The following is a 60,948-nucleotide window of genomic DNA, read 5'->3' as shown; positions in this document are numbered from 1 at the left end:
CTTTATCCTGGAAGTTGTGGAGCTTTATGATGACCGCGCGGGGCCGCTGGGCACTGGAAGGGAGGCGTGCAAGCACCCGGTGGCAGCGATCAATTTTAACAGCGCCGCCCTTGAAACTCACAGCCACCAACTCCGGTAACCACGTTTTGAAAAAAGACACAGGGTTGGTACCTTCACTGCCTTCGGGTAGCCCAATAACACGTATGTTACACCGCCGGCTCCTGTTCTCCAAGTCATCAATCTTATCCAAAGCGGCCTCCAGCTTAAGCTCCACTTCAGAAATCTTGGCGCCATATCCCGCTGTAACATCTTCCTGCGTTGATATACACGCCTCTGCCTCCTTCATTTTAACATCCAATGCAGAGATGTTAGCTGCGCATGTTTCCAGTCTTTTCAGAACTGGGTCAATCTTCTTCTCAAAGGAGGCCTCCACAGCCTTCAGCACCTCCGCCGATATCCTCTCCACCAATTTGTCGACGTCCATTTGGCCGGGAAGTGGGGACGACTGGGCCTCCGCCATTACCGCTGCAGCATGGTCGCTGAGCGGAGGGTGATTTTCTCCGGATTTGCCCGGTTTTGACCCGAGGTTGAGCTTCTTCTGGGTGCTTGGCATCGTACGAAGTTTAAAAGTCGAAATAAACAGAAACTTTAACCGAATAAGACATATATAAAGGCCTAAACAAATGCCAAGCTGCGGGAGCGGGCGAGAAACACAGCTACTCCACCATTGACGTCACGTGACCCCCCGCTACAGAAGAATATTTATTTTATTATTTTACATTCACAATTTTTTTTCCTGGGGACCCTGTGACACCCCATTGAAGAGCCGTAGGTTAGATCTGTTAAGATCTCACTGTTGGGTTTGTAAGGCCATGTTACTCCTAAATTTCTATCTTGTTCAAAGAGAAGATATAAAACAAAGTTCTGAGCTAATCGACCTTAGTGTTCTCCTTTTTAAAAGAATCGAATCGTTAAACAGAATCGAAAATGGAATCGGAATCGTGAAAATCTTATCAATACCCATCCCTATTCAGCACACAGTAAACAGGCATCTGCTGGCTGCAGACAGCGTCATTACATACAGAGAAGTTCCCTTCACACCGATGCAAATAAAAGAAATTAGTGGTCCTATGACAGATTTTACAGATGTATTTAGCAGTCAGTCAGCACTTTGAGGTTTTTGATGTTGTGAAATTAGAGGAAGAACAGTGGGCTAGACCTGTCTGGGACATTTGTCTCAAACTGAGAAAGAGCTCCATCGTCATACATTAGTCTGAAGGTAACAATGTTGAGAAATGCGAGAGCTTGTAGAATATTTAGAATGAGTTTGATTTGTTCCTTCATCCTGTTGATTTATAAAATTCATAACATATGTGCTTAAACAACATTAAACTGTAGGTCTCCTGTCATAATCAGTTCGGTTTCAATCATACTGAAATACGGTTGAAACTTTTTTTTACCATGAAACATGAACCTGGGACAGTTGCCTACAAACACCAAGCAGGTAGTCCTCTGATTACATCAAACAGAAAACAGGCCGTCTGGTTTTAGGGAAAGAAAATCCGAGCGCACAAACAACAGGAGGCGTCATTTCTAGAGGCAGTCGTAGCTTAAACACTTTTCAGTGTATCTGTATTTTTAGCAGGATTCAGATAACCTGGTCACAATTTGCTGGCTCCTAATCATGGCCAGTTCAATAAGTTGAGACAAATTCTTCAAGATTAGACAGTCCATCAAAGTAACCATCACAGTGAGGTCTCCTTTCAGGGGGAAAGAATAAAGTCTTTAACAGAATGAAGCCAGGCAGCAATAGGAAGATGATTCCCTTTATTGCCTCATTCAGAGTGTATAACAGTGGGTGTGGTTCTGGAACAAACATCAGGTACATCAACCGTGGAACATAATGCGAACACAGACGAGGATAAACAGATAAACAGATAAACCCTCAGCCTTACACTGGAATTCAGCAACACTTCAAAATACAGCAAATGTTTCCAAAAACATAAGTTGCTCTCTCTCAGTCTCTGGTAGGTCACAAATATCAGATTACTGCTGATTTAAAATGTAATCTAGTCAAAGTTGTAGCTGACAAACAGATGAGCATGGACGTTATTGCGTCAAAACATTTTTTTTTAACAAAGTTAAAGGCGAGAATGTAGCTGTGTAAACTGTGTGACTTTATCAAGACATCGCATATTTGCCAAAGTGCTCCAACGTTTTCGACGTCTGTTACCCACCAGCTCGATAGCTGACCTGGAGGTCAAGGGTCACTAGAGCTGGCGAGAACAGCGAACTCCTGGCATGTCTCCCCATTTCCCAGCTCGCACTTCAGCCCTTCTCAGCTTTCGGAGGACCCGACCCACGTAGACCGAGAAGGCCGGGTCCTCCGAAGGATGCAGCCCCCTGAATGGAGACAAAGCTACTGACTCATGTATCACCTTGTGGTTCAAAGTGGTATTACATGAGGCTGTGCTGTCATGTAATACCACTTTGAACCACAAGGTGATTGAAATGTTTGATATAATATCAGAACTGTTGTTCTTTCATATTCTGTTAATAGATGTATTTAAATGTTCAAAGATTTGAAACTCATGTTAAACAAACTGTGAGAAGAAAGAAAGTCTGACTCTTTTCTAACATTTGACCCAAACTGTTTTTCTAAATGATCCCAAACTAACGTTCATTATCTTCAGATACAGTAAGAGAAATGATTTCATGATGAATGATGATCATTGTTGGAGGTTTTGGTCACTGTGCTGAATTTAACAGAGTCAAGTGTCATCGTTGTATTTCCTGCAGCACTTTTCACATAATACTATAAATATAAGGAGGAAGCCTGAGGCCCTGCAGCAGACTCACAGACGGATGCAGAGGGGAGGAGTGTAGAGGTGCTGTGGTGTTTGGAGGAGGGACTCCTTCAGTTAGAGAAGTGAGGCGTCACAAGTTCCTGGTTTCCAGTGAAGAAGAAGAGAGGCAGCAGTAAACCATCAGAGCCTCATCATGAAAGTCCATCACACTCTGATCTGCTTCTTCTTCCTTTGTGAGTACATTCACTTTTTCTTTCTGTCACTCTCGTTCTTCAACATGTTTCTGTTGTTAAACATGATGATCAGAGTCAGCTATGAGTCACTTTCATGGACGCTTCTTCCATTCAAACTGCTTTTATTCATGATTTCATGGATGTGTTTGTGGCCAGTATGGACAGAAGAAACCATCACAGTGAGACATTCATGGACATGTTGCTGCTCACTTTGGCTTTAGGATTCGTCCTTTCAAAGATGGTTTCTTACAAGTGTTTGTTACTTCCTCAAAATAACCTGTAACATAAAAGTAAAAACTCCACCTGATACTTTCAGTTATTATTTGAAAATACAAACTTGTTGATCAAGTCAATTCATTTTTCTTTAAAAGACAAAAACACATTTTGTTGCTTTTACTGTTACATGTTCGTGTTTCTTCACTGTGACTATTCACAGTTCACTCCCACAGTGCACATAGATTTGACAAAATGACATCACTTCCTGCAGACAAATATAAACGTGTGAGTGACGTGAGTGAAATCTGTCAGCATCTTCAAACCCAGAGTTCTGTGGAAAGTTATTTCCTAATTCTTCCTGTTTGTCGTGTTCGAGCTGAACAGAAATACGACTGCACAGAGTTTAAATGCTGGAATGAACTGAAATCATTTACATAAAGTAACTGACTCACATCAGCTGCTGAGTTTGGCTTTAGAGCTTTAAAATAGAGCCATAAATTACTCAATAACATGTCGTTCATTGCAAGTATTTGTTACTTAAAAAAAAAAAAAAAAGTAGTGTCTTGCCCAAGGACACAACGACCGAGACTGTCCAAGCCGGGGCTCAAACCGGCAACCTTCAGATTACAAGGTGAACTCCCAACTCTTGAGCCACGATGAGCCTCAGTAAAACAAAGTCACAAATAAAAACTTCATCACTGTTTTTGTTGTTGCTTCCTGAACTTTGACACCAGCAGTACATTTAAACTAAATGATGACATCACTTCCTGTGGATGAAACACATGAAGAACTTGCATGTTGAGCTGTTGCTTCAATCTCTCAACATATAATTACTACAAGTACCACACAGAGGAGTTATGAGTCATTTACATGTCATATTTTGTTTATCTTCATCTTTTATTGTCATTTTCTTCATGCATAGGAAACATGTTCAGATATATTTTGAGTCATGTCGACTGGAAGAAGATTTTCCACCACTTTAGACAATAAAATGTATTTGACATGAATCATTGTTGTTATTCAGACTTTAGTCTCAGTGTGTCTGTGTGTGGATGCTGTGATCAGACTGCAGCTTCTTACAGGAAGTACAAACAGTAACTATTGATGGTTCATGTTTCCAACAGCTCTGCAGGAGGGAAACCCTGAAGTCACCGATGCTCAGATTCTTCACTATGGAGTCATTGGAGGAGATTTTAAAGAAGGATTCTCCTTTAATTCTTCAGGAACATGGAAGATGTTCTGCAGAGAAGAATGTGAAGGAGAAAACATTCTTATTAATACAACTGATGTCAGAGCTCAAACAGGCAGATACAGCATTGAATATAAATGGACTGGTTCTCATGTTTTATATGTGAGCATCTCAAAGCTGACTGAGTCTGACTCTGGACAGTACAGCTGTGGTTTGGGTGGATCTTCATCACCAGCTTCATACGAACGGTTCGTGATCGTTGTTGCTGAAGGTGAGTTTCTGTTTCAGCTGTGGAAATGTTTCGTTTCTGTTTCTGAAGCAAAGTTTTCACTGACAGCTGCTGACGGTTTAAAGAAGCTGAAGTTTGTTCTTCTGTAAACTGTTGGTTACATTTGGACTCCTCGAAGTAACCGATGAACTGCAGCTGGGACACGAGTGTGTGTGAATATTAGTGAGTGTGTCAGCTGATAATGATGTGAATGAAATGTCAGAAACAGACGCTGATGAATGAAAGAAGATTTTCTGATGTAACTTTGATTTTCTTTGATGACTTTTTGCTTCTGTGTCATCAGTTTGATCTTTCCAAGAGTTCCCCTCACAGCAAAATGTTTTATTCCTCAATGAATGTGTGAAAATCACATTCAGAACACAAAAGTCCATCCAGACTTTAAATGTACTTAAAACCATGAAGTGTTCACATTTTAGAGTCTATACTTGTCATAAAAGCTGATTTTTCATGAATCCAATCAGTCTGATGATGAAGCCGTTTAAATCTCAGTTAGTTCAACAGTTCCTCTGTCAGACTGGTTGAACTGGGCAGCTCCCAGTGTAACTGTGGATCAAACTGGAGTTACTCTGATCAGACTGCATCATCTTCAGCACTGATAGTAACTATTGATCGTTTGTGTCTTTAACAGCACTGCTGGATGGAAACGATGATCAGCTGAAACACTTCGATAAAGAAACTGGAAGCTCTCTCACAGTCGGATGTTCCTTTAAACTCTCTGGAAACACAGCGTTCTTCTGCAGAGGAGAGTGTGGAGGAGACAACTTTCTTGTTGACACAAATGATAACAGAGGTCAAAGAGACAGATACAACATTAGATATGGTCCAGGAGTTGTGTATGTGAGCATCACACAGCTGACCAAGTCTGACTCAGGACGGTACACATGTTACCTGAGTGGATCTTCCAGCAGGTCATTCAGAGCCTTTGAGGTCACTGTCACAGACGGTGAGTTTTTACTGACGTTAATCAAATGTTGTCAGAGTGGAGCTGTTCAGCTGTTCCTTATTTCCTGTCATATATCTGCTGTTCCTGTGGTGGATGTTCATGTTAAACACGAGCAGAGTTTCTAATAATGAGCTCAGTGTCTGTACAGTAATCCCTGTGAGCCAACAGCTCAGGCTGCTCTCAGCACTCAGTTTATCTCAACATAGAAACAGAATTATTTAGAAACAAAATTATTTTGAAGTGTGAATTTTGTAAAGTTACTGTGATGGAGAGCAGGAATAAGAGTGTGGAGCTGGAAATGAACAGGTGACCATTAATGTCCCGAAATGTCTTTATTGTTTCCAAGAACCTGATATTTCAACATACATTCATATTTTATTTCATTGTTAAACTATTTTAGTGCATTTTTTTCATCTAAAACTAAATTTGCCAAACTGTTTTTTCTCAATCAGTGGATCCATTTAAGGCTCGTTTGATTTCTCAGCTGATTTTTGAATCTTTGTGTTTTTCTTGTTCACAGCTCCAAACATTTATAAGTCAAACTTTCCTCTCTGCTCTTGTTCAGCAGCTGGACCATCAGCCACAACTACAGGAAGCTCCACACCTTCATTAACTTTGACTGGAAGCACTGAGCAGCCTGGAAGAGCAGCATCTACAGGTACATCCATCTATGAGTCTGAGAGTAGAAACACTGACAGATTTTTTATAACCTGAGTGAAAACTGGTTGAATTATTATCATAATTACTCCTTAATGTGTCCTGTTATATGCTTTTCATTTAGTTTGACAAATGACATTAGCAAACAATCTGAAGTGAATATGTTCTTTAGAAGCTGTGAAATGCTAAAATAACACAAACTCTATTTCATATTATTTCAGTCTGTAGCTGATGAGTTCTTACTGTACAGCTCTGTATACTGTACGCATGTCTTCAGCTTGTTGTTCTTCTCAATCTGCTGCAGATGTGCTGCTGGTCGTGGGTCTGACTCTGGCTCTCATCATCATCCTCTCATCACTGACTGTTCTAATAATCTGCATCAAGAGGAAGAGCAGCAGAGGTAAGATAACAGAGACACAGAAACACACAGAACGTCTCGTTTCTAACCAAAAACTCTTTTTTCACTTCACTTGAAGTCTGTTCAAACAGCTGCAGTCAAACATCCAAATATTTCATCCTGCTCGTCCACTTTGGGCTCTAAGAGGAGAGTGGAGTGACTTGTAGAGATGATGTTAAACACTGGAAGTAACTGAATCCTAAACTGTGTCACACATGAAGTCTGGACACTGTCAGCAGGATCAGATCCAGATGTTCTCTGCTTCAGACGTGTGAAGTAAAAACAGGAAAAATATTCTGACTACACGACCCATGAAAACTGTAAAATAGAATAATTATTGTGGATCACTTCTTCAGTACACAGGAGGAGACTCGAGCAAATGTGAGTCTTTGATTCTGAAGGCAAAGTCTAAAGTGAAGCCTAATAAAGTCCAACTAAGCAGAAGAACAGGAGGGGCAGCAGTGATCTTCAGCCTCATGTGCACTTTGAATGATTGTTCCCTCTAACAGAGGAACATCCTTTGTTTGTTCCACAGGTTTGAGGACCAGAGCAAACTCAGAGGGCACAAACATGGAGGTGACTTTCTTTCTAGCACAAATGATTTAACCAAGTCAGAGTCTCTTCTTTTTATGTGAAGAAGACAGTTTGTCTCTGTTTCAGGACGTCCTCTACGAGAACTGTACTCCAGCTTCTACACGTGAAGACTCGACCTACCAGAGCCTCGATCCAGCCGGCAGGGACCAGGACCAGACCTACTCTACACTCACACATCACACATGAGACTCTCTGGATTCACACCTGGGTTTGTTTCAGTGCCTCAGGTTTAAAGTTTGAACACAAACCCTGAAAACTGTAAATATTGACTCACTTTGGAGTCAGCTTCAAGTGGCTGTTAGAGGAACTGCAGCTGCTGGAACGTCTGCAGGAGGAACCAGCCCCACCAGCCCCCATCATCCTACACGAGTGCCCCGTGGACACTGTGAAGTCTTTCTGCTGCAGTGTGTCATCCATTTGTCTGAGAAGGTGTCTGCAGTCTTCCTTCTCTCCAACACCTCGACACCTCCAGGACCCTGAGACTGACACAAAAATGTCTTCTGGCCCCTCCCACCCTGGACAGAAACAGTCGCTCCCCTCAGTATCATGAAACTGCCAATATTATGTACATGTTATTAAAAACAACAAAAAACATTACCTGATCAGTCTGTTTTTGTACACTAAGAAAAATAATTAAATGTTATAGATTTCATATTTTACTCAACCCTAAACAGAGACAACCGTAGCTTTGGATTCTTCTATTTTATTTGAGTGTTTTAAGTGAATCCATTGCATTAAATGTTCATTTGGAATCACTTGATGGATCTGCATCAGACATAACTGAAGTTAATCAGCTGGTTAGCCACACAGAGCTAACAGCAAACCATATAAAACCTTAGCATACGCAGCACGCAGCAGCTACAAGGATGCTGTTCTTATTCTATTATTATTACAGTGGTTGAAACATAATAAGTCTGCCTTCACTTTGTAATCCACATCAGTCCTGCTGCAAATCCCACATTTCCACAGCGTTCCTGTGACTGTTGGTGTTCTTCAGGTCAGCACAATGTTGGTGTTTGTATTGAATCAGATTATTTGTATGGAACAGACTTTGGTGTCACACCAGTTTGTACTACAGGATGGAGTAGGGAGCTGATGTGGGGTCCAGTCTGTGAAAGAGCAGCTGTTCCAGTTACCCTAACTTACAACAACAACACAATCAGTGGATGTGATGAGCACGTTACCTACTGAACTGTAAACGGAGGAATTTCTGATCATCTGTGGATCATTTTTGTTTACTGCTTATTCAGCTGAGGGTCACAGGGGTGGAGTCTGTCCCAGCTGTCACAGGGAGAGAGGCGGGTCCACCTGCACAGGTCGCAAGTCAGAAAGGACAGAAACACACTCTCTCATATACACACCTATATGCAGTGTTGGGGAGTAACGGAATACATGTACCGCCGTTACGTATTTAAAATACAAAATATGAGTAACTGTATTCCGTTACAGTTACCGTTTAAAAAGGTGGTATTTAGAATACAGTTACTTTGTTGAAATAAATGGATTACACGGCGGTACTTCCCTGTTTCATATTGTGGCGGGTCAGGACTGTTTGGGTTTTGTTTGACAGCTACGTTCTGTTGTTCCAGGCAGCGTTACGGTTGCCATGGTTACAGGGTGACGCTCTCTCTCTGCGTGTTTCCTGGGTGAGAGAGGCCTTTTTGTTGTTGTTGTTGTGCTAAGCTAACAGGCAGAATGCTACAGGTATAGCTCTAAAGAATGTAGCATCATGGGCAGTGTAGTCCGTGCTGCAGGGAGAATGGACTGCCATACTCGTTATGTGTCTGTGAGCGAGGGAGGGAGAAAAAGGAAAAGTACGAGCTGTCATCGAGCAAAAACGGGAGCTGGAAGCATGTAAATATAATAATAACCACTGCAGCCAAGAAGAGAGCCTGACGAGTGTCATGTATTGATATGGCTATGGCTTAATGTGATGACCTTTGAACCGGATGTTGTTGTCCGAAGGAGGCCCCGTTAAGTGGCTAGTTGTTAGATGGACAGTATTCAATAAAGCAAGATAAAGACCGTGCTTTATGTCCTGATTCAATTCAGAGTGCTCTACCTAATTTAGTAATAAGGTGGGCACACAACAATGGCGACGAGGATGACATGGACCTGGATTTGTTTTTGTGAGAAGTAGACCCAGCGGCGGCACGGTGTTAGCGAAAAACTTGTGGGCTAACATGGAAAAGTCGGGTATTCAACCGTTCGCCTGCTACACTGATCCAGCTACGCTCGGACCGAGATGGACGCGGTGGTTAACATCCTTCGAGTTGTTTGCTGATGGGAAAGGTCTTATTTTGACGGATAATGCTACAGACGCAATCAGACAGCGGAGACGCGCTCTTCTACTGCACTTGGCCGGACAAGACGTGCAGGACGTCTTCTCCACTCTACCACAGACGGGAGAGGCAAAGGATTACACCGCTGCGGTGACTGCACTCAACACTTATTTTGTTCCTCAAGTGAATGCAGCATACGCACGCCAAACTTTCCACAAATTGTCCCAAACACCAGGTGAGACTGTGCAACAATTTTGTACACGTTTAAGGCGAGCTGCAAAAGACTGTGACTTTCAAGGTGACAATGATAACCAGATACGGGACGCTATCCTGAGTAAATGCACTTCTGAATATGTACGGAGAAAGCTGCTTGAGGAGGGTCCAGGCTTAACCCTAACTCGCACGTTGGAGGTGGCTTCACACTGTGAACGCGTGGAGGAGCAGATGGCGGCGATGAGCGTCGCTGGGGAAAAGAAAGGAGAGGACACGGTCAGCCGGATTTTTACAGCAAAGAAAGAGAAGAACAACAGACCAAAAGGAAAAATGAGAGATGATAATAAAACAGACAGACAGTGTTACAGGTGTGGTTATACTGACCACATGGGCAAAGATCCCAAATGCCCAGCACGAGGACAAACATGTCACAAGTGTAATGGTAAGGACCACTTTTTAAAAATGTGTCGTACCAAAAGACAAAAGAAACAAAATGTGAATGCTGTTGAACAAGATGATTATGCATTTACTGTAAATGATGATAATGTACCTGAGAAACTTACTTTTCTGTTGGGGGAAGAGAGTTGAAAATGTTAGTTGACTCTGGAGCTACAAGTAATGTGATGGGAGACAACATATGGGAAAAGCTAAAAGCTGAAAAGATAAAATGTCACTCATATGTACCCAAAGAGCAGAGGAATTGATATGCATATTCCTCAGCACAGGCACTCACGGTTAAAGGTGCATTCAGATGTGAAATCAAGATTGGTGACAGGACTGAAGAGGCTGAATTTATTGTGATTAGAGGTAATGGTGAACCACTCCTGGGGAAAAAGACTGCCATAAAGTTAGGAGTGTTGAAAATAGGTGAAAATGTGGCGGCTGTCACAGATTTAAAGCACACTCTTAAAGAAAAGTGTTCAAAGGAGTAGGAAAGCTAAACACCAAACAGATCAGCCTGTACATTGATCCAAATGTGAAACCAGTAGCACAGCCACTGAGGCGCATACCTTATCATTTGAGGGATGCAGTGGAGAAAAAGATCAATGAACTAATCGACATGGACATTATAGAACGTGTAGAAGGACCTACACCTTGGGTAAATCCTGTAGTGGTACTTCCAAAGAAATGTGACTGATATCAGAATGTGCTTAGACATGAGAAAAGCAAATGAGGCAATAATCAGGGAAAGATACCCCATACCCACTGTGGATGAAATCTTGCAAGGACTAAACGGCTCTACAATCTTCACCAAACTCGATCTCAAGTGGGGATACCATCAGCTAGAGCTTACCCCGGAGTCAAGAGAGATCACTACACTTGCAGTGCACAGCGGAGTATACCGGTACAAAAGGCTAATATTTGGAGTCTCATCAGCTAGTGAGCAATATCAGCATGAGATCGCCAATGCACTAGCTGGCATTGAAGGAGTTGAGAACATTTCAGATGATGTAATCATACACGCGCCAGACCAGGAAACCCATGATAAGCGCCTGCATGCTGTGATGAAGAGACTCTCTGACTTGTGGCCTGACACTAAACTCAGAGAAGTGTCAGTTCAACATGGACAGACTCGTGTTCATGGGAATACTGCTGACACAGAAAGGCATCGGCCCAACTGAAGAAAGAGTGAGAGCTGTGGTGGAAGCCCGAGAACCGAAGAATGCTACTGAGGTGAGAAGCTTTCTGGGACTGGTAGGTTTCAGTAGCAGGTTCATACCAGAGTTTGCTACACTCTCTGAACCACTTAGACGTTTAACTCAAAAAGAAAATATGTTTACATTCGGGCCAGAACAAAAGCAAGCATTTGAAAGACTAAAGACTGAGTTAGCCAGAGCAGGTACCCAAGCCTATTTTGACAAAGAAGCCCCAACCAGAGTCATAGCAGATGCGAGCCCTGTAGGTTTGGGCGCAGTGCTAATACAAATACAGAACGGAGAAGAGGTACCAGTGTGCTACGTAAGTCGGAGTTTAACAGACTGTGAGCGAAGATATTCTCAAACAGAAAGAGAAGCCCTAGCGCTGGTATGGGCATGTGAGAGACTACATCCATATGTGTATGGCAGGAAGTTTGACCTCATCACAGACCACAAGCCATTAGAGGTCATATACAGCCAGAGATCTAAACCTTGTGCACGCATAGAAAGATGGGTTCTCAGACTGCAACCATATGACTTTAAAGTAGTGCACATTGCGGGAAAACAAAACATTGCGGATTCACTGTCAAGACTGCTGTCTGACACCACGTCAAAAGAGATACATAAGCATGAATCTGAAGAATATGTGAGATTTGTTGCAGTTAATGCTACTCCAAAAGCACTCACAACAAGAGAGGTTGAAGAAGCCTCTGCTACAGACTCAGAATTAACAGAAGTGCGAAGAGCTATTGAAAATGGACATTTTGAAAAATGCAAAACATATGCTCCCATTGCAAATGAACTGTGTGTCATCGGCTACATAGTTTTGCGGGGAACTCGCATTGTATTGCCAGAAAACCTCAGAGCTCAAGCACTTTCACTAGCTCATGAAGGACATTTAGGAATTGTTGGAACCAAACAGCATCTCAGAACAAAAGTTTGGTGGCCAGGGATGGACAAAGCTGCAGAAAAGTTTTGTAAAGCTTGTCACGGATGTCAAATAGTAGCCAGACCAGATCCACCTGAACCACTGAGAAACACACTTTTACCGGATGGACCATGGCGAGATGTGGCGGTAGACTTACTGGGACCGCTACCTTCGAACCACTCAATACTTGTACTGGTAGATTACTACAGTCGGTACTATGAGTATGATGTAATGTCATCTACAACTGCTGAAAAAGTCATCGACTCTATTGACTGTATATTTAGCAGACATGGGCTACCAGTTACCATCAAATCTGATAACGGCCCACAGTTCAAATCTGAGCTGTTCAGAGAATATTGTGAAACTAATGGAATCAAACATATAAGAACTACACCAAAATGGGCTCAAGCAAATGGAGAAGTGGAACGTCAAAATGCATCATTGATGAAAAGAATCAGGATCGCACAAGCCGAAGGACTTGACTGGAAGCGAGAGCTAAGAAAATATGTAACAGTTTATCGCAGCATTGAACATCCAACCACGGGCAAAAGTCCAGCAGAACTCCTGTTCAACCGCAAAATGAGAGGAAAGTTACCGAACATCAGTGAGGCAAAAACAACGGAGTTGGACGTGCGTGACAGAGACGCTGAACAGAAAGGAAAATCAAACATTTATGCTGATGAACGAAGGGGAGCTGAGCATTCAAAAGTTGGCACGGGAGACCCAGTGCTGGTTCAACAAGACAAAGTGGACAAGTTTACAACACCATTCAACGCAACACCACACAAAGTTGTAAGCAGAACTGGAAACCAAGTCATCATTGAATCACCAACAGGAGCTCGCTATCACCGGAATATCACACATGTGAAGAAATACGAGACAAATGAGACCAGAGAAGGACACTACGACACAATACCTGAAAGGGAGGAAGGTGAAACACACACAAAGACTGACACCTTCACTCCAACACCACAAGAGGGCTCCCAGGGGCCAGAGAGATCAAGTAGATCACAAAGGGCTAAAAAGATACCTGAGAGGTTTTGTGATTTTGTGGTGAAATAAACTATAATATGTTAAGGTGAAGAGGTAACTGAAAACGGGCAAGTTTCAAGTTCATATGTGTATGTCGACATGTATATATTGAGGGAAAAAAAGGGTACGTGTGGTGAGACAGTTAGAAAATATAATTGTTACAAAAGTAAGACAAGAAAAAAATGTTCAATGTTGAAGAGAAAAAAAGACATCAAAGTTATTAAGACTAAAGTTTGAATCTAAGGAAAAGGGGGATGTCATGTATTGATATGGCTATGTCTTAATGTGATGACCTTTGAACCGGATGTTGTTGTCCGAAGGAGGCCCCGTTAAGTGGCTAGTTGTTAGATGGACAGTATTCAATAAAGCAAGATAAAGACCGTGCTTTATGTCCTGATTCAATTCAGAGTGCTCTACCTAATTTAGTAATAAGGTGGGCACACAACAACGAGCCCAGCTGTAAGTAAGCTATTAAGACTCGACTGTACACCGTGTTCGTGTTTTCCTCCAAAAACAATAAGTTCTGTTGGAGCAGCCTTTCAACGCCTCTCTCTGTCTCTGCTAGCAAAGTTGACCCAGACAACAAAGTAAAGCTAGTTTTCAGCTACGAGCCGACACAGAACCCACCGTATTAGCCAGAGGTCCCTTTACTACGGTTCGGAGCCGCGGACCTTCAGTAACAGTAATAAATCACAGCAATAGTACATTCATGTAGTTATAAACAGCATGATAATATATTAAGTAATCCAAAGTATTCAGAATACGTTACTCTCATTGAGTAACGTAACGGAAGTTTTAGTTTAGAACTCCTGTTATCAGATACATGGATATCTGTAAAGTCTTAACTTTTTATGTCTTTATGCAACACACATGGATTCTGTCAACTCAGTATTAATATTCAAGTCAAGTCAGCTTCATTTGAACAGCACATTTTAAAAATAATTACTCCATTACTAAAATAATCAATAGCTGCAGCCCTACAGCTGTCCCCACCTGAGGAACTGGCGCGGGTGCAGGGCCGGGCCGGGCGCTGGTCGCTCTCACCCCGGGAACAGGGACGGGTGAAGGAGCAGGTTCAGGAGAAGCCCCAGGAACTGGAGGATAGACTGTGCTGGGGTGAAGCTGCAGAACAGGAGGGCCAATCTGAGCCATACTTGGCAGTGATAACTGCTATTAACAGCCATTGGATAGAGTGATAACCATGGTGAGTCTAGTCAGTATAATCAGCAGTAAACGAGTGTGTGGGTGAAGAAATGCTGGACACAGTGCTGTTTGATTCAAGAACCCAAAGCAAAACTCAAAAAGTGTCTCAGGGAGGGGAACCAGCCAGATGTTGTCAGTGTCACTGGTGGAAATCGAGCTGCACTAACCCTCCAGTACCTGCACATGAGACCTGCCACACAAACAGGCCTACAGAAAGACAGGGTGGAGTGATTCAGCACACAGTAAACAGGCGTCTGCTGGCTGCAGACAGCGTCATTACATACAGAGAAGTTCCCTTCACACCGATGCAAATAAAAGAAATTAGTGGTCCTATGACAGATTTTACAGATGTATTTAGCAGTCAGTCAGCACTTTGAGGTTTTTGATTTTGTGAAATAAGAGGAAGAACAGTGGGCTAGACCTGTCTGGGACATTTGTCTCAAACTGAGAAAGAGCTCCATCGTCATACATTAGTCTGAAGGTAACAATGTTGAGAAATGCGAGAGCTTGTAGAATATTTAGAATGAGTTTGATTTGTTGCTTCATCCTGTTGATTTATAAAATTCATAACATATGTGCTTAAACAACATTAAACTGTAGGTCTCCTGTCATAATCAGTTCAGTTTCAATCATACTGAAATACGGTCGAAACTTTTTTTACCATGAAACATGAACCTGGGACAGTTGCCTACAAACACCAAGCAGGTAGTCCTCTGATTACATCAAACAGAAAACAGGCCGTCTGGTTTTAGGGAAAGAAAATCCGAGCGCACAAACAACAGGAGGCGTCATTTCTAGAGGCAGTCGTAACTTAAACACTTTTCAGTGTATCTGTATTTTTAGCAGGATTCAGATAACCTGGTCACAATTTGCTGGCTCCTAATCATGGCCAGTTCAATAAGTTGAGACAAATTCTTCAAGATTAGACAGTCCATCAAAGTAACCATCACAGTGAGGTCTCCTTTCAGGGGGAAAGAATAAAGTCTTTAACAGAATGAAGCCAGGCAGCAATAGGAAGATGATTCCCTTTATTGCCTCATTCAGAGTGTATAACAGTGGGTGTGGTTCTGGAACAAACATCAGGTACATCAACCGTGGAACATAATGCGAACACAGACGAGGATAAACAGATAAACAGATAAACCCTCAGCCTTACACTGGAATTCAGCAACACTTCAAAATACAGCAAATGTTTCCAAAAACACAAGTTGCTCTCTCTCAGTCTCTGGTATGTCACAAATATCAGATTACTGCTGATTTAAAATGTAATCTAGTCAAAGTTGTAGCTGACAAACAGATGAGCATGGACGTTATTCCGTCAAAACATTTTTTTTAATATAGTTAAAGGCGAGAATGTAGCTGTGTAAACTGTGTGACTTTATCAAGACATCGCATATTTGCCAAAGTGCTCCAACGTTTTTGGAGACGTCTGTTACCCACCAGCTCGATAGCTGACCTGGAGGTCAAGGGTCACTAGAGCTGGCGAGAACAGCGAACTCCTGGCATGTTTCCCCATTTCCCAGCTCGCACTTCAGCCCTTCTCAGCTTTCGGAGGACCCGGCCCACGTAGACCGAGAAGGCCGGGTCCTCCGAAGGATGCAGCCCCCTGAATGGAGACAAAGCTACTGACTCATGTATCACCTTGTGGTTCAAAGTGGTATTACATGAGGCTGTGCTGTCATGTAATACCACTTTGAACCACAAGGTGATTGAAATGTTTGATATAATATCAGAACTGTTGTTCTTTCATATTCTGTTAATAGATGTATTTAAATGTTCAAAGATTTGAAACTCATGTTAAACAAACTGTGAGAAGAAAGAAAGTCTGACTCTTTTCTAACATTTGACCCAAACTGTTTTTCTAAATGATCCCAAACTAACGTTCATTATCTTCAGATACAGTAAGAGAAATGATTTCATGATGAATGATGATCATTGTTGGAGGTTTTGGTCACTGTGCTGAATTTAACAGAGTCAAGTGTCATCGTTGTATTTCCTGCAGCACTTTGCACATAATACTATAAATATAAGGAGGAAGCCTGAGGCCCTGCAGCAGACACACAGACGGATGCAGAGGGGAGGAGTGTAGAGGTGCTGTGGTGTTTGGAGGAGGGACTCCTTCAGTTAGAGAAGTGAGGCGTCACAAGTTCCTGGTTTCCAGTGAAGAAGAAGAGAGGCAGCAGTAAACCATCAGAGCCTCATCATGAAAGTCCATCACACTCTGATCTGCTTCTTCTTCCTTTGTGAGTACATTCACTTTTTCTTTCTGTCACTAACGTTCTTCAACATGTTTCTGTTGTTAAACATGATGATCAGAGTCAGCTATGAGTCACTTTCATGGACGCTTCTTCCATTCAAACTGCTTTTATTCATGATTTCATGGATGTGTTTGTGGCCAGTATGGACAGAAGAAACCATCACAGTGAGACATTCATGGACATGTTGCTGCTCACTTTGGCTTTAGGATTCGTCCTTTCAAAGATGGTTTCTTACAAGTGTTTGTTACTTCCTCAAAATAACCTGTAACATAAAAGTAAAAACTCCACCTGATACTTTCAGTTATTATTTGAAAATACAAACTTGTTGATCAAGTCAATGAATTTTTCTTTAAAAGACAAAAACACATTTTGTTGCTTTTACTGTTACATGTTCGTGTTTCTTCACTGTGACTATTCACAGTTCACTCCCACAGTGCACATAGATTTGACAAAATGACATCACTTCCTGCAGACAAATATAAACGTGTGAGTGAAATCTGTCAGCATCTTCAAACCCAGAGTTCTGTGGAAAGTTATTTCCTAATTCTTCCTGTTTGTCGTGTTCGAGCTGAACAGAAATACGACTGCACAGAGTTTAAATGCTGGAATGAACTGAAATCATTTACATAAAGTAACTGACTCACATCAGCTGCTGAGTTTGGCTTTAGAGCTTTAAATTGAGTCATAAATTACTCAATAACATGTCGTTCATTGCAAGTATTTGTTACTTAAAAAAAAAAAAAAAAGTAGTGTCTTGCCCAAGGACACAACGACCGAGACTGTCCAAGCCGGGGCTCAAACCGGCAACCTTCAGATTACAAGGTGAACTCCCAACTCTTGAGCCACGATGAGCCTCAGTAAAACAAAGTCACAAATAAAAACTTCATCACTGTTTTTGTTGTTGCTTCCTGAACTTTGACACCAGCAGTACATTTAAAGTAAATGATGACATCACTTCCTGTGGATGAAACACATGAAAAACTTGCATGTTGAGCTGTTGCTTCAATCTCTCAACAGATAATTACTACAAGTACCACACAGAGGAGTTATGAGTCATTTACATGTCATATTTTGTTTATCTTCATCTTTTATTGTCATTTTATTCATGCATAGGAAACATGTTCAGATATATTTTGAGTCATGTCGACTGGAAGAAGATTTTCCACCACTTTAGACAATAAAATGTATTTGACATGAATCATTGTTGTTATTCAGACTTTAGTCTCAGTGTGTCTGTGTGTGGATGCTGTGATCAGACTGCAGCTTCTTACAGGAAGTACAAACAGTAACTATTGATGGTTCATGTTTCCAACAGCTCTGCAGGATGGAAACCCTGAAGTCACCGATGCTCAGATTCTTCACTATGGAGTCATTGGAGGAGATTTTAAAGAAGGATTCTCCTTTAATTCTTCAGGAACATGGAAGATGTTCTGCAGAGAAGAATGTGAAGGAGAAAACATTCTCATTAATACAACTGATGTCAGAGCTCAAACAGGCAGATACAGCATTGAATATAAATGGACTGATTCTCATGCTTTATATGTGAGCATCTCAAAGCTGACTGAGTCTGACTCTGGACAGTACAGCTGTGGTTTGGGTGGATCTTCATCACCAGCTTCATACGAACGGTTCGTGATCGTTGTTGCTGAAGGTGAGTTTCTGTTTCAGCTGTGGAAATGTTTCGTTTCTGTTTCTGAAGCAAAGTTTTCACTGACAGCTGCTGACGGTTTAAAGAAGCTGAAGTTTGTTCTTCTGTAAACTGTTGGTTACATTTGGACTCCTCGAAGTAACCGATGAACTGCAGCTGGGACACGAGTGTGTGTGAATATTAGTGAGTGTGTCAGCTGATAATGATGTGAATGAAATGTCAGAAACAGACGCTGATGAATGAAAGAAGATTTTCTGATGTAACTTTGATTTTCTTTGATGAGTTTTTGCTTCTGTGTCATCAGTTTGATCTTTCCAAGAGTTCCCCTCACAGCAAAATGTTTTATTCCTCAATGAATGTGTGAAAATCACATTCAGAACACAAAAGTCCATCCAGACTTTAAATGTACTTAAAACCATGAAGTGTTCACATTTTAGAGTCTATACTTGTCATAAAAGCTGATTTTTCATGAATCCAATCAGTCTGATGATGAAGCCGTTTAAATCTGAGTTAGTTCAACAGTTCCTCTGTCAGACTGGTTGAACTGGGCAGCTCCCAGTGTAACTGTGGATCAAACTGGAGTTATCTGATCAGACTGCATCATCTTCAGCACTGATAGTAACTATTGATCGTTTGTGTCTTTAACAGCACTGCTGGATGGAAACGATGATCAGCTGAAACACTTCGATAAAGAAACTGGAAGCTCTCTCACAGTCGGATGTTCCTTTAAACTCTCTGGAAACACAGCGTTCTTCTGCAGAGGAGAGTGTGGAGGAGACAACTTTCTTGTTGACACAAATGATAACAGAGGTCAAAGAGACAGATACAACATTAGATATGGTCCAGGAGTTGTGTATGTGAGCATCACACAGCTGACCAAGTCTGACTCAGGACGGTACACATGTTACCTGAGTGGATCTTCCAGCAGGTCATTCAGAGCCTTTGAGGTCACTGTCACAGACGGTGAGTTTTTACTGACGTTAATCAAATGTTGTCAGAGTGGAGCTGTTCAGCTGTTCCTTATTTCCTGTCATATATCTGCTGTTCCTGTGGTGGATGTTCATGTTAAACACGAGCAGAGTTTCTAATAATGAGCTCAGTGTCTGTACAGTAATCCCTGTGAGCCAACAGCTCAGGCTGCTCTCAGCACTCAGTTTATCTCAACATAGAAACAGAATTATTTAGAAACAAAATTATTTTGAAGTGTGAATTTTGTAAAGTTACTGTGATGGAGAGCAGGAATAAGAGTGTGGAGCTGGAAATGAACAGGTGACCATTAATGTCCCGAAATGTCTTTATTGTTTCCAAGAACCTGATATTTCAACATACATTCATATTTTATTTCATTGTTAAACTATTTTAGTGCATTTTTTTCATCTAACACTAAATTTGCCAAACTGTTTTTTCTCAATCAGTGGATCCATTTAAGGCTCGTTTGATTTCTCAGCTGATTTTTGAATCTTTGTGTTTTTCTTGTTCACAGCTCCAAACATTTATAAGTCAAACTTTCCTCTCTGCTCTTGTTCAGCAGCTGGACCATCAGCCACAACTACAGGAAGCTCCACACCTTCATTAACTTTGACTGGAAGCACTGAGCAGCCTGGAAGAGCAGCATCTACAGGTACATCCATCTATGAGTCTGAGAGTAGAAACACTGACAGATTTTTTATAACCTGAGTGAAAACTGGTTGAATTATTATCAGAATTACTCCTTAATGTGTCCTGTTATATGCTTTTCATTTAGTTTGACAAATGACATTAGCAAACAATCTGAAGTGAATATGTTCTTTAGAAGCTGTGAAATGCTAAAATAACACAAACTCTATTTCATATTATTTCAGTCTGTAGCTGATGAGTTCTTACTGTACAGCTCTGTATACTGTACGCATGTCTTCAGCTTGTTGTTCTTCTCAATCTGCTGCAGATGTGCTGCTGGTCGTGGGTCTGACTCTGGCTCTCATCATCATCCTCTCATCACTGACTGTTCTAATAATCTGCATCAAGAGGAAGAGCAGCAGAGGTAAGATAACAGAGACACAGAAACACACAGAACGTCTCGTTTCTAACCAAAAACTCTTTTTTCACTTCACTTGAAGTCTGTTCAAACAGCTGCAGTCAAACATCCAAATATTTCATCCTGCTCGTCCACTTTGGGCTCTAAGAGGAGAGTGGAGTGACTTGTAGAGATGATGTTAAACACTGGAAGTAACTGAATCCTAAACTGTGTCACACATGAAGTCTGGACACTGTCAGCAGGCTCAGATCCAGATGTTCTCTGCTTCAGACGTGTGAAGTAAAAACAGGACAAATATTCTGACTACACGACCCATGAAAACTGTAAAATAGAATAATTATTGTGGATCACTTCTTCAGTACACAGGAGGAGACTCGAGCAAATGTGAGTCTTTGATTCTGAAGGCAAAGTCTAAAGTGAAGCCTAATAAAGTCCAACTAAGCAGAAGAACAGGAGGGGCAGCAGTGATCTTCAGCCTCATGTGCACTTTGAATGATTGTTCCCTCTAACAGAGGAACATCCTTTGTTTGTTCCACAGGTTTGAGGACCAGAGCAAACTCAGAGGGCACAAACATGGAGGTGACTTTCTTTCTAGCACAAATGATTTAACCAAGTCAGAGTCTCTTCTTTTTATGTGAAGAAGACAGTTTGTCTCTGTTTCAGGACGTCCTCTACGAGAACTGTACTCCAGGTTCTACACGTGAAGACTCGATCTACCAGAGCCTCGATCCAGCCGGCAGGGACCAGGACCAGACCTACTCTACACTCACACATCACACATGAGACTCTCTGGATTCACACCTGGGTTTGTTTTTGTACTTGAAGACTTCAGTCTTTTTACAGACCCTGGAAATTCACAGCAACTACACCCATAAATGTGCACATTTTAAGCCTCAATACAACTTAATAGGTTATGTTTTAGAAATAAACAACTCCCTGAATGTTTGTTATAAAGGAAGAAATTGCAGATAGAAAGACAAAAACGTCTTGGTCTCTGTCTGTCACCCTTGTAAAACGTGTTTATTTCTGGTGTAAAGTTGGACATCAAGTCTATGGTTGACTCACTGGAGCCTCAAGTGAACATTAGTGAACTGCATTTTAATCATTTTCATTTTCAACAAGACTAATGAAAACACGCCAGATCAGCTCATTTTTGCACGCTTGTCACTTCCATTTACTTCAGTGCTCACTCCACTGTGCTCCCATGCATTCATCAGCTGTCTCTTGTGCTCTGCTTAGCTGTGGTTTTGATCTACTCTGCAGGTTATGTCCAAGTTACTGTCCTAACTTGCAGGTTTTATCTCAGGTTCACTGCTAGTGCATGTTTCTGTGTGTGAAAAGTGCATTTAGTCCCAGAAGTTCACAGCCTGATATGATTTTCAATAAGATTTTTGCTGCAGTTTACTTTGCCCTGTCGTTGACACAGTAATATGCATGATATGCAATTGTACAACTTCAGGCTTAGCTCGGTTTTCTTTATGAATGCCATTAAGTGTTATTGAACATATCTTATTTTCTTTTGTAAGTAATTGATTTCTTTTAATAAACAGGCAGAACTTGTAACTGAAGCCACGTCTCTTCTTCTCCAAACCTCACTGTGTGCTGGTTAATGGCAGCGATGTGCAAAGCGAGGCTTCATGAAACACTGAAACACGCCACGCATGTGTGCTGGAATTTACGGAGCCCCGCAGGGGACATGGGAGAAAAAAAAATTAAGACGGACTTTTGCGAGATCTCGCAAAACTTTTGCGAGATCTCGCAAAACAAACGGGGGGGGGGGGGGGGGGGAAGAAAAAAACAAAAAAACAAACTCGGGATCTCGCAAAACTTTCGCGAGATCTCGCAAAAGATCCCGCTCCTTTTGATAGCGTTTCAGTTGAAGGGTGCGTACGGAGCCCCCGTAGGTGCAGACATGGAGGAGGATTTAGAACATTTCTTGCGGTCAAGAGAGGTCCCACACGACGACATCATGCACATGCAACAAGACAAAGTACGTATAAACAACAAAGCATTAAACATCGCGGTTCAAAAGGCGAGTAACTTGTTGAAAAACCCAGGTCGTATATGCAGGCCTTTAATGTTAATTCTTGTAAATATGTTCAGGTTCATTAAACATAACTGTTAAGTGCACATATGTTTTGAAATTTCAAATCGTGTCCAAATTCATGGGCTGCATCCTCCCGAGGACTCGGGCTTCGTGGTCTACGTGGGGCGGGTCCTCAGAAGTAGGCCGGAAGTAAACGGCTGGGGAAGTTGGACGGTCTAGCCTTCTGATTAGCGTCTCACGCTGTGTCCCATTTCGGGGTATGCACGCTTGAAGTACGCATTTTAAGTGCGGTTACGTCACCGCCACGCGTCGACGGCTGTCCCAATTCGAAGTGTACTTCAAATGCATACTCCAAATGCGCCGTCGATTTCCCCAAATATCAAGCGTGGGTCCGGTGCACGCTTCGTGGTCCCATATATCCCACAATTCATAGCGCGGCGGTGGGTGTGGATAATTTTGCCGCAAAATACGGCAGAAGGGAGCGGCCAAGAGTGAACTGTCAAAAGTAAGTACTGAATATGACGTCACTTATTCATGTGCGAATGTTTAATAACGAAGAACATTAAAACATTGCTGTTGGCCACATGTCGGCAAAGTTGTGTGACACTAGTGATGTTTGTACTTTCAGCATTAACTTGGTTTTAAAGCCTCTACTTGTAAATATACATATAGTCGACCTTAATCTTACAGAGAATCTGATGATTTTATGGATAATTAAAGTCAGTCATATATCCACAAACACAACAAGCTGAAAGTCAGTGATATATATATATATATATATATATATATATATATATATAATCTGACAATACTATAATATTGGCCATATTATATTTACATTACCATAGTGAGATGACTTTAGTCTCATGAACAACATTAACTAATTATTGTTTACTAGCTAATCTTAAATGACTGTTCAGTACAGAAATGAAGCCCTTGAATCATGTTTTACAGTCCTGTGGTCTCAGCCTCAGATACTCAACTAATCAAAGTGATGTCATGACAAAAATGATTGACCAACAAAACAGTTTTCTCCTTCATTTCTGTCAAACAAAGCTGTATGTAACGCGGTTAGTATCATGGTTGCTAGGCAACCTGAACAGCGCGACGAAGCATATACCGTCCCATTTCACAAGCCTCTCACTTCCGCACTTCCCGTACTTATAGTACGCACCGTCCGTAGTACGCGTAGTGTGCGTACTTCAAGCGTGCATACTGTGAAATGGGACACAGCCACTGTCACTACCCGATCCGTACCGGAAACCCGATCGGTACCCCGCATGCGCAAATCTTACGTCACTTCCTCTCTTTGCCAACATTTCGACATTCAATATATTTGAATGATACGGTTAGCGCCCAGTTAGCTCCTAGCATTTCTCAACAGCTCTGCCTCCTTTTCGACTGCCCGGGACATTTAAACAATGGATAATCCGTATACAAACAAATTCATGCTTTTCTCCTCAACAGAGAGCGTTCCCCGATTGAACAACAGCGCCGTAAAATAAGAAGAATGGCGCCTAATTACAGACTTAATAATATTGATTTAGCAATGTGTCACGTGAAGATTCATCAGCCAGATTAAGTGTTTACTGACAATTGACAGTGATAGTGGACATCATCATCACTATTCCAGTCAATCCTCTCAACACAGACAAGCATAAACATACTCGACTATCACTAAATCAAATTTAACACGCGTTTGTAATGACGCCAATTCAGTTTACAATAGTGTTCATTCGCTCGGTCAGCAGGTGGCAGTATCCTCATACACTGGGGAGTAAACTGCCATTAAACCAACAGAAGAAGAAGAAAACATCTGCACATGCGCGGTACGGATCGGGTAGACCCGATTTGTACGGTCCGACTTTGCACATGCGCAGTAAGGATCGGGGAGTCCCGATCCGTAACTATCTTTTTATTTTTCGTTTTTGTCTACATTGTACTGAAATGCTTCATTATTGCAAACATTTTAAGATATACTCATTATTCTTAACATCTTAACTGATACGCTGACCCATAACTATCGTAAAACGCTACGACCGGAAGTAGACACCTTTCGCGCATGCGGGGTACCGATCGGGTTTCCGGTACGGATCGGGTAGCGACAGTCACCACTGCGTTGGTGGAGTTTATTAAACTCGTCCGTCTGCTCCTTTCTATCTAATGCTGGGCTCACACTGTGCGATTTTTACAGTCGCGCGATTCAGCTCCTGCTCAAACTGTACATTGACTCGCAGGGGTTAGAAGTTCGTAGGTCACGATGCAGGTCTCACACTATACGACCCGATGCTCTGATGCGACCCGAGTGCTCACACTGTGCGTCCATAAGATGAAGGTTATAACAGAAATTCTGTCGCTCGCTCTCCCTCTCTGTCTTTCACTCACACAGACACACACCACCACCATCAACTTTGCTAAATTGCTACAAACAGGTTTGAAATCCTCACGACCAAGCGATTGATGATCGGGAGCTGGTCGTGAGGTGTTAATCGCTTCTCGTTACCCCAGGTATACTATACGATGCACGACGAAGGCCAAAATCGGGCCATCGCAAAAACAGTCGCACGACTCAAAAATCGGCTCAAAATGGGCCAAAAATCGCACAGTGTGAGCCCGGCATAAGCGGTGTAAAAACCAAGGAGGAACCCACCCAGGGGATTAATAAAGTTTTATTTTATCTAATTTAATCTAATAACTTTAATCTCAGCCAAACCGGTTTACTCACGAACAAATAAAACACTGAAAAAAGCCAAACATTAACATTTTTAGGTTGTCTAAGTGTTTTATATATTACGTTTAGCCTGAGTAGCAAAAGTCCGAGGTGAGCTGAAAATGATGTGCCGGGAGTTGTGCCGTTCTCGGCGGCTTTAGTGACCGTTGAGCTCTAGGCTGGCTATCGAGCTGGTGGGTAACAGACATCAACGAAAACGTCGAAGCACTTGCAAATATGTATATATCTTGATAAACCGAGCAGATATTTCAAGTTTACACACCCACGTTCTCGCCTGAAATATGTTAAAAGTTCATTTTGTGACCCAGAAGGATTAATAACAGTCATTTTAAAACTTATTAGCGGCTGCCATTACCGGAAACTGAGTTTGGCTGGGCCGCACTTTGAATTCTGGGATATGGTGGGCCACGAAGCACACCCCCGACCCATCCTTCAAATTCGGTGAAAAGTGAATGTATGTAATTCTTTGTATTACACCCCCTGGTATATGTTAATTTTGTTCTGGTTGTATACATGTTCTGTATACTGTTTCTTAATGAAGTTTAATAATTAAAAAAAAAAATTCGATGAAAAGGAGGACGCATTTGTCCGCTGCTTTCGGAGGAGTCTACGAATTTAAAATAGAATCTTTGTAGAGATTGCCATAATTGTTGTACATTTCTGTGCAAATAAAAAAAAACTAGTACGGATTTTGGATAGCCTTCAGCGCATCGCTGTGACGTAATCGGTCTACAAAAGCGTCCTCAGGAGGATGCAGCCCATGAATTTGGATGTTGTTATCTGGCTGTGCCATTACCATGGTAACATGGACACCATAGCACAAAATACTTGGTGGAACTTACCTTACTTATACCTTACTAGCAAAATATTTTTTAGTAACGTAGTATATAAATATCTACTACTATTACTATACTAATACTAACAGAGCAACAGTAAGGTAATAAGACACAAGTTGTCAGAGTAACTTTTGATAATGATCATGAACAGTGATTAAGAACTCTATTTCTAATACAGTTAGTATTCCATGTGTGCTAGTGTGGCTTCCTAGAATAAAAGTATATTAATAGCATTTCTCTAATGTTTTATGTCTGCAGGTGGATAAGGCAGTGCTGGTACTCGCCAAAAGGGAGAGTTGAAGACTTTGTCATTGATGTCTGTGATTTTAAAAGAAATCCGATTGCTTTAGATGACACTGTTGGCAAACTTTATGAACAAACCAAATTGAAGCTCATGAGATTTTACATTTGCACAAAAGATGAAACACCATCAACAGTTCAGTCCTCATCTGAAGAGGATTTTTCTGTCAGCATAACTGAAGAAGATTCACCGGTGACATTACTTGGATTTGACAGTGAGACAGATGATTTTGTCCCAGATCTACTTGACCATGGGGATTCATCTGACAGTGACACTGGCAAACAGGTTTGTTAAAATAAGAAAGTTATTATTACAAATAATGATCACTTTAAAGTTACTGTATTTTGTTGTGTTTATTAGTGCTTGGTGGTAACATGCGACATGTTCTAATTTTGTTGTACTATTGTACTAGGTATGACTGTGCAACGGCAATAAAGAGTTGTCTTATTCAAGTGCTTTATGTACATCTACGAATATTTGCACTTCTGTAGGATGAAATTATTCAAGGAATTTGTTGTTGACTTGTGTGGTAAGGTACATTTAATACATCTGTGAAAGACTTACAGCTTTGTATTCATTAACATGTACTAAATGACTGGCTGCTGAAAAAATAATTGAGTTATTTTCGTTTGTTTCTTGTGTTTGTTTTCTGGTTCACAGATTCACAATTTCCAGATGGAACACAATCCAAAAAAACTGAAATCACTCTGCGAGGCAGTGACAACACAAAGTCCAGGAAAATCACATCATATGCATTCAACCCCAACAGACATTAAAAACACTGCTGTGGGACAGCAGCAGCAGACTGACTCAAGTGATCATGATTTCCCTGACCACTGCTCTGAAATTATTGATCTGACCAGTATAGTTCCTAACAAATCCTTCAAACTAGAGTCCCGGGAGAAACTTCCAGAAGATTTGGAATTTCGTTTTCCAGACACAGACGAAGTGGATACGGTTCTATGGAATCCTGAAGAGGATCTTGTCAGAGCAGATGGTGATGACACGGTCGTGATAACCCTGAATTATGTCAACAGTGAGGATCTCAGACAGGTAAGACCATGGACAGTTGTGGTTGATATGGTTTATGTAAGTGTTACAAAATATGGAAATTTATTAATAATCAAATTCAATAACTTGCATAGTTCTGATTTTAAAAAAGCTGATCATGCATTCCTGCTTGGACAAAATTTAAGCATGTATGTTATTTTCTGTAATATTATTCTTTTGGATCTTAAAAGAAATAACCTACAGTACTGTGAAACACTTGCTCGATTTCTATTAATCAGAATTCATCTCTTGTTTGTTTAAAACTTGATTTTGTTGCAGCAATAATACAACATTTTAAGTAGTAAGAAGTACATCAAGATCTGATAAAAACCTGTGGAATTCCACTGTAATATGTCTTTTTATTCTTGTAAGTGAGACATGTAGGCTGAAAATAAAGAGGTGTATCTTTTTTCTATTTCTTAAGACCTATTGACATATTTTGCAGACTTTTTAAGAACATTCATGATTTAGAATAGGCCAAGGTAGAAGATTGAAGAAGAGTCTTCTAATCTTGAAGGGTTAAGGTGTCTGTTGTCAGTTAATGCAATACTTCCTTCTCAGAATGCTGACACAAATGGATTACCTATGGATGGTTTCCTGCTACCATTGTCTTCAGCTAATGGCTTGCCCACACCCCATATGCAGTCAATACAGGAGGAAGCACCCCAGATTACACAGGTAAGATGGATCAATTCGGGCAACCATAAACACCTATCTTTACATACTGTAGAGATGCCAAAATTTCATGCTATTTTCTGAGGATATGGCAGTTTGTGGGTCCATTTCAATTAAAAGGATATTGTCAGTTGAGAGACAATTCCAGTGTTTAACATTAAGATAAGATTAAACAGGAAATTTAGTCTTGAAATTAAATTATTTACATAACACAGCAGTGAGACATTGTTTTGGTGTCACTATTGTGTTCTCTACCTTTTTTGCACAGAAGTGAGTCTTCTCATACATGTAAAGAACACTTGTATAATTTTCTGTGAGGCATACGAGGACATCCATCAGGCCAAAATGTGAATGTTATACATAAATTGTCAGTGCAACCATGGTTTGGGAATGTACAGCCCACTAAAATTAGACAAATAAATTTCAAACTTTTTCAGAACATTGATATTGTGTAATCTGTACAATTCATTTGCATTTCTTATGGAATGTGCATGTTTTGTCTTTTACTCAGGACCATGGACTGAATTTCATCGCACAAGGTTTGCCTTTAGATTCAAGCAACCAACTTTCCCCATCAAATTCAGGAGACCCACAGAGCCCCCTACATGTATCAATTCGCAGGATAAAAGTTGTTGATGATCTTTTGGCTGTATTTATGGACAGTAGCATTCTGAATGAGACTTTACAGATGAACTTTGTAAATGAAAATGCTGTTGATGATGCTGGGGTGTCAAGGGAGGTTTACACTGCATTTTGGGAGCAATTTTTGGAACAGTGTGAAGGTGAAAATGAACGAGTTCCAAGGCTGAGACCAGACTTTAGTGAGGCTGAATGGCAAGCAGTTGGGCAGATATGGGTGAAAGGCTTACTAGACCATGGTGTCTTTCCAGTGAGGCTGTCAAAGGCTTTCATTTTAGCTTGCATCCACGGAATGGACTCAGTTGATGTAGACATTCTGATTGCATCGTTTCTCAACTATCTCCCTCCTGTTGAGAGATCAGCTGTTGAGAAGGCTCTCCAAGGCACAATGGATGAAAATGATGAAGAGGACCTGCTTGACCTTTTTACAAGGATGGGTTCCCACTTCCTGCCACCTAAGAACAACATGCAGCCTGCCATTGAAACAATGGCTCATAAGGCCATTCTCCAAGAGCCAAAGTATATAATGGATTGCTTCTCCACACCCATGGCACATCTGCAGCTGAAACTGGCAGACAAGGAAAGTGTGTTATCTCTGTATGAGACAAAGAAGGCCACAGGCAAAAGACTAGTGCAGCTATTTGAAACAACAAAATTGATGCTGTCTCACGGAGAACAGACAACCTTTAACCATCTTCAGCGTTATGTTAAAAACGCTGATGAAACCAAAGCTGAAAAAATCCTGCGCTTCTGCACAGGATCTTCTGTGATATGTGTTGACAAAATTTTGGTGTGCTTTAATGCTGAAACTGGGCTCAACAGAAGGCCTGTTGCTCACACCTGTGGAGCTACCCTTGAAGTGCCATGCACTTACAGTTCTTATCCTGAATTTCGCACAGAGTTCGACAATGTCCTTTCCAGCAATTACTTTGAAATGGACATCATTTGAACTTGATGAGTGTACTAATGGTTACAGCTGTAATTGTTATATGTATGATTATCCTTGAGTTCATAAATTCTGTCTTGTTTCATTTGTCATTGAAGCATTTGATCTATTCAGCCGTATAATAAGCAGTCACAAATTTAATTTTCTGATGGTTTAGTTGTATGTTAGCTCAGATTTCACAAGGACTCTTTATTGTTTAAAATTCTTTGAAAATGACCGCATCTTTAACTTCTGTTGAAAACAAGGTTTGTGTTTAGCGTTAGAGGGACAGATCACATCAAAATCTGCTGTACACATTGTCATTGTTTCCTTTTACTCCTGCCATCAGCCAGAATAAAGGCTCGCTTTTGTTTTAAGTTCAGTGTCCTCTCTCTCTCCTTGTCTGCTTTTGGGTACATTCTCTCAACACACCTGCATACCCCGCAGTGACACACATTGGCTTGCTGTTTATCCATCTAGAATGTTTTGTCGTGAGTTGCCTAGTTTTGGGAGATATTAGCTGTAGAGATCTCTTCCTTGTTGAAAAACTACATGAAGCCACATAAGGTCTACATAAAGACATTGCTACTAAGCATTAAGTACCATGTGAAACAAGAAGGGTAGGCTTGTACAGTCAATATCTCTAAAATTGGGCAACTCACACTAAAACAATGTGGATTAACGAATACTACAGCTAGCGAACAGAAAAATGTGTAAATTTGATTTTAGGGTGAAAGGTCCATTAATATTAGTAAAGAATGTCACTATGGTTGCGAAAAAAGTTATTGAAAGTTAATGATAAGATCCTGTTTCCAAATTCTTAAAGCTGATGTGGCCTCTAAACATCATCTTGTAACAATAAGTCCTATTTTCCCTTGATTAGCTTCTGAAATGTTTACTAGTTGTTTTGTTAAAAAGCATATTGCCATCACAAGTTATCTTTTTTGAAAGGACTTTGCCATAATGTGACATACAGATGATTCACAATTCTTTATACTGTCTTATATAATTACAAATTACCAAGCAATGATTATCAGATTTAACAGTTTCTTGGATAAACAAGATTGTAGGCCAGGATTTCTAATTAGATCAAATAGTATATATGGTTAATTATAAAATATTGCTATATTTTTGACAGATTATGCACTTCTGTCTACCCTTCTCTGAAATTAAAGTGCCTGGGAACACAGGCAGTCAATACACAGATGTTGTCGATATGCTTTTGTCATTTGCAATTTTTTAGTTGTCTGTACTACATAGTCCAAAAAAAAAATTAGAAATTGATTAGATTTCAGTTTATTTATCCGGTAGTTCAACAACACATATCATCCTTTCAGAAGTGGTGAGTTTTGCAAAAATAGCATTCGAATGAAATTGCTGTTCATCAACAGAACAGGTGGGTGCAAAGAATTTGTTATTCAGCTGATAAAATAAGCTTCAGATAAATTCAGTGACCAAAAAAGAATGTTTATATCTATTAGAAATTCTAAGAGTTCAAAAGGTCTCGATTTAGTTCTTTATTTTTTCAGTTTTGTTTAACCAACATTAAAAAACTAAAGCTCGTCTGGAATCAGAATAAATAGTTAAAAAAAAATAGCAAAAATGACATGAAATAATTATATTTTTAAATAGAGAAACTTGAGTTTAGAAAAATGCCAAGGTGCCCCCCCTCAGATTATGATGCCCCTTAGTACCATTTCATGTAGCTTGCCAGTGTGACAGTTGGTGTTATAATATATATAAAGCAACAAGGCATAATAGAATATCTCTTCGATTTTAAACTGTATTCTAGCCAACATAAACAACTAAACATTCCCATCATTAACAAATAGAGATGGTGTAAATAAATACCAACTCACCATTTAAAAGTTATTGCAAAATACTCAACATAAACCACCATTATCTGAGTAAACACTGTACATTAAAACTCCTAACACATTAAATTAAGACGTGTCTTATGTTTTGATCCATGTATCAAGCCAAATAGACAGTTAAAGTAATTCGAAGTAATACACATAGACATAGAACTTGATAACATTTGACAGAACATTACAATGTTTTTGTGCTAAAGAACACTCAGAATATCATTAACAGGCAGAGACTCCCCTTTATACTTTAGTTCACTGACCCTCCTGGAACACAACAATAAATATTTCTATATAAGATATTCTCATAAATGACTGTGTACTAGAAAGCTTACAGTTTACAGTCTGTTTAATATCCAGAAGTTAGCTTTCTCACATATAGCACAGGTCAATTTTGAGAAATGTTCTCTGCTGCAGTGTATGCAATTTACACTAATGCCATGATGTTCTCTCTTAAATGCATGTACAAGTTCACAGCCTGATATGGGTCTGTTGGTGGAGTCAGATGGGACTCAGTCATGATGATATTGCACAGTTCATATACATCGGGGTCACATGGTTTGGTCAGTCGAAAAACACACTCAGTTTTACACATTTCAACATCTTCTTCTTCAGTGGGGCAAAGGAAGTCTCTTGTCCCGTAGAGCTCAGGTAATGTATACATTACATTAGGTCGACCACTGGGGATATTGATGTTTGTTGATGGCCTGATGGAGTGTGTATTCCAAACCTGTGCAGTGTCATCCAGCTCATCCTGTTAAAAAGAATACAGAAATTTAAGAAATGTGATCGCATGTACGTATATACATATACGCAGATCACGATGAGACAACTCACTCACTGAGAGGAAGGTTTCTTATATTTATGCAATTTATTATTTTTAAACAATCATGCGAATTTTTGTAATCATGTACTTTACCTAATGTCATCTGTACAAGTGTTTCACACACTAACTACGGTTACTGTTATGCTGTGATATCTTACATTAGTACTATTAGTCTTATTACTACCTGCTTGTCTCATCTACTCCCCTCATAATAATCAATTTGTTTTATGTCACTGATCATTGTATTTTGTATTTGTAAGTTATTTGGATATTCCAATCTAAATAATTCCAAATTATATATTATAATTATATATTATAGATAAGAAATTTTCATATGCCATGTCAACATCTTCAACATAGATGTTACCAGTGTTGGGAAGGTTACTTTTAAAATGTATTCCATTACAGATTACATGACCCGAAATGTATTCTGTAACATATTCCGCTACGTTACTCAATGAGAGTAACATATTCTGAATACTTTGGATTACTTAATATATTATCATGCTGTTTACAACTACATGAATGTACTATTGCTGTGATTTATTACTGTTACTGAAGGTCCGCGGCTCTGAACCGTAGTAAAGGGACCTCTGACTAATACGGTGGGTTCTGTGTCGGCTCGTAGCTGAAAACTAGCTTTACTTTGTTGTCTGGGTCAACTTTGCTAGCAGAGACAGAGAGAGGCGTTGAAAGGCTGCTCCAACAGAACTTATTGTTTCAGAGGAAAACACGAACACGGTGTACAGTCGAGTCTTAATAGCTTACTTACAGCTGGGCTCGTCAGGCTCTCTTCTTGGCTGCAGTGGTTATTATTATATTTACATGCTTCCAGCTCCCGTTTCTGCTCGATGACAGCTCGTACTTTTCCTTTTTCTCCCTCCCTCGCTCACAGACACATAACGTGTATGGCAGTCCATTCTCCCTGCAGCACGGACTACACTGCCCATGATGCTACATTCTTTAGAGCTATACCTGTAGCATTCTGCCTGTTAGCTTAGCACAACAACAACAAAAAGGCCTCTCTCACCCAGGAAACACGCAGAGAGAGAGAGCGTCACCCTGTAACCATGGCAACCGTAACGGTGCTGCCTGGAGCAACAGAACGTAGCTGTCAAACAAAACCCAAACAGTCCTGACCTGCCACAATATGAAACAGGGAAGTACCGCCGTGTAATCCATTTATTTCAACAAAGTAACTGTATTCTAAATACCACCTTTTTAAACGGTAACTGTAACGGAATACAGTTACTCATATTTTGTATTTTAAATACGTAACGGCGGTACATGTATTCCAATTGCTTAAGCCTAAATTATAGTATTTACACAATTTTTTTATTTCATTTACTCCCTGCTCCTCTCAACCGCTTCTCCCTGTCTTGTCTCTTTCTTCCTGCAAGTCTCTCCATTTCCTAAACCTGGCACAGGTCTCATCTCTCACAGTACTTCGTGTATTACCTCTCTATCACTTCCTCAGTTTCTTTTATCTCTCACTCACACACGCATGCATCCATACACGCAACAAAACATATTTTATTAACTCACCTGGATGAGTCCCATGCAACAAAACTGAAGGAGGTTTCTGTCCAGAAACCCACCATCAAAGTACCCGTTGTCTCTGATGTCTGCAAATAAGGATAACCAGAACTCCAGACACTGGCTGCGAAGAAAACGCCACCAGTATTCAGTCCTTTGATTGGCGGTACTTGCTCCCTCCAAGTAACTCTCAAGGGTGTCGTTAGGAGCCACGGGCACAAGGAAACGCTGAAAGCCTCTAACATGGCCATTTTCAGTTCCAAGATCGCCCCTCACAACTCTAGGGCAGCCCTTTAAACGCTGCACCTCTTCTATGTAATACCCCCCAATCACTTTCGGATTACTATTTGTTGTGTACGCATTAAGCCAAATTATTTTTCTAGAGAAACCGTCAATACTACCATTGATACAGATGCCATATGGCTTCAGTTTGTCGTAGGAGTCCATGTGCCAGATGAAATTCGGCCCTTTTGAAAAATAGTTCCTTCGCCTGAAACATCTTGCTTGCCTCAGTGCGACGCCTCGGGGATCCAGCTCCTTCAAAACCAAGCGCACATCCTCTTTCCTCACGCGTAGTCCATGTTCCCTGCATTTAGCGTACATCCATCGGTATCCGTGAAGCTGCCCAGAGTACTGCAATTGGTTGTCTATAAATTCAACCAAGACGGCCAGGTCAGAGTACGCTTTGTGGCGAGTGTGTCCCCTTGCGCTAAGAACTCTCTTCAGATGTCTTTCGCTTATATGAAAACTGTGTCTACTGCAAAGCACAGTTTTAATGTCTTTATAGTTTAGTCCAAGCTCAAAGTAAAAATCTACGAATCGCTCAAATGGGTGTGTGTCCTCCATCGCTGTGGTTGTTTCTAAAGTTTCAGTGCTGATTTGGAGGTGTATGGTATGGACTTTTGCGAGATCCCGAGTTTGGTTTTTTTTTTGTTTTTGTTTTTTTTGTTTTTTTTTTCCGAGTTAGTTTTGCGAGATCTCGCAAAAGTCCGTCTTAATTTTTTTTTCTCCCATGTCCCCTGCGGGGCTCCGTAGGAATTATATTCAGGCTTCGAGACGATCTGAAAACATCTCCACAGTGACACCTGCTGGACAATTGTACTATCGCCACATCTTGGAGATGCTGTTTATGAGATACTCGCAGCAGAAGCGTCAGTGAACTTAAAAAGATGAAAGAAAAAAACGCATGTGGTGAAAATCGTTAAGAAGTAGGTCACCTGTATTCATGTGTTTTTCTAACATTTCTTTTACACTATAAGCGCCGACGTCTCTTTCTCTGTGGATTTAAATAATTAGATAATATCGGTCTCCATTAACCACAACGAAAATAATAAAGAGACAGGGCCTTGTTTTCTGTTCCACATGCGCATGTCATAAATACAAAAACATTAATTCAGTAATTACAAATGACTCTGGCTCATTAAAAAAATGTGAATCCTGACGCCTCGCAGTGCCCGGAAGCAGCAGGTACACCACCTGTCGGAACTGGGGCACCAAAGCCTCGTTTATTCGTGGTCACGTGATCTCTGTGTTCGGTGCAGTATTTTGAAACGTCTTTGCGTCGGAGGCTCGACACAGCGAAGCAACGCTTTTCAAGCGTCCCATCCCTGCCAGAAACTCGGCCCCCTTCGCGCATGCGCTCTATAGTCATCACAGTATGAGGAGTGCAGAGAACAAGTAACGTCAGAGGTAAACAAGCTTTTGTGTTTCTCGTTTACATATTCCACGCTCATGTTTGTAATTAAAGTGCAGATACATTTTATTAAATATTCCGCTGGCCGACAGGAGGCCTGCGGCTGCTCGCAGCGGTCAGTGAGACTTGTCAGCCTAAGCTGCTTCAGCAGGAGCGAACTGTTAGCTGTGTTAGCTTCGGGAGATTCTGGGAAGATGGCGGAGTGAGCAGTTGAACTTGAGTGGGCTCCGAGACGTTTCCTGAAAAGAACCTCCTTTATGTCTTGACCGCAATCAAGTGAACCGGAATTAGAAGCAGACTAGTTATACTTCATCTCTGAAACTCAAAAACTTCCTCCTTGTATTTCTCTCCGTCATTCTCGGCCACCTTCTCCGAAGCGGCGAAATGGCTAACATTAACAACGATCATGGCTACCACCTAGCGGCTCTTCGACAGGCGTGCGACGAAGAAGATATTGAATGGATGGAACAGCAACACGACTTATCACAAGACAGACCGCAAGATGATCGTCACCACACACCGGTTAAAAGTCCAAATCCTAAGAAAATGAAGGCTAACGAATCGCAGACGCAAAACGAAGTTTCAAACACAGTTCTCCTGAACGCTATCCAAAAACTGGTATGTAAATTCGACACCCAAACTGAACATTTAAAGAATTATGAATTCCAGCTGCAAGAAAACACCGACGCTGTAAGAAAAGTAAAGGAGTCCGTGGATGCTAATACAGAAGCTGTTAAATCTGTGGTGGAAGATGTGAAACGTATTAAAACGCAAATGGCGACGCTGAAAAAAGAGAACGAGGCTCTTCGTGAAATGTGTCTGGAGCATGCTAGATACAAACGGAGATGGTCTTTGCTGCTAACGGGCGTTCCCGAAAAGGAGGGGGAGAACACAAGAGAAGAAATAATCAGAATTCTGACCAAGATAATTCCTGCGAATGCCGAGCAGCTGTACAACACAGTGGATACAGTGCACCGGTTGGGTCAGAAGGGACGAGTTGGTGACAAACCCAGGCTGATCGTCATACAATTTGCCATGAGAACCGTTCGAGACCTAGTGTGGAAGATGTCCAAGGAGGCGAAGTTCTGCAAGGAGATGAAGATTCGGTTTAGAGAGGACTTTTGTAAGGAAGACAGAGACGCCCGCAAACGTCTGTGGCTGAGGGTGGAGGAGGCAAGAAGCAGAGGGCTCAAAGCTTTCCTGAAGGATGGATATGCTGTCATCGATGGTCGTCAAATCAAAGAATGAAAGAACTTTATAACGACCTGGATAAGAAGGTATAACTGTTCAACCAAATTTAAGCCGGTAACTTGTTCAATGGTCCTTAACTTTGACTGGGTTTATTAGTTAATAGGAGGTAAAACGTTCCATTGCCCTACTCTAGTTATTAAAGCACTCTTAAGCTATATTCAATGGTTCTTTCAATATTTTCTTTAAATGTTCGAGGTTTAAGAAATAACATAAAGCGTAAAGCGATTTTTCTTTTTTGTAAGGAACAGCCTAACACTAATTGTTTTTTATTTCAAGAGACACACAGTAGTAAAGATGATCATATATTTTGGAGAAAGCAGTGGGGAAGCGGTGATATTTATTTATCTCACGGTACCTCTCATTCAGCAGGAGTGGCTATTTTTCTACATCGTTTTAATGGAAGAGTTATTGATCATAAAGGTGATGAGGAAGGTCATTGGTTAATGGTTAACATAGAGTTGGATGATACTAAGTACATTTTAGTAAATGTTTATGGGTTCAACAATAGAGCTAAAAACCGGAAATTAATTTCTGATTTGAAAAAAATGATAGAAGAATGGAAGATCAATTATTCAATTGAAAAAGTCGTTGTTGCAGGTGATTTTAATATGGTACCAGATGAAAAACTGGATAGATTTCCAACTAAATATGACTCTTCTCATTTTAACCAAATAATAATGGATTTCTCCTACACCCTCAACCTAATCGATATCTGGCGTAACTTAAACCCAGAAAAACTGCATTACACCTGGAGTAATTCTGAGCGCTCTCAATGCTCAAGACTAGATTATTGCTTAATAACTGGTAGTCTCTTCCCCCTATCATCCAACTGTAAGATTCTTCACTCCCCTGTTACTGATCACTGTGCCATAACACTTTCAATCTCCCCGGATAATAGATTATCAGAACCGAAGAACTCTCACTGGAAGTTTAACAGTAACCTCTTAAGAAGCTCATCTTTTTGTATAAAAATTAAATCCTTAATAGGAGAGGTAAAAGCAATGGAGGAGTTTTCCTCTATTAGTAAATGGGAATGGTTGAAGTTTAATGTCAGAAAAATTGCCAGTGAAGAAGGAAAATTAATGGCGAATAAAAGGAGACAGAAACAGGCGGAAATCACTGCAAAAATAAGTTCATTGTGCAATTTATCACATCTGACAGAGGAAAACTCTATAGAACTAAACCAGTTGCAGTACAAACTAGATGAACTTTATATAGACAAAGCAAAAGGTGCCTTCATTCGTTCAAGGGCTAAATGGATCGAGGAGGGGGAAAAGAATTCTTCTTATTTCTTTAACCTGGAGAAAACTAGACAAACAAAAAAAACTATAATGAAGTTACAAATTAACAATACCCTGACTGAAGACCAACAGACTATAAACAACTATATTACAGAGTTCTATTCAGCCCTCTACACTACAAATTATTCCAGTTCGGAGACTAATTCTTTTTTTAGCTCTATCCATGAAAAAATTCCTCAAATTGACACACACTTTAAAAATCTCAATGAGTCTGAAATCACTTTAGCTGAATTGGATACTGCTGTTTCCCAGATGGCGAGTGGTAAATCACCAGGTCCCGATGGAATCACGATTGAATTTTACAGATATTTCTGGAGTGACATTAAAGATTTATTACTAGAGGTATTTCATGAATGCATAAATGATCAGATGCTATCTCCAACTATGAAACGAGGAATCATTTCTTTACTTCCTAAACCAAACAAGGACTCTATCCTTTTGGATAACTGGAGACCTATCACACTTCTTTGCTGTGATTATAAATTGTTAGCTCACGTCTATGCCAACAGATTAAAAACAGGAATAACTCAAATAATAGATGAGACACAGTCAGCCTTTATAAAAGGACGTCATATCCATCATCATACCCGTTTAGTATTAGATATGTTGGATTACAATCATTTAATTCCTCATGATAGCCTTATTTTATTTCTTGATTTCTTTAAAGCTTTTGATTCTTTGGAGCATAATTTTTTATTTAAAGCTCTGGAGACTGTGGGTTTTGGTCCCAGATTTGTTAGTGTAGTGAAAATGTTGTACAGAGATATAACAAGTAGTATTGCTCTCAATCAAGGGTTTTCTAATAGTTTTAAAATTAATCGTGGCATTCGGCAGGGATGCCCTATTAGCCCGTTATTGTTTATTGTTGCAGCAGAAATGCTTGCCATTTATATCAAACTCTCTTCAGATCTGGAAGGCATAAACATTCTTGATAAAGAATTTAAAATTAGTCAATTTGCTGATGACACTGCCTTATTTCTAAGGAATGTAAATATGGTCTCTACTGCAATTAATAAAATCCTTTCATTCTCAAAAGCATCCGGCTTAACACTAAACCTTAAAAAATGTGAAATCTTAGCTGTGCACAGCTGTAATCAAAGTATTATTAACAATATTCCAGTAAAAGAGGAGGTAAAATACCTTGGTTTAATAATCAGCAAAAATACTATTGATCAAGAGAATAATAACATAACTCCTAGATTAAATGTAGTTAAAAAAATATTTAATCATTGGTTAACACGTGATTTATCCATATTAGGCCGTATCTTACTGTCTAAAGCAGAAGGACTTTCAAGACTCATATACCCCTGTTATTCAATTTTTACATCTCCTAAAATGATTAAACTGTCAAATTCTATTATATTCAGCTTTATCTGGAAGAATAAAACACATTATATACGCAAATCACAATTAGTTAAAGACTATGAAAATGGGGGCTTGAAAGCTTTAGACTTTGAATCCATTATTGCTGCATTCAGGCTCAGATGGATAAAAGACTGCATTTCCTATCCTCAATCTATGTGGTACCATATTCCAAACAAACTCTTTAATAAGGTCGGGGGTTTAGATTTTTTGCTCAGATGTGATTATGAAATATCTAAGATTCCTCTTAAGTTGTCTAGTTTCTATAAGCAAGCTTTGAATTTTGGGAAACTAATTTTCACCCACAATTTTTCACCTCACAATTCTGTGTTGTGGAATAATAGGGTTATAGTCATCAATAAGAAGTCCTTATTTAAATTAGACTGGTATGATAGCGGTGTATGTTTTGTTGTTGATCTGCTGGATACAAACGGAAACTTGCTATCTTATGAAGAATTTATTGATAAGTATAAAATAGACGTTTCATTTAATAATTATAATAAGGTTTGTAAAGCACTACCCACACCGTTGTTAAATCTTATCGTAAATACTTTAAAGTATTCACTAATAAGAACATGCTTACCTTCACCGACGATAGGTAATACCTCAATAAAGGACAAACAATTTAATAATAAGTTAATCTCTAATACCTTTAAGCAAATAGTATTCTGCAACTACAATGTCAATGTCAGACATGATCTTGATAGCATGTTGAAAGAAAAGTCATTTTCTTTTTACCTAAAATACCCACTTGCGCCTAAAATGAAAGAAACACACTTCAGAATCATATCTGGCATTTATCCAGTTGGAGAATTCCTGTATAAAAGGTTTAATTTTGAGGCCGACTCTTGTGCTTTCTGTTCTTCCAATCCAGAAACACTAGAGCATCTATTTTTCACTTGTCAGTATGTTAATGCTTTTTGGTTTGAAATACACTGTTGGGTTTCACTCAGAATTTCCAATATACCTTCCTTCACATCTAAGGACGTTCTTTACTTTATGGACAATCTGGATTCTGAAATCTCAGATGTTGTCAATTTTGTAATAGTGCTATGTAAATTTTTTATTCATTTATGTAAGTGGAAGAATGCCTCTCCTATGTTTACCGTCTTCTTGAATTACTTTTGTCAGTATTTTAAGTCACTTAAGCTTATTTTGAATATGAATAAAAAAACTGCTGTACTATACTGTAAAATCACAAAATACTTGCTATTCTAATTTTCCTGCCTGTGTCAAATGGTCTATGTTCCTTACTACTTTATTTACCTTATTTAATTTTTTATTTTCTTTTTATAAGTTTTCTTGTAAAGTTATAATGACTTGCTTCACCATCTTTATAATGTAAATTGTTACAATCCTGGTCTGTTTCCTTAACTTGTTTTGTATATGAAAATTTATTTCAATAAAAAAATAAAAATAAAAAATAAAAAAAAAATAAAAAAAGCTGTGTTAGCTTCTGTATTCACAGTCAATGGAGAGGCGATCCAACTCCGCTGAACTGCACCAGCTCAGGGGACAGCTTTAAACATGCGACTGTATCTTCTCTTACGCTGGTGTCTTTTATTGAAGTGTTCTTTTAAACTACTTTCCGCTTCGTCCGGTGTCATTCTGTGCTAATATTTAGAGCTAACATTGATAGCATTAGCATCTTAGCCGCTGTCAAATATCTGTTAAGCTAGACAGGGGAGGGACATTTAGAGTGACTGACGACCGAGACAGCCAATAAAATTGAGAGTAGGCGTCCTTAGGAGTCTTCAAGACCAATTATCTTCTTCTACTAAGAAAGCTAAGGAATATCAAGCGGAAAGTCAAAACAATGTCTGTTTCATTCATTACAAACTGTTCGAGTTTAACATTCGCACATTTGTTCAGTCGAAATTCAGACTGCACCCCTGGAAAGCTGATAATAACTACACTAAAAAAAGTTGGGCTGCAACCGTTATCAGAGACGGGCGCAACGTCATCATATGTATGCCGTCATCACGCAACGTGACGTACAGTAGCGTTCGCGACCTTTGACCTTTATGTGTTCTTGCTTTTTTTTTTTTTTTTTTAACTTACAACGATAGTTTGCAAAAATAGAAGAAAAAAGAAAATTCAAACATTTATTTGTTAAGGTAATAAATACAATATGGGGGAAAACTGTAAAGAAAATAAATCTTTGGCATATCTAGAGTTTGAGTTTATTTAGGAATTTGCTTAGTTCAACCTATACTCTGTTTTTAAGTTATTAGAATGGACCGCCTTTGAGTTTTTATTCACCTTGTCCATTTACACTTGTTGTTCCACAAATAATGAAACATAGCAAATAGAATATTTATATCCAACATTAAATATAACCGCTGTGCTCCATCAAAACAAAAGAAAATGGCTTAAAAATATTGAACTGTCAAATAAACTCCACAGTAAAATGACAGAAAATGCTCACATCAACACTTCCTGTGTTTTTGTACCAGATGAAGACGCCTCCGGACCGATCAGGCATCACATTTGAAGTCGGAGCCAAGCTAGAAGCTCGAGACCGCCACAAGAACTGGTCAGAAGACTCCTCCCCACCACCACCTTCCACACACACACACACACACACACACACACACTTATTCTTTCCCTTAGGGTTCGTCACAGCAGATGATCTGCCTCCATCTCACTGTGTCCCTGCATCCTCCTCTGTTACTCCAACCACCAGCTCCATATTCAACAGCCTTTGCCCAAGATATCCACTCTCACTCTCCTACACACATCATAACCACCTCAGCCTTTCCTCCCTGACTCTGAGCCCTCCCTCTGATGCACTAATTCTAATCCTGTTCATCCTGCTCACTCCTACTCAACATCTGAACATCTTCAGCTCTGCCTCCTGTACAACCAAACATCACAATGGGCCTCACTACGATCTTTTAAACCTTCCCTTTCACTATTGCTGCTCTCCTTCTGTCACAAATCACCCCGACACTCATGTCCACCCTCCTTGCACTCTCTTCCTCACCTCTCCTGTGCACTAACGCACTCAAAATACCAAAAATTAATTTTTGTTTTACTGAGCTTCTGCTGTTATGATGTACCCACTCATTCAAGCTTTTAAAGTAAAGTGTGGGTTAGCGATTTCTTAATAGTATTACTTAAAAGTATGTTTTGAAGTAAGCACAAAAAATACAAAAATGAAAAATCCCTTTAAGAATGCATCATGTATTCGTCTTTTCCTGTAGAAGAGGAGACTGTGCACAGTTTTCATGAGTTTAAAATAAGATATTGACTCAGGTATAAGTAAAGCAGAGAGGTGAAGAAGAAGTGGATCAAAAGTATCAGTAAATATCTGGGAAATTTCAAGGTCAAAGAAACATCACAGAGAAAACAGGAAGACAAACAGGATCTGACGTTCAGGCTCATTCAACAAAACACAGGCGTTCGCCACAGACGACTAAATGAGCCTCCGATTGAAACAGTGACCTGGTTATATCTGCTTGTATCTATGAGCTGACTGCTCACTGTGACCTCAGTAAACTCTTTCCTGCTGCAGCCAACATGCTGAACTGAGCCTTTTAAAACAGGAGTGCACAAAGCAACAGCTGACATTACAGCAGATAATGCCATCTTTAACATACAGTCTATGCTTTTTACTACTGAGCTGATAGAGTGAACAATAAATAAATTGATAGATTTATAAAAATCCAGATGTCAGACTGCTCATAACCAAAATAATAATAATTATGAATGATCTCTCGTATTTCTTTGTCGCGTGCACTTTGAATGATTGTTCCCTCTAACAGAGGAACATCCTTTGTTTGTTCCACAGGTTTGAGGACCAGAGCAAACTCAGAGGGCACAAACATGGAGGTGACTTTCTTTCTCTTTGGTTCCTCTCACTGTTGACAGACTGCTACTGTAACAAAGAAATAAAGCAGTCACAGTGTGATGGTTCAGTTTGTAGACTGTTCCACAAATTACAATCCAAGAAGGTGAATTCAAACAGGTAGGTGACAAAGATGGCCGCCCAGACGGAGACTCCAACAACAAACAGAGACACTGTTGTCTGAGAGGTTCAACGAGGCAACACGGAAATATTTACCAGCACAAATGATTTAACCAAGTCAGAGTCTCTTCTTTTTATGTGAAGAAGACAGTTTGTCTCTGTTTCAGGACGTCCACTACGAGAACTGTACTCCAGGTTCTACACGTGAAGACTCGACCTACCAGAGCCTCGATCCAGCCGGCAGGGACCAGGACCAGACCTACTCTACACTCACACATCACACATGAGACTCTCTGGATTCACACCTGGGTTTGTTTCAGTGCATCAGGTTTAAAGTTTGAACACAAACCCTGAAAACTGTAAATATTGACTCACTTTGGAGTCAGCTTCAAGTGGCTGTTAGAGGAACTGCAGCTGCTGGAACGTCTGCAGGAGGAACCAGCCCCACCAGCCCCCATCATCCTACACGAGTGCCCCGTGGACACTGTGAAGTCTTTCTGCTGCAGTGTGTCATCCATTTGTCTGAGAAGGTGTCTGCAGTCTTCCTTCTCTCCAACACCTCGACACCTCCAGGACCCTGAGACTGACACAAAAATGTCTTCTGGCCCCTCCCACCCTGGACAGAAACAGTCGCTCCCCTCAGTATCATGAAACTGCCAATATTATGTACATGTTATTAAAAACAACAAAAAACATTACCTGATCAGTCCCTTCACCCCAACAGTAAGGAATATACTTTCTTCTCACATGTTCATCACTCCTACTCTCGTCTGGATTATTTTTTGGTCAGCAGCTCACTGCTGAGTGACATTTCAGACACTGAGATTCACCCTATAGCTGTCAGCGATCATGCTCCTGTATCTTTAACACTAATACACAAGAATAATACTACGCCAAGTAAAAACTGGAGATTTAACACATCACTACTTAAAGATGAAGACTTTATTAAATATTTTAAAAAGGAATGGACTTCATATTTAGACTTTAATGACACTCCCGGAACATCTGCTTCTGTTCTATGGGAAGCAGGAAAAGCTGTGATGAGAGGTAAAATAATTTCTTTCTCATCACACAAAAAGAAAGAAGAAAACAAAAATATTCAGGAATTAGAAAAAACCATCAAATCCTTAGAAGAAGCCTACGCGTTCCACCAAGATCAAGAAATAATGAACAAAATATGCAAAACAAAACTAGAATTAAATGAAATTATTAATAGAAAAACACAATTCCTTGTACAAAGACTTCGCTTGCAGAATTTTGAACACAGTAACAAACCAGGTCGATTTCTAGCAAACCAGTTAAAAATAAATAAAGAAAAAACAACTATATGTGCCACTAAAGATTTATCAGGGAACACAATATATGACCCTGGAAGAATAAACAAGATTTTTAGGGATTTCTATGAAACTTTATATTCACCACAAATAAACCCGTCTAAAAATGAAATTGATTTGTTTCTTGACAACGTAACTCTTCCAAAATTACTAGACAGTCAAGCAATGGCACTGGATTCGCCACTGACGCCAGGTGAACTCCAGGAAGCCCTGATAAGTATGCCCATTAATAAAGCTCCAGGTCCAGACGGCTTTCCTGCAGAATTCTACAAAGAATTCTGGACAATTTTGGCACCAGTATTCCATGGAATGTTGCAGGAAATCAAGAAAAATGGCAGACTACCACCAAATATGAATTCTGCTAACATTAGTCTCCTGCTAAAACCAGGAAAAGACCCTTTATTTCCCTCAAGTTATCGTCCAATATCCCTTATAAATGTAGACCTTAAAATAATCTGCAAAGCTCTCTCAAAGAGATTAGAGAAAATAACCCCCCTCTTAATTCATCCTGACCAAACTGGTTTCATAAAAGGTCGGCACTCCTCAACAAATACTCGTAGATTTCTTAATTTAATAGACTACTCATACAATAAAAACATTGAAACCATAATATTATCTCTAGATGCAGAAAAAGCATTTGACAGAGTTAACTGGAAATTTTTATTTGCAACTTTACACAAATTTGGTTTTGGAAACTCTTTCATAAATTGGATAAGAATATTATACAATTCCCCAACAGCTCGTATCAGAACAAATGACCAGACATCCTCCAGCTTTTGTCTCCTGAGGGGCACCAGACAGGGATGCCCACTCTCCCCTTCACTTTTTGCAATTTTTATCGAACCTCTAGCAGCAGCACTTAGACAGGCTACAACAATTAAGGGCATAAAATGTAATAACGTAGAACATAAAATCAGTCTCTATGCAGATGATGTGTTGCTTTTTCTGCAAAACTCACAAATCAACCTCTCTGAGGTAATTACTCTAATAAACTGGTTTTCAAGAGTTTCAGACTATTCAATTAACTGGCCAAGATCTACAGTTCTTCCCATTAACTGCTCCTTCCACAATTCATCTTCTGCCCCACTACAATCTGGAAATATTAAATATTTAGGTATTATTGTTTCTCCTAAGCTTTCAGACTTAATTAAATTAAACCACATCCCACTTCTAAAGAAAGTAGAAGGCGATCTGACTAGATGGAAATCTCTACCCATATCACTCATGGGAAGGGTCGCCACTATAAAAATGATGATCTTGCCAAAAATAAATTACTTATTTTTAATGATCCCTAACAAACCATCACAAGATTGGTTCAGATCTCTGGATTCACATATTTCTAAATTCCTTTGGAAAGATAAACCCCCGCGCATCAGCTTAAAAACGCTACAAAGAACCAAGGATAGAGGAGGACTAGATCTGCCTAATTTTCACCAATACTTCTTAGCCAACAGGCTTCAGTTCATCTCAGAATGGTTAAAATGTACCCTCTTAGATGAGCCCTGGCTAGATGTTGAACAGGCACTATGCAATGATCTAGAGATTTCAGACCTACCATTTATTAGCTCAAACATCAAAAGACATGAATGCTTTAAAAGCATCAACATCAGTTTTTCTCTGTCAGCATGGTGGGAGTTTCTAAAAATAACGGAGTCTTCATTAATCCCATGCAAACGTACACCTATCTGGAATAACCCTGACATATTACAAAACAAAAATATGATTAATTTCCCAGAATGGAGTTGTAAAGGAATTAAATACTTAGAACATATATTAGAGGGAACAGAATTTATTCCATTTGACAGACTAGTTACACAATATGGGATCAACAAGAAAAGATTTTTAGAATATCAACAAATTAAATCCATAGTAAAAAAGAAATTTAACCTCAGTCAAGTTGAATTACAAACACCACCAAGTGTGGTTCAATTTCTTACTCTTAAATCCCCCAAACTATTATCTAAAATATACAGAACACTTTCTAAAATAGATGAATCAATATCCCTTCCTATTGCAAAGTGGGAAGCAGATTTATCAGTCAGCTTAGACCAAAACGTCTGGTCTCAAATTTGCTTAAAAACCTTTAAATTTATTAAAAATCCCAATCTGCAATTAATACAATACAAAATACTGCATAGAGTGCACTATACAGGTCATCGAATGTTTAAGATGGGCTTTACATCCGCCAACAACTGCTCACACTGTCAAGGCAATACACCAGACAGTTACATCCACGCTCTTTGGTTCTGTCCACCAGTGCAGAAGTTTTGGCACGAGATATGTGAGGACTTATCAAAGTGTCTGAAATGTAAAATTCCAACCTCCCCTTTAGTATGCTTGTTGGGAAATTTGGATGATGTCACTACAGAAATTAATACAGTCCACATGGTTTTTATTGCCCTATGCATCGCCAAGAAAACGGTCCTCATGAACTGGAAAAATAAAAATAATCTTAATTCTAGCCAATACAGAAACTATCTAATAGATCACATTAGTCTCGATATAGCCTCTGCCACCACATTAGATCAATCCCTGGGCTCCTTTGATCGGCTCCATCACCTAGCGGGGTGGGGGGTCGTGGTTTGGTCCCGCCTTGGCTATTGTGGTTGATGTGGAGGTTGGGATGGGCTTAGGGCACCTGGAGGACCCCTAGAGACGTTATCCCTGGAGGGCTTAACCCGGGGGTTGTGTTCATAACCTGGTTAGTGGCTCTGGTCGCTCTCAGAGGTTGTTCTCCTCGTGGCCGCGTGCAGCGGGGCTGGAGGATGGTCTGTGCTGGCGGACGTAGGTTACTGGCCTGGTGGCCTGGCTGCCCCTGAGTGGATCCGGGGCGGGCGTGGGGGTTTGGGGTTCGGGGGTGCTTCGCCTCCGTGCTGGGGCTCTGGCTGGGCCTTGGGGGCTTCGGTCCTCGTCGGTGTGTCGCCGAGGTTGTGGGCGGGTGGGTGCACGGGGGCTCAGCCCTGGCGCAGGGGGCCTCTTGTGCATCGGCCTAACCGGGGGGCTCTTGAACTGGCAGGGAGGTTGTTCCATCTTTGCAGGAGTCCACTCTGCAGGTGGGGGAGAGACATAGGAGAGGTGGAGAATAAACTTAACCTGGGTGTCTGTGTCTTGTGTAGTCTGGGAGATGATTGAATGTTGGGGTGGGTGCAGTTTCCTCTGCGGTGGGGTAGAGTGGGCTGCCCCGGGTCCTGTGGGGCTTGGCGGTGTTGCTGCCGTAGGCCCCGGTCTGGATGGGCCTGGGCTCCCTTTCCTTGGTGGATACCAGAGGACGGGGGTGCATATTGGGGTCAGCGGGGGAGCTGGCCCTAGGGAGGGACACCCTCCCCTCCCTTCTTTTCCTCCCCATCCCCGGCTGCCTCCCTCTTCACGCTCCACCACACCCACCCACACAGGTAGGGCTTTGGGGTGCGGGTGTGTCACCAGGGTGCAGGGGAGACATTCCCCCCCCCTCTGTCCTCTTCTGGCCACCTGTGCCTCAATTTTATCTCACAACTTAGACATCCACATTACTTACACTCTCATAACACACACATATATATATATATAGGGCCTTGAGGGTGGGCACGTTAACGGCGTCCAGTAGATGGTCTGTGTATTCAAACCTACCTCTGGCGCCGGTGCCCACCTCTCAATTTTAAATCCATGTAGACATTGAGGGTTCTCGGGAGGGGCCGTGCTAACACCTGCTGCTCTCTGGCAGCAGCACCATGCTCTCCCTTGTTTTAAATACACTTTAGAGCAACACGCAGCAACACTACACTTGAGCGGGAGGAGGGAGGTATGGGGTCTTAACACACCCCTGTTCTCTGCTAGCCATCGGGGCGGGGGGGCTGGGAAGAGATGCTGGCTGTCCGATTGGCCTCCCTGCTGCTGCGGAGCCTGGGGCGGTCTGCTTGCCTCCACCCCGGAGGGAAGGGTAACATCTCTTGGGTCTGGGTGCCGTTTCCATCTCTGGGGGTGAGGATACCTGGACCCGGGGTATAGAGTATGTTTGGGGAGTGTGATTGTGTGTACATGTCCATTTACGTTTATTCCTGCGTTGGGTGAGTGCTGAGTGTTTGTATATGTGTGCATGAGGGTGGGAATGCATGTCTGTGTCTGTGTGTGCCTGTTTGTCTGTGTCTATATGTCAGGTCGGGTCTTAGACTTCACCTCTCTGGGAACTCCAAGGCCCTCCAAAGTGTGGAGGCCTATCTCCCCTCACCACACTCCCTGCCGGTGACTGATGCCCTCAGGGGTCGGTGCGTTGGTGGTTCTTGGTGTCCGGGGCTGGGCGCTCAGGTATGTACCAGCTCACTCCCGGTGACTACTTGGCGGGGCCTGGCGCCTGCTGCTCGGTCAGGCCTCTTCCGGGGCGCGGAGGGCCCTCGGGCCTCCGGCCTCTGTGCCTGTGGCTCGGTTCACTCTGGCACAGCTGGCTGCCGGCAGAGCCGGCGGGCACGCCGGTGCAGCCCCCTCTAGCTTCTGCCCGGTGGCTACTGGGTGACCCCTCATCTGGGGATCCTCAGCCCTTCCCATGAAGGTGGCACGGATGCCCCTCCGGTGGTCCTCCTTGGGCTCTTGCACTCTGGGGCCTCTGGATGTCTGGGGCCTGGATCTCCTCCATGCCTGCTTCATGCCCTGGGGGACGGGGCTATGGCTCTCTACATCCTCTAGCAGACCATTACATGGGGAAACCATTTGAATACAAGCGCGCCGATCCACACAGGTGTGCACACAGGTGTTCACTGTTCGTAGACTTAAATCACACCTTTCTTGGCTGCTACTTCAAAGCACATTGTGCGCTGTCTGTCCTGCGTGCTGCACAACAACATTCAATATTTAGTATTTACTGCTGTTTACACTTAGCTAGATTAATGCGATGGTGTTGTGTATAGTATGTTGCATTGTTTTGTTTTTTTTTTTGCTTGTTTTCTATTCTTTCTCTCTCAACAGGTGATCCCGGAGATATTTTTTCTTCCCCCCTTTCTCACTGTCCCTCTCCCCTTCTGTTTTTCTTTTCCTTCCTCTTTCTTTCTCCCTTTCCTATCCCTCACTCATGTCTGTCCCGTCTGTAACAACTGAAAATAAAATAAATAATAAAAACAAAGGTCGATCAAATGGACCAATACGGCAATGCCATGATGATCCATTTGGCAAAATAAATCCATTGGGTATCCTTGTTGGTCTTCAGACAACAATTCTGACGGCTAAAGAACCAAATGGGACAGGTGAAAAAAAAAAAAAAAAAAAAAAAAAAAAACATTACCTGATCAGTCTGTTTTTGTACACTAAGAAAAATAATTAAATGTTATAGATTTCATATTTTACTCAACCCTAAACAGAGACAACCGTAGCTTTGGATTCTTCTATTTTATTTGAGTGTTTTAAGTGAATCCATTGCATTAAATGTTCATTTGGAATCACTTGATGGATCTGCATCAGACATAACTGAAGTTAATCAGCTGGTTAGCCACACAGAGCTAACAGCAAACCATATAAAACCTTAGCATACGCAGCACGCAGCAGCTACAAGGATGCTGTTCTTATTCTATTATTATTACAGTGGTTGAAACATAATAAGTCTGCCTTCACTTTGTAATCCACATCAGTCCTGCTGCTAATGTAACCGGTTTCTGCTTCATCCCGCTGCAACAGTTCGGCCCAAACAGACTCCTCGACTCTGCGTTGTGTTGTTTTTAAAAAGACAAGGAGTCTCTGATCGATCGTTGCCACTTTATTTCCTGAATGGAAACAACGGTTTTGTATCGGTGTAAATGGCTCGCCACACACCGCTCTGCACAGCACACTCTCGTATGGCTACGGCAGACTGGCAGCGATTACTGCAGCAATATTACAATTTTTAATATACAATAAAATAACAGCAAAAACAAATGATGTACCTGAATGGAAACAACGGTTTTGTATCAGTGCAAATGGCTCGCCACACACCGCTCCGCACAGCACACTACGGCAGAACATCCCATTAGCATTCCGCTTTAGCATACAGTTTTACACAGTAATAAACAAATGAAAAGTACATAAAACTGGTGTTGGACATGTGTCCACTAAGCACTTATTACACTCGGTGCACATCAACTAATCAAACATGTTTTACTACTTAGCTATATCGTGTGCGGAACAATACAACTCACCTCTCGTATGGCTACGGCAGACTGGCAGCGATTACTGCAGCCAGCCTCACCTAACCCGCCACACCGAGAGGGGGGGCGCTGTTTCCCCATTACACTGACATTTGTGGCAAGTGGAATAATACCACATAAACACTGTTACACAAATCCCACATTTCCACAGCGTTCCTGTGACTGTTGGTGTTCTTTAGGTCAGCACAATGTTGGTGTTTGTATTGAATCAGATTATTTGTATGGAACAGACTTTGGTGTCACACCAGTTTGTACTACAGGATGGAGTAGGGAGCTGATGTGGGGTCCAGTCTGTGAAAGAGCAGCTGTTCCAGTTACCCTAACTTACAACAACAACACAATCAGTGGATGTGATGAGCACGTTACCTACTGAACTGTAAACGGAGGAATTTCTGATCATCTGTGGATCATTTTTGTTTACTGCTTATTCAGCTGAGGGTCACAGGGGTGGAGTCTGTCCCAGCTGTCACAGGGAGAGAGGCGGGTCCACCTGCACAGGTCGCAAGTCAGAAAGGACAGAAACCACACTCTCTCATATACACACCTATATGCAGTGTTGGGGAGTAACGGAATACATGTACCGCCGTTACGTATTTAAAATACAAAATATGAGTAACTGTATTCCGTTACAGTTACCGTTTAAAAAGGTGGTATTTAGAATACAGTTACTTTGTTGAAATAAATGGATTACACGGCGGTACTTCCCTGTTTCATATTGTGGCGGGTCAGGACTGTTTGGGTTTTGTTTGACAGCTACGTTCTGTTGTTCCAGGCAGCAGCGTTACGGTTGCCATGGTTACAGGGTGATGCTCTCTCTCTGCGCGTTTCCTGGGTGAGAGAGGCCTTTTTGTTGTTGTTGTGCTAAGCTAACAGGCAGAATGCTACAGGTATAGCTCTAAAGAATGTAGCATCATGGGCAGTGTAGTCCGTGCTGCAGGGAGAATGGACTGCCATACACGTTATGTGTCTGTGAGCGAGGGAGGGAGAAAAAGGAAAAGTACGAGCTGTCATCGAGCAGAAACGGGAGCTGGAAGCATGTAAATATAATAATAACCACTGCAGCCAAGAAGAGAGCCTGACGAGCCCAGCTGTAAGTAAGCTATTAAGACTCGACTGTACACCGTGTTCGTGTTTTCCTCTGAAACAATAAGTTCTGTTGGAGCAGCCTTTCAACGCCTCTCTCTGTCTCTGCTAGCAAAGTTGACCCAGACAACAAAGTAAAGCTAGTTTTCAGCTACGAGCCGACACAGAACCCACCGTATTAGCCAGAGGTCCCTTTACTACGGTTCAGAGCCGCGGACCTTCAGTAACAGTAATAAATCACAGCAATAGTACATTCATGTAGTTGTAAACAGCATGATAATATATTAAGTAATCCAAAGTATTCAGAATACGTTACTCTCATTGAGTAACGTAACGGAAGTTTTAGTTTAGAACTCCTGTTATCAGATACATGGATATCTGTAAAGTCTTAACTTTTTATGTCTTTATGCAACACACATGGATTCTGTCAACTCAGTATTAATATTCAAGTCAAGTCAGCTTCATTTGAACAGCACATTTTAAAAATAATTACTCCATTACTAAAATAATCAATAGCTGCAGCCCTACAGCTGTCCCCACCTGAGGAACTGGTGCAGGGCCGGGCCGGGCCCTGGTCGCTCTCACCCCGGGAACAGGGACGGGTGAAGGAGCAGGTTCAGGAGAAGCCCCAGGAACTGGAGGATAGACTGTGCTGGGGTGGAGCTGCAGAACAGGAGGGCCAATCTGAGCCATACTTGGCAGTGATAACTGCTATTAACAGCCATTGGATAGAGTGATAACCATGGTGAGTCTAGTCAGTATAATCAGCAGTAAACGAGTGTGTGGGTGAAGAAATGCTGCACACAGTGTTGTTTGATTCAAGAACCCAAAGCAAAACTCAAAAAGTGTCTCAGGGAGGGGAACCAGCCAGATGTTGTCAGTGTCACTGGTGGAAATCGAGCTGCACTAACCCTCCAGTACCTGCACATGAGACCTGCCACACAAACAGGCCTACAGAAAGACAGGGTGGAGTGATTCAGCACACAGTAAACAGGCGTCTGCTGGCTGCAGACAGCGTCATTACATACAGAGAAGTTCCCTTCACACCGATGCAAATAAAAGAAATTAGTGGTCCTATGACAGATTTTACAGATGTATTTAGCAGTCAGTCAGCACTTTGAGGTTTTTGATTTTGTGAAATAAGAGGAAGAACAGTGGGCTAGACCTGTCTGGGACATTTGTCTCAAACTGAGAAAGAGCTCCATCGTCATACATTAGTCTGAAGGTAACAATGTTGAGAAATGCGAGAGCTTGTAGAATATTTAGAATGAGTTTGATTTGTTCCTTCATCCTGTTGATTTATAAAATTCATAACATATGTGCTTAAACAACATTAAACTGTAGGTCTCCTGTCATAATCAGTTCAGTTTCAATCATACTGAAATACGGTTGAAACTTTTTTTACCATGAAACATGAACCTGGGACAGTTGCCTACAAACACCAAGCAGGTAGTCCTCTGATTACATCAAACAGAAAACAGGCCGTCTGGTTTTAGGGAAAGAAAATCCGAGCGCACAAACAACAGGAGGCGTCATTTCTAGAGGCAGTCGTAACTTAAACACTTTTCAGTGTATCTGTATTTTTAGCAGGATTCAGATAACCTGGTCACAATTTGCTGGCTCCTAATCATGGCCAGTTCAATAAGTTGAGACAAATTCTTCAAGATTAGACAGTCCATCAAAGTAACCATCACAGTGAGGTCTCCTTTCAGGGGGAAAGAATAAAGTCTTTAACAGAATGAAGCCAGGCAGCAATAGGAAGATGATTCCCTTTATTGCCTCATTCAGAGTGTATAACAGTGGGTGTGGTTCTGGAACAAACATCAGGTACATCAACCGTGGAACATAATGCGAACACAGACGAGGATAAACAGATAAACAGATAAACCCTCAGCCTTACACTGGAATTCAGCAACACTTCAAAATACAGCAAATGTTTCCAAAAACACAAGTTGCTCTCTCTCAGTCTCTGGTAGGTCACAAATATCAGATTACTGCTGATTTAAAATGTAATCTAGTCAAAGTTGTAGCTGACAAACAGATGAGCGTGGACGTTATTCCGTCAAAACATTTTTTTTAACATAGTTGAAGGCGAGAATGTAGCTGTGTAAACTGTGTGACTTTATCAAGACATCGCATATTTGCCAAAGTGCTCCAACGTTTTCGGAGACGTCTGTTACCCACCAGCTCGATAGCTGACCTGGAGGTCAAGGGTCACTAGAGCAGGCGAGAACAGCGAACTCCTGGCATGTTTCCCCATTTCCCAGCTCGCACTTCAGCCCTTCTCAGCTTTCGGAGGACCCGGCCCACGTAGACCGAGAAGGCCGGGTCCTCCGAAGGATGCAGCCCCCTGAATGGAGACACAGCTACTGACTCATGTATCACCTTGTGGTTCAAAGTGGTATTACATGAGGCTGTGCTGTCGTGTAATACCACTTTGAACCACAAGGTGATTGAAATGTTTGATATAATATCAGAACTGTTGTTCTTTCATATTCTGTTAATAGATGTATTTAAATGTTCAAAGATTTGAAACTCATGTTAAACAAACTGTGAGAAGAAAGAAAGTCTGACTCTTTTCTAACATTTGACCCAAACTGTTTTTCTAAATGATCCCAAACTAAAGTTCATTATCTTCAGATACAGTAAGAGAAATGATTTCATGATGAATGATGATCATTGTTGGAGGTTTTGGTCACTGTGATGAATTTAAAAGAGTCAAATGTCATCATTGTATTTCCTGCAGCACTTTGCACATAATACTATAAATATAAGGAGGAAGCCTGAGGCCCTGCAGCAGACTCACAGACGGATGCAGAGGGGAGGAGTGTAGAGGTGCTGTGGTGTTTGGAGGAGGGACTCCTTCAGTTAGAGAAGTGAGGCGTCACAAGTTCCTGGTTTCCAGTGAAGAAGAAGAGAGGCAGCAGTAAACCATCAGAGCCTCATCATGAAAGTCCATCACACTCTGATCTGCTTCTTCTTCCTTTGTGAGTACATTCACTTTTTCTTTCTGTCACTCTCGTTCTTCAACATGTTTCTGTTGTTAAACATGATGATCAGAGTCAGCTATGAGTCACTTTCATGGACGCTTCTTCCATTCAAACTGCTTTTATTCATGATTTCATGGATGTGTTTGTGGCCAGTATGGACAGAAGAAACCATCACAGTGAGACATTCATGGACATGTTGCTGCTCACTTTGGCTTTAGGATTCGTCCTTTCAAAGATGGTTTCTTACAAGTGTTTGTTACTTCCTCAAAATAACCTGTAACATAAAAGTAAAAACTCCACCTGATACTTTCAGTTATTATTTGAAAATACAAACTTGTTGATCAAGTCAATGAATTTTTCTTTGAAAGACAAAAACACATTTTGTTGCTTTTACTGTTACATGTTCGTGTTTCTTCACTGTGACTATTCACAGTTCACTCCCACAGTGCACATAGATTTGACAAAATGACATCACTTCCTGCAGACAAATATAAACGTGTGAGTGACGTGAGTGAAATCTGTCAGCATCTTCAAACCCAGAGTTCTGTGGAAAGTTATTTCCTAATTCTTCCTGTTTGTCGTGTTCGAGCTGAACAGAAATACGACTGCACAGAGTTTAAATGCTGGAATGAACTGAAATCATTTACATAAAGTAACTGACTCACATCAGCTGCTGAGTTTGGCTTTAGAGCTTTAAATTGAGCCATAAATTACTCAATAACATGTCGTTCATTGCAAGTATTTGTTACTTCCTTAAAAAAAAAAAAAAGAAGTGTCTTGCCCAAGGACACAACGACCGAGACTGTCCAAGCCGGGGCTCGAACCGGCAACCTTCAGATTACAAGGTGAACTCCCAACTCTTGAGCCACGATGAGCCTCAGTAAAACAAAGTTACAAATAAAAACTTCATCACTGTTTTTGTTGTTGCTTCCTGAACTTTGACACCAGCAGTACATTTAAACTAAATGATGACATCACTTCCTGTGGATGAAACACATGAAGAACTTGCATGTTGAGCTGTTGCTTCAATCTCTCAACATATAATTACTACAAGTACCACACAGAGGAGTTATGAGTCATTTACATGTCATATTTTGTTTATCTTCATCTTTTATTGTCATTTTATTCATGCATAGGAAACATGTTCAGATATATTTTGAGTCATGTCGACTGGAAGAAGATTTTCCACCACTTTAGACAATAAAATGTATTTGACATGAATCATTGTTGTTATTCAGACTTTAGTCTCAGTGTGTCTGTGTGTGGATGCTGTGATCAGACTGCAGCTTCTTACAGGAAGTACAAACAGTAACTATTGATGGTTCATGTTTCCAACAGCTCTGCAGGATGGAAACCCTGAAGTCACCGATGCTCAGTTTCTTCACTATCGAGTCATTGGAGGAGATTTTAAAGAAGGATTTCGCTTTAATTCTCCAGGAACATGGAAGATGTTCTGCAGAGAAGAATGTGAAGGAGAAAACATTCTCATTAATACAACTGATGTCAGAGCTCAAACAGGCAGATACAGCATTGAATATGAATGGACTGATTCTCATGCTTTATATGTGAGCATCTCAAAGCTGACTGAGTCTGACTCTGGACAGTACAGCTATGGTTTGGCTGGATCTTCATCATCAGCTTCATTCAGACAGTTTAGAATCGTTGTTGCTGAAGGTGAGTTTCTGTTTCAGCTGTGGAAATGTTTCGTTTCTGTTTCTGAAGCAAAGTTTTCACTGACAGCTGCTGACGGTTTAAAGAAGCTGAAGTTTGTTCTCCTGTAAACTGTTGGTTACATTTGGACTCCTCGAAGTAACCGATGAACTGCAGCTGGGACACGAGTGTGTGTGAATATTAGTGAGTGTGTCAGCTGATAATGATGTGAATGAAATGTCAGAAACAGACGCTGATGAATGAAAGAAGATTTTCTGATGTAACTTTGATTTTCTTTGATGACTTTTTGCTTCTGTGTCATCAGTTTGATCTTTCCAAGAGTTCCCCTCACAGCAAAATGTTTTATTCCTCAATGAATGTGTGAAAATCACATTCAGAACACAAAAGTCCATCCAGACTTTAAATGTACTTAAAACCATGAAGTGTTCACATTTTAGAGTCTATACTTGTCATAAAAGCTGATTTTTCATGAATCCAATCAGTCTGATGATGAAGCCGTTTAAATCTCAGTTAGTTCAACAGTTCCTCTGTCAGACTGGTTGAACTGGGCAGCTCCCAGTGTAACTGTGGGTCAAACTGGAGTTACTCTGATCAGACTGCATCATCTGCAGCACTGATAGTAACTATTGATCGTTTGTGTCTTTAACAGCACTGCTGGATGGAAACGATGATCAGCTGAAACACTTCGATAAAGAAACTGGAAGCTCTCTCACAGTCGGATGTTCCTTTAAACAACCTGGATACAGAAAGTTGTTCTGCAGAGGAGAGTGTGGAGGACGCAACACTCTTGTTGACACATTTGAGAAGAGAGATCAAAGAAGCAGATACAACATTGGATATGATCCAGAAGTTCTGTATGTGATCATCACACAGCTGACCAAGTCTGACTCAGGACAGTACAGATGTTTACAGGAGGAATCTTTCAGCAGGTCGTTCAGAGACTTTGAGGTCACTGTCACAGACGGTGAGTTTTTACTGACGTTAATCAAATGTTGTCAGAGTGGAGCTGTTCAGCTGTTCCTTATTTCCTGTCATATATCTGCTGTTCCTGTGGTGGATGTTCATGTTAAACACGAGCAGAGTTTCTAATAATGAGCTCAGTGTCTGTACAGTAATCCCTGTGAGCCAACAGCTCAGGCTGCTCTCAGCACTCAGTTTATCTCAACATAGAAACAGAATTATTTAGAAACAAAATGATTTTGAAGTGTGAATTTTGTAAAGTTACTGTGATGGAGAGCAGGAATAAGAGTGTGGAGCTGGAAATGAACAGGTGACCATTAATGTCCCGAAATGTCTTTATTGTTTCCAAGAACCTGATATTTCAACATACATTCATATTTTATTTCATTGTTAAACTATTTTAGTGCATTTTTTTCATCTAACACTAAATTTGCCAAACTGTTTTTTCTCAATCAGTGGATCCATTTAAGGCTCGTTTGATTTCTCAGCTGATTTTTGAATCTTTGTGTTTTTCTTGTTCACAGCTCCAAACATTTATAAGTCAAACTTTCCTCTCTGCTCTTGTTCAGCAGCTGGACCATCAGCCACAACTACAGGAAGCTCCACACCTTCATTAACTTTGACTGGAAGCACTGAGCAGCCTGGAAGAGCAGCATCTACAGGTACATCCATCTATGAGAGAAGACAGTATGTTTTTAATCAGCCTGTCCTGTTTGGCAGCTTTTCTAATCAGAATTATGATGCGAGTGTGACGTTGTGCCAAACACGTTTTCTTTTTCTAAATTCTCTGTGAGCTCCTCTTGTTCATGTAGAACTTTTATCTGTTTGTTTATTCGTTTCACGTCGGTTATTTCACTACATGTGCAACTCATCAATCAATAAATCCGTGTAAAACAAGCTCGTTCTGCTGTCACAGGTGTGCTGCTGTATGTAATCATCTCTCCGCTCATCATCATCATCCTCTCATCACTGACTGTTCTAATAATCTGCATCAAGAGGAAGAGCAGCAGAGGTAAGATAACAGAGACACAGAAACACACAGAACGTCTCGTTTCTAACCAAAAACTCTTTTTTCACTTCACTTGAAGTCTGTTCAAACAGCTGCAGTCAAACATCCAAATATTTCATCCTGCTCGTCCACTTTGGGCTCTAAGAGGAGAGTGGAGTGACTTGTAGAGATGATGTTAAACACTGGAAGTAACTGAATCCTAAACTGTGTCACACATGAAGTCTGGACACTGTCAGCAGGATCAGATCCAGATGTTCTCTGCTTCAGACGTGTGAAGTAAAAACAGGAAAAATATTCTGACTACACGACCCATGAAAACTGTAAAATAGAATAATTATTGTGGATCACTTCTTCAGTACACAGGAGGAGACTCGAGCAAATGTGAGTCTTTGATTCTGAAGGCAAAGTCTAAAGTGAAGCCTAATAAAGTCCAACTAAGCAGAAGAACAGGAGGGGCAGCAGTGATCTTCAGCCTCATGTGCACTTTGAATGATTGTTCCCTCTAACAGAGGAACATCCTTTGTTTGTTCCACAGGTTTGAGGACCAGAGCAAACTCAGAGGGCACAAACATGGAGGTGACTTTCTTTCTCTTTGGTTCCTCTCACTGTTGACAGACTGCTACTGTAACAAAGAAATAAAGCAGTCACAGTGTGATGGTTCAGTGTGTAGACTGTTCCACAAATTACAATCCAAGAAGGTGAATTCAAACAGGTAGGTGACAAAAATGGCCGCCCAGACGGAGAATCCAACAACAAACAGAGACACTGTTGTCTGAGAGGTTCAACGAGGCAACACGGAAATATTTACCAGCACAAATGATTTAACCAAGTCAGAGTCTCTTCTTTTTATGTGAAGAAGACAGTTTGTCTCTGTTTCAGGACGTCCACTACGAGAACTGTACTCCAGGTTCTACACGTGAAGACTCGACCTACCAGAGCCTCGATCCAGCCGGCAGGGACCAGGACCAGACCTACTCTACACTCACACATCACACATGAGACTCTCTGGATTCACACCTGGGTTTGTTTCAGTGCCTCAGGTTTAAAGTTTGAACACAAACCCTGAAAACTGTAAATATTGACTCACTTTGGAGTCAGCTTCAAGTGGCTGTTAGAGGAACTGCAGCTGCTGGAACGTCTGCAGGAGGAACCAGCCCCACCAGCCCCCATCATCCTACACGAGTGCCCCGTGGACACTGTGAAGTCTTTCTGCTGCAGTGTGTCATCCATTTGTCTGAGAAGGTGTCTGCAGTCTTCCTTCTCTCCAACACCTCGACACCTCCAGGACCCTGAGACTGACACAAAAATGTCTTCTGGCCCCTCCCACCCTGGACAGAAACAGTCGCTCCCCTCAGTATCATGAAACTGCCAATATTATGTACATGTCATTAAAAACAACAAAAAACATTACCTGATCAGTCTGTTTTTGTACACTAAGAAAAATAATTAAATGTTATAGATTTCATATTTTACTCAACCCTAAACAGAGACAACCGTAGCTTTGGATTCTTCTATTTTATTTGAGTGTTTTAAGTGAATCCATTGCATTAAATGTTCATTTGGAATCACTTGATGGATCTGCATCAGACATAACTGAAGTTAATCAGCTGGTTAGCCACACAGAGCTAACAGCAAACCATATAAAACCTTAGCATACGCAGCACGCAGCAGCTACAAGGATGCTGTTCTTATTCTTTTATTATTACAGTGGTTGAAACATAATAAGTCTGCCTTCACTTTGTAATCCACATCAGTCCTGCTGCAAATCCCACATTTCCACAGCGTTCCTGTGACTGTTGGTGTTCTTCAGGTCAGCACAATGTTGGTGTTTGTACTGAATCAGATTATTTGTATGGAACAGACTTTGGTGTCACACCAGTTTGTACTACAGGATGGAGTAGGGAGCTGATGTGGGGTCCAGTCTGTGAAAGAGCAGCTGTTCCAGTTACCCTAACTTACAACAACAACACAATCAGTGGATGTGATGAGCACGTTACCTACTGAACTGTAAACGGAGGAATTTCTGATCATCTGTGGATCATTTTTGTTTACTGCTTATTCAGCTGAGGGTCACAGGGGTGGAGTCTGTCCCAGCTGTCACAGGGAGAGAGGCGGGTCCACCTGCACAGGTCGCAAGTCAGAAAGGACAGAAACCACACTCTCTCATATACACACCTATATGCAGTGTTGGGGAGTAACGGAATACATGT

At 41.0% G+C, this 60,948-nt stretch overlaps 5 protein-coding genes across 11 annotated transcripts; 4 read left to right on the top strand and 1 right to left on the bottom strand.

Moving 5' to 3' along the window:
- The first annotated feature begins 2,492 nt into the window (after positions 1-2,492).
- LOC146494025 (uncharacterized) lies at positions 2,493-10,012 on the top strand. Its single transcript, XM_085146399.1, has 7 exons — positions 2,493-3,040; positions 4,381-4,716; positions 5,363-5,677; positions 6,243-6,335; positions 6,639-6,734; positions 7,267-7,307; positions 7,392-10,012. The coding sequence occupies exons 1-7, from the start codon at positions 3,001-3,003 to the stop codon at positions 7,509-7,511; spliced, it is 1,041 nt and encodes a 346-aa protein (XP_085002525.1). The 5' UTR covers positions 2,493-3,000; the 3' UTR covers positions 7,512-10,012.
- Positions 10,013-16,315: 6,303 nt separating this feature from the next.
- Positions 16,316-22,108, top strand: LOC146494024 (polymeric immunoglobulin receptor-like). Of its 3 annotated transcripts, none has more exons than XM_085146398.1 (7): positions 16,316-16,863; positions 18,293-18,529; positions 19,175-19,489; positions 20,055-20,147; positions 20,451-20,546; positions 21,079-21,119; positions 21,204-22,108. In XM_085146398.1, the coding sequence occupies exons 2-7, from the start codon at positions 18,304-18,306 to the stop codon at positions 21,321-21,323; spliced, it is 891 nt and encodes a 296-aa protein (XP_085002524.1). In that variant the 5' UTR covers positions 16,316-16,863; positions 18,293-18,303; the 3' UTR covers positions 21,324-22,108. The 3 variants fall into 3 exon arrangements, with proteins under 3 accessions (XP_085002524.1, XP_085002523.1, XP_085002521.1); XM_085146397.1 differs by having other exon boundaries at positions 16,320-16,863; positions 18,194-18,529; positions 20,058-20,147; XM_085146395.1 differs by having other exon boundaries at positions 16,320-16,863; positions 18,194-18,529.
- A 250-nt stretch (positions 22,109-22,358) lies between these two features.
- LOC146494023 (uncharacterized) lies at positions 22,359-30,121 on the top strand. Of its 2 annotated transcripts, none has more exons than XM_085144649.1 (4): positions 22,359-22,530; positions 27,116-27,508; positions 28,067-28,183; positions 28,692-30,121. In XM_085144649.1, exons 1-4 carry the CDS (start codon positions 22,453-22,455, stop codon positions 29,766-29,768), a joined length of 1,665 nt encoding a protein of 554 aa, XP_085000775.1. In that variant the 5' UTR covers positions 22,359-22,452; the 3' UTR covers positions 29,769-30,121. The 2 variants fall into 2 exon arrangements, with proteins under 2 accessions (XP_085000775.1, XP_085000773.1); XM_085144647.1 differs by lacking the exon at positions 22,359-22,530 and adding an exon at positions 26,435-26,740.
- Positions 30,122-31,380: 1,259 nt separating this feature from the next.
- On the bottom strand, positions 31,381-34,897 carry LOC146494022 (uncharacterized). Its single transcript, XM_085144636.1, has 2 exons — positions 33,981-34,897; positions 31,381-32,363 (listed from the first exon to the last, which is right to left on the bottom strand). The coding sequence occupies exons 1-2, from the start codon at positions 34,815-34,817 to the stop codon at positions 32,037-32,039; spliced, it is 1,164 nt and encodes a 387-aa protein (XP_085000762.1). The 5' UTR covers positions 34,818-34,897; the 3' UTR covers positions 31,381-32,036.
- Positions 34,898-52,708: 17,811 nt separating this feature from the next.
- LOC146494021 (polymeric immunoglobulin receptor-like) lies at positions 52,709-60,114 on the top strand. 4 transcript variants are annotated; one of them, XM_085146298.1, is made up of 8 exons: positions 52,709-52,853; positions 54,855-55,095; positions 56,536-56,772; positions 57,419-57,733; positions 58,299-58,391; positions 58,646-58,741; positions 59,274-59,314; positions 59,618-60,114. In XM_085146298.1, the coding sequence occupies exons 3-8, from the start codon at positions 56,547-56,549 to the stop codon at positions 59,735-59,737; spliced, it is 891 nt and encodes a 296-aa protein (XP_085002424.1). In that variant the 5' UTR covers positions 52,709-52,853; positions 54,855-55,095; positions 56,536-56,546; the 3' UTR covers positions 59,738-60,114. The 4 variants fall into 4 exon arrangements, with proteins under 4 accessions (XP_085002424.1, XP_085002422.1, XP_085002420.1 ...); XM_085146296.1 differs by having other exon boundaries at positions 56,437-56,772; positions 58,302-58,391; XM_085146294.1 differs by having other exon boundaries at positions 56,437-56,772.
- The last annotated feature ends 834 nt before the right edge of the window (positions 60,115-60,948 follow it).

The sequence above is a fragment of the Neolamprologus multifasciatus genome, chromosome 20 (genome assembly GCF_963576455.1).
Source record: "Neolamprologus multifasciatus chromosome 20, fNeoMul1.2, whole genome shotgun sequence".
In the NCBI taxonomy this organism is placed as follows: Eukaryota; Metazoa; Chordata; class Actinopteri; order Cichliformes; family Cichlidae; genus Neolamprologus; species Neolamprologus multifasciatus.
This window is presented reverse-complemented; position numbering and strand designations above follow the sequence as displayed.

What these genes read in the sequence shown, in the direction of transcription:
- LOC146494023 (XM_085144647.1), top strand. Translation starts at nt 26,549, where the DNA reads ATGAGATTTTACATTTGCACAAAAGATGAAACACCATCAACAGTTCAG. An exon ending in ACAGTGACACTGGCAAACAG is followed by an intron (nt 26,741 to 27,115) that starts GTTTGTTAAAAT and finishes TCTGGTTCACAG; the next exon opens with ATTCACAATTTCCAGATGGA. An exon ending in AAGCACCCCAGATTACACAG is followed by an intron (nt 28,184 to 28,691) that starts GTAAGATGGATC and finishes TCTTTTACTCAG; the next exon opens with GACCATGGACTGAATTTCAT.
- LOC146494021 (XM_085146294.1), top strand. Translation starts at nt 55,056, where the DNA reads ATGAAAGTCCATCACACTCTGATCTGCTTCTTCTTCCTTT. An exon ending in TGAGGTCACTGTCACAGACG is followed by an intron (nt 57,734 to 58,298) that starts GTGAGTTTTTAC and finishes GCTCTTGTTCAG; the next exon opens with CAGCTGGACCATCAGCCACA. An exon ending in CAGAGGGCACAAACATGGAG is followed by an intron (nt 59,315 to 59,617) that starts GTGACTTTCTTT and finishes TCTCTGTTTCAG; the next exon opens with GACGTCCACTACGAGAACTG.
- LOC146494024 (XM_085146395.1), top strand. Translation starts at nt 16,824, where the DNA reads ATGAAAGTCCATCACACTCTGATCTGCTTCTTCTTCCTTT. An exon ending in TGGAAGAGCAGCATCTACAG is followed by an intron (nt 20,148 to 20,450) that starts GTACATCCATCT and finishes AATCTGCTGCAG; the next exon opens with ATGTGCTGCTGGTCGTGGGT. An exon ending in CAAGAGGAAGAGCAGCAGAG is followed by an intron (nt 20,547 to 21,078) that starts GTAAGATAACAG and finishes TTTGTTCCACAG; the next exon opens with GTTTGAGGACCAGAGCAAAC.
- LOC146494025 (XM_085146399.1), top strand. Translation starts at nt 3,001, where the DNA reads ATGAAAGTCCATCACACTCTGATCTGCTTCTTCTTCCTTT. An exon ending in GATCTGCTTCTTCTTCCTTT is followed by an intron (nt 3,041 to 4,380) that starts GTGAGTACATTC and finishes TGTTTCCAACAG; the next exon opens with CTCTGCAGGAGGGAAACCCT. An exon ending in TGAGGTCACTGTCACAGACG is followed by an intron (nt 5,678 to 6,242) that starts GTGAGTTTTTAC and finishes GCTCTTGTTCAG; the next exon opens with CAGCTGGACCATCAGCCACA.
- LOC146494022 (XM_085144636.1), bottom strand. Translation starts at nt 34,817, where the DNA reads ATGGAGGACACACACCCATTTGAGCGATTCGTAGATTTTTACTTTGAG. An exon ending in GTTGCATGGGACTCATCCAG is followed by an intron (nt 32,364 to 33,980) that starts GTGAGTTAATAA and finishes TCTTTTTAACAG; the next exon opens with GATGAGCTGGATGACACTGC.